The 72089-nt window shown below is 36.9% G+C and overlaps 2 protein-coding genes, 1 long non-coding RNA gene and 1 pseudogene across 3 annotated transcripts; 2 read left to right on the top strand and 2 right to left on the bottom strand.

The window, feature by feature from the left end:
- The first annotated feature begins 37896 nt into the window (after positions 1 to 37896).
- Positions 37897 to 41460, top strand: LOC113273380. Its single transcript, XM_026523113.1, has 5 exons — positions 37897 to 38683; positions 38897 to 39997; positions 40162 to 40424; positions 40549 to 40703; positions 40989 to 41460. Exons 1-5 carry the CDS (start codon positions 37897 to 37899, stop codon positions 41458 to 41460), a joined length of 2778 nt encoding a protein of 925 aa, XP_026378898.1.
- Positions 41461 to 50305: 8845 nt separating this feature from the next.
- Positions 50306 to 52567, top strand: LOC113271776. Its single transcript, XR_003322346.1, has 2 exons — positions 50306 to 50637; positions 51946 to 52567. It is a non-coding gene; the product is annotated as an uncharacterized LOC113271776 (long non-coding RNA).
- Positions 52568 to 53087: 520 nt separating this feature from the next.
- LOC113273379 lies at positions 53088 to 54017 on the bottom strand (annotated as a pseudogene).
- Positions 54018 to 56952: 2935 nt separating this feature from the next.
- On the bottom strand, positions 56953 to 57465 carry LOC113273378 (RING-H2 finger protein ATL70-like). Its single transcript, XM_026523112.1, has one exon. It carries the CDS (start codon positions 57463 to 57465, stop codon positions 56953 to 56955), a length of 513 nt encoding a protein of 170 aa, XP_026378897.1.
- Positions 57466 to 72089: the final 14624 nt, after the last annotated feature.

Here is a 72089-nt window from a genome sequence, read left to right as displayed (position 1 = left end):
ATCGAAAGGGAAGACATTAAGAGATTGCCAGGAATATTCGACTAACCTTTGGCAGGAGGCATGAGTAGTCTATGATCTTTACGTTGGCATACTTCTGGCTTGGCCACAGGATGCTGATGCCATGTACTGTTGGTGCAGCGAGAATTGAATACAAATATGAGTGTTGAGGGGGTGAAGCCGTCAGCTCTATAATGTATCGAGGCAGTATGCATGAGTAGCACAGTTGTAAGTGTTGAGGAATTTGTATGTCTCAACACTAAAAGGAGGATGTGTTGAGGCAGTATGCCTGACACCAGAGTAGTGGGTAATGAGGATTTTACACAACTCAACACTAAGAGGATGGATGTGTTAAGGCAGTATGCCTTGCAATACAATGGTGTTGAGGAATTTGAGCGTCTCAACACCAAGAGGAAAAATGTGTTGAGGCAGTTTTCCTGGCAGCACAGCAGTGAGTATTGAGGAATTTTCACTTCTCAACACAAAGAGGAGGGTGTGTTGAGGAAACATGCCTGGCAACATAGTAGTGAGTGTTGAGGAATTTGCACGTCTCAACACTAAGAGGAAAGATGTGTTGAGGCATCATGCCTGGAAACACAGTAGTGAGTGTTGAGGAATTTACACGTCTCAACACTAAGAGGAAGGATGTGTTGAGGCAGCATGCCTGGCAACACAGTGGTGAGTGCTGAGGAATTTACACGTCTCAACACTAAGAGGAAGGATGTGTTGAGGAAGCATGCCTAGCAACACATTAGTGAGTGTTGCGTAATTTACACGTCTCAACACTAAGAGGAAGGATGTGTTGAGGAAGCATGCCTAGCAACACAGTAGTGAGTGTTGAGGAATTTACACATCTCAACACTAAGAGAAAGGATGTGTTTAGGAAGCATACCTAGCAACACAGTAGTGAGTGTTGAGGAATTTACACGTCTCAACACGAATAAGAAAGGTGTGTTGAGACAACATGCCTGGAAACACATTAGAGAGTGTTGAGGAATTTACACGTCTCAACACTAAGAAGAAGAATGTGTTGATGAAGCATGCCTAGCAACACAGTAGTGAGTGTTGAGGAATTTACACGTCTCAACACTAAGAGGAAGGATGTGTTGAGGAAGCATGCCTGGCAACACAATAGTGGTGTTGAGGAAGTTGTACGTATCAACACCAAGAGGAGGGTGTGTTGAGGCAGCACGCATGGAAACACAGTAGGCAATTTGCACGTCTCAACACTAAGAGAAAGGATGTGTTGAGGCAGCATGGTTGGCAACACAGTAGTGTTGAGGATTTTGAGCGTCTCAACACCAAGAGGAAAAATGTATTGAGGCAATTTGCCTGGCAACACAGTAGTGAGTGTTGAGGAATTCGCACTTCCCAATACCAAGAGAAAAAAATGTGTTGAGGTTGTTTTCCTGGCATCACAGTAGTGAATGTTGAGGAATTTTCACGTCTCAACGCTAAGAGGAAGGATGTGTTGAGGAAGCATGCCTAGCAGCACAGTGGTGAGTGTTGAGGAATTTACACGTCTCAACACTAAGAGGAAGGATGTGTTGAGGAAGCATGCATAGAAACACAGTAGTGAGTGTTGAGGAATTGACACGTCTCAACACTAAGAGGAAGGATGTGTTGAGGAAGCATGCCTAGCAACACAGTAGTGAGTGTTGAGGAATTTACACGTTTCAACACTAAGAGGAAGGATGTGTTGAGGAAGCATGCCTAGCAACACAGTAGTGAGTGTTGAGGAATTTATACGTCTCAACACGAATAGGAAAGGTATGGTGAGGTAGCATGCTTGGAAACACAGTAGTGAGTGTCGAAGAATTTACACGTCTTAATACTAAGAGGAAGAATGTGTTGAGGAAGCATGCCTAGCAACACAATAGTGAGTGTTGAGGAATTTACACGTCTAAAAACTAAGAGAAAGGATGTGTTGAGGAAGCATTCCTGGCAACAGTGGTGAGTGTTGAGGAATTTGCACGTCTCAACACTAAGAGGAAGGATGTGTTGAGGAAGCATGCCTGGAAACACAGTGGTGAGTGTTTAGGAATTTACATGTCTCAACACTAAGAGGAAGGATGTGTTGAGGAAGCATGCCTAGCAACACAGTAGTGAGTGTTGAGGAATTTATACGTCTCAACACTAAGAGGAAGGATGTGTTGAGGCCGCATGAGGAATTTACACTTCTCAACAATAAGAGGAAGGTTGTGTTGAGGAAGCACGCCTAGCAACATAGTAGTGAGTGTTGAGGAATTTACATGTCTCAACACTAAGAGGAAGGATGTGTTGAGGCATCATGCCTGGCAACACAGTGGTGAGTATTGAGGAATTTACACGTCTCAACACTAAGATATTTAAAATTTATTGAATATGCCTAATAGATATAAAACATTTAGTTTAAGGATAGTTACTTAACTCTGTCTCCGCTAGGCATGTCCTTCACGCATGATTGGGATTTATGTATTTTATTCTCCCCCATGAGTGAGCAGCATCAGGCGTTAGTGATGACATCAGGATGATGACGGGTTGATAGACGCACAAAAGTCCCCAGGTCTTTGATGGGATGAAACAAAAGGTGGCCACAACTATGAACCTTGGCTGGCTGCAATCACGATCCTTGACAGGGAGGAGTGTGATGGCTACGGGAACGAACTTTGGCAGGGAGGAGGCGTTGAAGCGTCTTCGGCTCTTGGAGAGGACGTTGAAGCTTATGGAGAAAAACGCTGAAACTTAGGCTTCGGATCTTGGAGCATCTTATGGAGAGACCGCTGAAGCGAACATTGAAGCGGAGCCACTGCTGGAGAACATTGAAGCGAAGTGACTTCTGGAGAGAACGTTGAAGCGGCTCCAAGAGAGAAACGTCGAAGCGGCTCCTGGAGAAAATTCCAGTGAAGGCGCTATTAACCCTTGACTTCGAAAAACGACTTGATACGATATGGCATATGGGAAGACGGTACAAATAGTGATGGTCGGCAAGTCGTTTTTTTCTCCTCATGGGAAAGAATACGGTTCTTCTATTTGATTTTCCCTTGCAACTCTTAGAGCCTTGACGGTTACAATGTTGAAGTCGGAGGCCACGTTAATCAGTGTGCTGTCAAACTCGACATATTTCAAGTGGACAGTGGTTAGGAGTCCCCAGTTCCATCTATCAATCGTGCTTTCCAAGAGAGGTTGGGGTTTGGGAACGACTTTCCTGGACGGAAACAGCTGCTTTCCTGATGCAGTGCGGTTGAGGGTTGCAAATATGTCTTGATGCTGCGCCTTGGAGAAATACATAATCTCACATAAATGTTTCATCATAGACTGCACAATTTTGTGGGCGAAGTCCCCAGAAATCATGCAAACGATAAGAGGGCCTCTGTGAACTCAGGAGGGTTGATGATTTTCTTTGCCTCGATTTTGGAGAAGTCGTTCCTGATCTTCACGCGTGATGAAATTGGATTGCTGATTCCCTTCTATTGGGCGTTCAAGAGCAACGCGAGCCTCTTCATCTATAAACGCGCGTCCTTCTCAAGTGCCTGCGCTGGATGCTAAAAATATTCCTTGTCAGCTCCATATGGGATTGAAATGACTCTTGTGGTAGCCGCTCCGTTAGTTTCTTGAGGAAAATAGGTATCTCTTTCTGAGTTGTAGCCATGTCTGTCTGAGCCTTATGAGAACCTTTTGTCTTTCCATTAAATCAAAAATGGTAAAAGGAGATCGGCTTCTTCTGGTTCCTCCAGTCTCTCGTCCTGATGGTGTAGTAGCAGTGGCTCTGGTGCCAGTTGGAGCTGTCACACTTGAAGAAACGTTGGGGGTGCGACAGCGGCTCTGGCTCTGGTGATCGGAGGTGTAATGCCTTAAGGGACATTTTCCGCACCACTGGTGTTGACAGGTAGCGTATTAATGTCACTGGAAGAAACGTTAACATCAAAGATGATTTCAGCGCTAGTGTTTTCTGGGTTTGTTGCTGATCTAGACCTGAGTTCTACCATCTTGAGATCGGAATTGAAAAATAAAATTGTAAATTTGAAATTGATATTGCAACCGAGAGATTAATCTCCCACTGTGGTCGTCAATTGTATGTGGGTGAAAACGATTTCTGCCGATTTTGGTAAATTTGTGTGTGTGGATGAGAAACGAGTCTAGACCCTCAACAATGCACTGCACGTGAGTACTTTTGATTCGAGAGATCAATATGTACAATCCTGGCCTAAACCAAGAAATGTCCGTTCCAGGATTGCTTCGGTCACAAAGTGAAGGAGAGGGTTGGTCTTAGAGGGGAAGCGAAGAAAGTGTTGAGACCTGAATCGTTGATTCTGAAGGTGTGGTTGATTCTGAAAGTATAACTGGCTAGCAGAATGGAAAACTATCATGTGATTTCTGGATACTGTGTTGTTCTCTAACCAAAACTTGTTGTTTTGTGGAAAATAGGTGAAACCTATTTATACAAGTCGTAATAAAACGTAACCTGGTCTCGTAGGAAGTGGAAACGATTGAGTGGTGGAAGAGTAACGTGTAACGTCAGGAATTATGTTTCCATAATAAAGGAGGTGGATCCGTTTACACCATTACTTCTTGCCATTACTAACCGCCCCGCTTTATGACACTTTCTTGTAACGGGTGTATTGCACGCCGCACGCTGTAAACCGTTAGGCTAATACCCTGATGAGTATCTCCCAGTTTGTGACATGTTTGATGTCTCAAGTGTTTTTGTGGAAAACGTGTAGCACTTTGCTACGTGTGGCAAGTTAGAAACAAGGGACTTGACGCAGGAAAATAACATGTGATGCTATTAGGTTTGTCTTGGCTGGTCGCCTAAAAGTTGCCACAAGTCTGCCAGTTCGGTGGTGAACTTGGATGGCTGAGATTGCATCACATGAGGAAGGGTAGTCGTTGATTATTGTTATCTTCTGTTGGCGCCTGATAATGGCGCAGTGGCGTTTTGGTGTATGCCAGTGGAAATGCAGCATGAATGGCATGGATCGTGCATGTTAGTAGCACGGTGGTGCAAATGGCGCCTGGCATAGCCATGGCCACTAGATTTAGGCAGTTGGTCGCCTAAAATTTGCCACAAGCCTGCCAGCTCGGTAGCGAACTTGGATGGCTGAGATTGTATCTCATGAGGAAGGGTAGCCGTTGATTATGGCTACCTTATGCTGGCGCCTAATAATGGTGCAATGACACCTTTAGTGCATGATAGCAGCATTGCGGCATGGCTGGCATAGTTCGTGTATGCCAGTGGCGCGGTGGAATGGCTGACATAGTTTGTGCATGCCAGCGGCACGATGGTGCAAGTGGTGCCTGGTGTAGCCTTGGACACTAGACTTAGGTGGATGGTCGCCTAAAATTTTCCACAAGTGTGTCAGTTCGGTGGCAAACTTGGATGGCTGAGATTGCATCTCATGAGGAAGGGTAGTTGTTGATTATGGTTACCTTCTGTTGGCGCCTAATAATGGTGCAATGGTACTTTAGTGCATGCCAGCAGCATTGCGGCATGGCTGGCATGGTTCATGCATGCAAGTGGCACAGTGGGGTGGCTGGCATAGTTTGTGCATGCCAGCGGCACGATGGTGCAAGTGGCGCCTGGCGTAGCCATGGCCACTAGATTTTGGGCGCGTTGGTGTTAGACTCAAATGTGGTGTGGCAACATCAGTTTCAATGGCCATATTGATCCAAGTGTTCCATGGAACATTGTTTGGCTCGGTTGGCGCAACAACTTTGCTAAATTAGGGTTTGGAATGCCGAAACCCTAATTAGCATATATGGCGTGCAGTATGCGGTAGGTGGCCGCGACATGGAATTTTATACAGACAATGCCAGAGTCATGCCGGGGGAGCCATAGGCAGGCCACCATGTAGAAACGGCCACAAGATCAAATATTTCCATGGGTGGCTATGGTGTGGCGCCTTTTTTAGGGTTTCCTAAGCCCGTACGTCTTGTGGCATTTCGCGGGCTCGAGGTGGCATAGTTTTGTGCCACGATTAGAAATTAGGGTTTCGTCTACCGCCACTAGAACACGACCGCGCCTAGGGTTTAGGCTAGCCAAATTGAAGTCCATTGTGAAGCTGGTCACGCACGAAGAGTGGGTTGGAAAGTTTTGGGCATGGTGTCGCAGTAAGTGGCGTGTTTGGCATGTGCACTTGGCATGCCTGTTTGGCGTGTGTGATTGCCATGCTTTTGGCATGTTGACACGGTTTTGGGAAGCCAACTTAATATGGCGACCTCTTGACACAATTTCCACCTCTTTTAAGGACGTGGCAGGTTTAGAGAAACCTGATTGGTCAATGAAAATATGGAGCCGGCCAAGCATGGGCGTGGCTACCCCTATTGGTGTGCGTGGCGGGTTAGATACGACCTGATTGGTCGATGGGGAATAGGGCCGTCAAGTATAGTCCCGACACAACTCTTGGTGCGCGTGACGGGTTTAAAGCGACCTGATTGGGCGACAAAGGAGTAGGGGCCGGTTGGGTAGCGTGGGGCGTGGCCAAGTGTCTCTTGTGGCATGTCTACGCTTCCTCTCGTTGTTACTCCTTCTGCGCTGCTCCGTTACTCTTTGCTTTCTGATTTTGGGCAGGACTCTGCACCTATTGATCCACGACGGATCAATTGCTTATTGCTAAAGCGTAATTTCGACCAACGAGGTCTAATATACTGCGCAGGGTGCAAAACCCTAATTTTCCTAATTAGTCAGGTTCATGAGTTCTGTGAGTTATCACAAAAAATTAATTGGATTTTGTGTGCTGCCACAAAATTCCTTATTTACAGAGTGCGGTGTGCTTTCTGTCTGAGCGTCTTGTGCAAGGGCCTTAACTTTGGTACTTGGAAATCCGTGCTACTCTGCTACGAGTGAACACAAATCCGTCATGAAAATACCGATATTAAAGGTTCTGCCGGGGAACATAGCACAGGAAAAATACTCAGTGAGTCTTATATTAATAAGTAATATAGGCAAGGCGCCGAAATTTACAGAGCATCTGGGATGGTTGCTACATGCACCAGTCTAGATAAATTCATATGAACATATTGAGTTTCTCAGTATATATGCCAATGGAGAGGTTGAACACTCATCACTTTACATGGCTCTATTTCTTTGCAGAGTGACGTCGCATTAAATGTGAGGGTTTACAATTTTAACCCTGAACTAAAAACCACCATTAACATTAAGTCCCCTGCTTAGCACGTAACAGTAGCATTGTTGCGGGGTAAGCATGAGATGGTGACATGTGAGGATAAAAATCGAAAGGGAAGACATTAAGATATTGCCAGGAAAATTCGACTAACCTTTGGTAGGAGGCATGAGTAGTCTATGATCCTTGTGTTGGAATACTTCTGGCTTGGCCACGGGGTGCTGATACCATGTAGTGTTGGTGCAGCGACCCTTGAATACAAAGATGAGTATTGAGGTGGTGGAGCCGTCAGCACTATAATGTATCGAGGAAGTATGCATGATAGGAGGGTTGCTGATTTTCTTTGCCACGATTTTGGAGAAGTAGTTCTTGATCTTCACGCGTGATGAACTTGGATTGCTGATTCCCTTCTACTCGGCGTTCAATAGAAATGCGAGCCTCTTCATCTATAAACGCGCTTCCTTCTGAAGTGTCTACGCCGGATGTTAAAAATATTCCTTTTCAGCTCCATCTGGGGTTGACGTGACTCTTGTGCTAGTTGCTCCGTTAGTGTCTTGAATAGGTATCTCTTTCTGAGTTGTACCATGTCTGTCTGAGCCTTACGAGAACCTTTTGTCTTTCCATTAAATCAACAATGGTAAGAGGAGATTGGCTTCTTCTGGCTCCTCCAGTCTCTCGTCCTGATGGTGTAGTAGCAGCGGTTCTGGTGACGGTTGGAGCTGTCACACTTGAAGAAACGTTGGGGGTGCGGCAGCGTCTCTGGTGATCGGAGGTGTAACACCTGAAGGGACATTTTCCACGCCGCTGGTGTTGACAGGTGGCGCATTAATGTCACTGGAAGGAACGTTAACATCGAAGATGATTTCAGCGCTAGTGTTTTCAGGGTTTGTTTCTGATCTGGACCTGAGTTCTACCATCTTGAGATCGGAATTAAAAAATCAAATTGATAAATTGGAAATTGATATTGAAACCGAGAGATTAATCTCCCACTGTGGTCGCCAATTATTTGTGGGTGAAAACTGTTTCTGCCGATTTTGGTAAATTCGTGTGTGTGGATGAGAAACGAGTCTAGAACCTAAATAATGCACTGCAAGGGAGTACTTTTTATTCGAGAGATCAATCTGTACAATCCTGGCCTAAACCAAGAAATGGCCATTGCAGGCTTGCTTCGATCACAAAGTGAAGGAGAAGGGTTGGTCTTAGGGAGGGAAGCGAAGAAAGTGTTGAGACCAGAATCGTTGATTATGAAGGTGTGGTTGTTTACGAATTTTATCAGAAAGAAGAAGGAGGTGGATCCGTTTACACTATTACTTCTTACCATTACTAACCTCCCCGCTTTATGATACTTTCTTGTAACGGGCATATTGCACGCCGTACATTGTAAACCGCCAGACAAATACCCTGATGAGTATCCCCCAGTTTGTGACATGTTTGACGTCTCGAGTGTTTTCGTGGAAAACATGTAGCACTTTGCTACGTGTGGTAAGTTAAAAACAAGGGACTTGCCGCAGGAAAATAACATGTGATGCTATTAGGTTTTTCTTGGCTGGTCGCCTAAAAGTTGCCACAAGTCTGCCAGTTCGGTGGCGAACTTGGATGGCTGAGACTGCATCTCATGAAGAAGGGTAGTCGTTGATTATGGCTATCTTCTGTTGGCGCCTGATAATGGAGCATTGGCGTTTTGGTGTATGCCAGTGGCAATGCAGCATGGCTGGCATGGATCGTGCATGCCAGTGGCATGGTGGTGCAAATGGCTCCTGGTGTAGCCATGACCACTAAATTTAGGCAGCTGGTCGCCTAAAATTTACCACAAGCCTGCCAGCTCGGTGGCGAACTTGGATGGTTGAGATTGTATCTCATGAGGAAGGGTAGCCGTTTATTATGGCTACCTTCTGTTGGCGCCTAATAATGGCGCAATTGCACCTTTAGTGCATGCTAGCAGCATTGCGGCATGGATGGCATTGTTCGTGCATGCCAGTGGCACGACGGAATGGCTGGCATAGTTTGTGCATGCCAGCGGCACGATGGTAAAAGTGGTGCCTGACGTAGCCGTGGCCACTAGACTTAGGTGGCTGGTCGCCTAAAAGTTGCCACAAGTCTGTCAGTTTGGTGGCAAACTTGGATGGCTTAGATTGCATCTCATGAGGAAGGATAGCCGTTGATTATGTCTACCTTCTGTTGGCGCCTAATAATGGTGCAATGGTACCTTTAGTGCATGCCAACAACATCGCGACATGGCTGGCATGGTTCGTGCATGCCAGTGGCACGATGGGGTGGCTGGCATAGTTTGTGCATGCCAGCAGCACGATGATGCAAGTGGCGCCTGGCGTAGCCATGGCCACTAGATTTTTGGCACATTGGTTTTAGACTCAAACGTGGTGTGGCAACATCAGTTTCAATGGCCACATTGATCCCAGTGTCTTGTGGAACATTGTTTGGCTCGGTTGGCGCAGAAACTTTTCCTAAATTAGGGTTTGGAATGCCGAAACCCTAATTAGCATATATGGCGTGCAGCATGCGGTAGGAGGCAGCGGCATGGCATTTTATACAAACGATACTAGAGTCATGCCGGGGGGAGCCATAGGTAGGCCACCATGTAGAAACGACCACAAGATCAAATATTTCCACGGGTGGCTATGGTGTGACGCCTTTTTTTGGGTTTCCTAAGCCCGTACGGCTTGTGGAATATCGCGGGCCCGAGGTGGCATAGTTTTGTGCCACGATTAGAAATTAAGGTTTCGTCTACCACCACTAGAGCATGGCCGCGCCTAGGGTTTAGGCTAGCCAAATTGAAGTCCGTTGTGAAGCTGGTCACGCACGGCTAGTGGGTTGGCAAGTTTTGGGCATGCTGTCGCGGTAAGTGGCGTGTTTGGAATGTGCACTTGGCATGCCTGTTTGGTGTGTGCGATTGGCATGCTTTTGGCATGTTGGCACGGTTTTGGGAAGCCAACTTAATATGGCGACCTCTTGACACAATTTCCACCTCTTTTAAGGCTGTGGCAGGTTCAGAGCAACCTGATTGGTCGATGAAAATAGGGATCCGGCCAAGCATAGGTGTGGCTACCCCTTTTGGCGCGCGTGGAGGGTTAGATGCGACCTGATTGGTCGATGGGGAATAGGGCTGGCAAGTATGGGCCCAACCACAACTCTTGGTGCACGTGGCGGGTTTAAAGCGACCTGATTGGTCGACAAAGGAGTTGGGGCTGGTTGGGTAGCGTGGGGCGTGGCCAAGTGGCGCATGTGGCATGGACACGCTTCCTCTCGTTGTTGCTCCTTCTCCGCTGCTCCGTTACTCTTTGCTTTCTGATTTTGGGAAGGCCTCTGCACCTATTAATCCGCGAAGGATCAATTGCTTAGTTGCTTAAGCGTAATTTCGACCAACGAGGTCTAATATACTACGCAAGGTGCAAAACCCTAATTTTGCAAATTAGTCAGGTTCATGAGTTTTGTGAGTTATCACAGAAAATTAATTGGATTCTTTGTGCTGCCACAAAATTCCTTATTTAAAGAGTGCAGCGTGCTTTCTGTCTGAGCGTCTTGTGCAAGGGCCTTAACTTTGGTACTTGGAAATCCGTGCTACTCTGCTGCGAATGAACATAAATCCGTCATGCCATACCGATATTAAGGGTTATACCAGGAAACATAGAACAGGAAAAATACTCAGTGAGTCTTATATTAATAAGTAATACAGGCAAGGCGCCGAAATTTACAGAGCATCTGGGATGGTTTCTACATGCACCAGTCTGGATAAATTTCATGTAAACCTTTTGAGTTGCTCAATAAATATGCCAGTGGAGAGGTTGAACACTCATCACTTTACATGGCTCTGTTTCTTTGCAGAGTGACGTCACATTAAATGTGAGGTTTTACAATTTTATTCCTGAACTAAAAACCACCATCAACAGAACTTTAAACACAAAGCAAGTTAGGTAGACATGAACGAAAACACAAGGTACATGAATCATTATAAGTACTTTAAGCAAATAATAAAAACATAAATCTTGCTCAAGATTAGAGACATACCTTTTTAGAAGAATCCAATTGAATTCTACAATGTTACCGAAAATTAAAAATCATACCCAACATAATGTGAGCTCCCAAATTCTTGTGCTTCCCTCACCGTATATATAACAGGGAATTTCTTGGTGAGAATGCACCTTCAACACAATCAAGTTGTGTTGTGGTGACCAACATCTTGCTCACAACAGGTGTCAGAAACCGACTTTTCCACAACCATGGATTTCTCACAATCTATAGTTTTTGGTTTATTTTGTTTCATCTTCCACCGATTCTTGTGTTACACTTTTGAATTATCATGAAAGATATCACTTTTAGAACCTTTCATATCCAAATTCATTTTTCCCAAGAAATTTGTAACTTCCAACATTATGGATTTTTCCTTCTCCGTAGTCATGGAATTTTTTGGGAGATCATTCCTAGTGCATCATTGGCTTTCTTTGGTACCCACTGCTGAGTGCGTTTAGGAACAACCAGAACCTTCTTGTCATTTCTCTCTTCTAGATTTCTTGGAAGAGAATTGGATTGACTATTCTTTTGGAAGTTAGTTTTTCTCCAATTGGGAGCATCGAATCTTATCTTCGTCTTTACGAAGTTATCCTTTTGATAACCATTACGATTGTAAAAAGGCTTCTTATGACGTTTATAGGCAAATCTAGATTTATTACAACACTAATTCTGTTGCCCAAAGGTTGGATAGTTACAACCTGGAATGTTAAGAGGATTAGCCTTAACATGTGATCTTGGTTTCATAACTTCTTGTGATGCCCAAACAAGAACATCATGAAGTTTCTCATTCCTTATACGAAATCTTCTTTTCACGTGACCTTTATTTCCACAATAATGACAAATATAAGGAATGTTCTTACCCGGATTTGTATGTGCTGGCTTTGGAGGTTGATAAACTTTTCTCTTTCGAACCTTAACTTCCTGTGAAGGTATTTCACTTTTTCGATCAGTGGAATCCTTTTATTGAGAATAATCACTAGCCTTAACAAATTTTACTTCTTTGCTAATACTTGGAGCATCTATTCCCTTATATCCCAATCCTCGTGTATCACGATGATTTTTACTTGCTCCTAGCATAGTGGTTAATTTGTTTGAACTAGTACTGAACTTTTTCAAGTGCTCCTCCAACATCTTGATTTTATCAAGAGCAGCAGCTAAATCAACCTCAAGGTGTTTTTCTCGAGAGAGAAATACACTTTCTCTGTCATTGAAACAATTTTGTTGAGAGTCACACCTTGCTTCAGATTCTGCAAGGTTTTCTTTCAACATAAAAAGATTTCGACGAAGATTTTCACATTCAGAATTTTTTGAACGCAGATTATCTTCACGATCTTTAACAAGGGATTGTAACAGACTATATCCACAATCATATCCTTTAATGAGTTTTCTCAATTTTTTGTTTTCTAGACAAAAGGGAGTCGGAAACTCAGCCAAGCAATATGTTGACTTCTTTTTCTTTATGAGATGGTCAAAAAGATTGATGTATTGCGAGACTTCCTCATCAACATCGTATCCATCATCTGAATCACTTTCATCCGAAAGATCATCCAACTGTCTATCTAGGCGTGTTTCCCGGTTATACAAAGTTTTATACAATGGAGAAGATGTGAGCTAGAGATTTCTCATGAGAAATAAAGTTTTGAACCAAGTCAGAACGTTTCTGAACTGGTGATGCATTTTTTTGAGATAGTACATCTGTCCATAGAGTCTGATTGCTACAAACATAGACTTATGAGGTCTTTAACGTGTTTTCCTTCTCTGATACCAAATGAAAAAGCATGGGTCTAACAGCCACACCCAATATTCCGTTCGGCAATCTGTATGGAAAACTCCAATAAATTTCCAAAAGAATCAACTAGACAGTCAGACTCAATCACGGAAAAGTATCCAAGAGTTATATCTCAATTTCTCAAATCAATCTGCAATCGAACAGATAGAAATCTGTGAGTCGGATTAATATGACAAATAACTTGGATGGTACCAAAGACCAATATCCAAGCATCAATCAATTTCAATGAACAACCAAAGGTTGGATTTACCAATTGATTAAACTACGCACAACCTGTGATATTTCAATAATATAAAAATATAATGTGGAAAAGAAATAACACAGACACAAGAAATTTTGTTAACGAAGAAACCGCAAATGTAGAAAAACCACGGGACCTAGTCCAGATTTGAACACCACACTGTATTAAGCCGCTACAGACTCTAGCCTACTATAAGTTAACTTCGGACTGGAATGTAGTTGATCCCTAATTAATCTCACACTGATTAAGGTACAGTCGCGTTCCTTACGCCTATGAATCCCAGCAGGACTCTGCACACTTGATTCCCTTAGCTGATCTCACCCACAACTAAGAGTTGCTACAACCCAAAGTCGAAGACTTGATAAACAAATCCTTCTCCCACGGAAAAGTCTATTTTAATAGATAAATCTTGAAAACGCGGGGGTCTAACAACCACACCCAATATTTCGTTAGGCAATCTGTATGGAGTAACTCCAATATATTTCCAAGAGAATCAACTAGACAGTCAGACTCAATCAAGGAAAATGCATCCAAAAGTTATATCTCATTTTCTCAAATCAATCTGCAATCGAACACATAGAAATCTGCGAGTCGGATTAATATGAGAAATAACTTGGAAGGTACGAAAGACCAATATGCAAGTGTCAATCAATTTCAATCAACAACCAAAGGTTGGATTCACCAATTGATTGAACTACGCATAACCTGTGATATTTCAATTATATAAAAATATAATGCAGAAAAGAAATAACACAGACACCAGAAATTTGTTAATGAGAAAACTGCAAATGCAGAAAAATACCGAGACCTAGTCCAGATTTGAACATCACACTGTGTTAACCCGCTACAGACTCTAGCCCACTACAAGTTAACTTCGGACTGGAATGTAGTTGAGCCCTAACCAATCTCACACTAATTAAGGTACAATCGCATTCCTTACGCCTCTTGAACCACGCCGGATTCTGCGCATTTTATTCCCTTAGATGATCTCATCCACAACTAAGAGTTGCTACGACCCAAAGTCGAAGACTTGATAAACAAATCTGTCTCACTAGATAAATATGTCTCCCACAGAAATACCTACGAGTTTTTATTCTGTTTTTTGATAAATCAAGGTGAACAGGAACCAATGAATACACCGAACTTATATTCCCGAAGAACAGTCTAGTAATATCAATCACCTTACAATAATCTTAATCGTATGGTAACGAAACAAGATATTGTGGAATCACAAACGATGAGAGGAAGTTGTTTGTGACTACTTTTTATCTTACCTATCAAAGATAAAATCTCGAGCAAATCTTAAATAATATAGTACTCAATACGATAGAACAAAGTAAGATCAGAACACGCAACTACAGAGAAAATAGTTGGGTCTGGCTTCAGAATTCCAATGAAGTCTTTAAATCGTTAACCTATAATGGTTTTAGGAAAAACCTAGGTTAAAGGAGAATCAACTCTAGTCGCAACTAGTATCACACAATAGGTATGGGGATTAGGTTTCCCAGTTGCTAAAGTTCTCCCTTATATAGTCTTCAAATCAGGGTTTGCAATCAATGCTACCTTGGTAACAAAGCATTCAATATTCACCGTTATATAAAAACCTGATTAAAGTCAAGCTAATATCTTTCAACCGTTAGATCTAACTTAGCTTGTTATACACATATGAAATGTGACTTCATTTAGATATGATTAACCGTACCTAAACGTGTACACATGTGAAAAAGCGGGGGTCTAACAACACCACCCAATATTTCGCTTAGCAATATGTATGGACTAACTCCGAAATACTTTCTAGAGAATCAACTAGACAGTCAGACTCAATCTAGGTAAAAGTATTTCAAGGAGTTAATATCTCTCTCATGTTTTGATTTCTCGAGATAAAAGAAATCAGCGAGTCTTTAATCAAACACAAGGAATAACTTGGATGGTACGAAAGACCAATATCCAAGGATCAATCAATGACGATCAACAACCAAAGGTTGTATTACTCTAATTGATGATCTAACGCACAACCTATATTATTTCAATTATAAAGATAAAAAAATATAATGCGGAAATTGAAATAACACAGACACCAGAAATTTTGTTAACGAGGAAACTGCCAATGCAGAAAAACCCCGGGACCTAGTCCACATTGAACACACACTGTATTAAGCCGCTACAGACACTAGCCTAATCCAAGCTAACTTCGGACTGGACTGTAGTTTAACCCCAATTAGTCTCCCACTGATCCAAGGTACATTTGTACTCCCTACGCCTCTGATCCCAGCAGGATGCTGCACACTTGATTCCCTCAGCTGATCTCACCCACAACTAAGAGTTGCTGCGACCCAAAATCGCAGGCTTTGACAATAAACAAATTTGTCTCACACAGACAAGTCTATCAAAGGATCAATCCGTCTCCCACAGAAAAACCCCAAAGTTTTTATTCCGTCTTTTGATAATAATTAAGGTGAACATGAACCAATTGATAATCTGGTCTTATATCCCCGAAGAATAGCCTAGAGTTATCAATCACCTCACAACAATTTTAATCGTATAGTAGTGAAACAAGATGTTGTGGAATCACAAACAATGAGACGAAGATGTTTGTGATTACTTTTTATATCTTTCCTATCGGAGATATCAATCTCAATCCAATTAATTTGATTATACTCGTAAGATAGAAGATGCAAGATCAGATGACACAACTACGATAAAAGTAGTATCGGTCTGGCTTCACAATCCCAATGAAGTCTTTAAGTCGTTAGCCTGGTTTTAGAAGAACAAAACCAAAGGTTAAAGGAGAAACGACTCTAGCACGCAAATTAGTATCACAGTGAGGTGTGGGGATTATTTTTGCATAGTTGCTAGATGTCCCTTTATATAGTCTTTCAAATCAGGGTTTCGCCTTGGTCACAAAGCAAAAAATATCCACCGTTAGATGAAAACTTGATTTAGATTCAAGCTAATATTTCTCAACCGTTAGATTGAAAACTTAGCTTGTTATACACAAATGAAATGCTCGATTCTAGGTTTGTTAACCGTACCCAAACGTGTACATTGTTGGTTCAACAATAGTTTACCAAAAGGTTATCCATATGAGCATTTCATACCAACCATATTCTTCTTCACCATAACTAGTTCAAATGACTCAAATGAACTAGTTAGAGAGTTGTTCAATTGCAAGGAAATATTATGTACTACACAAGACACAATTGAAGCAAAGATGATTTGATTCACTTGAATCGGTTCATAAACTTTTATAACCACGGTTTGCAAACTGCATTCCTTAGTATTTTTAAGTTTAAGTTCAGAAATCATCTTCAGATATATAACCTTCTTAAGTTCTCACACTAGGTTCGCGGACTTAAGCAACCGGGCAGAGTTTACAAACTCCAGCAGAAAATATCGGCAAAAGACCTTCCGCCGGTTCGCGGACTGGGTTCGCGGATTGGTACTCACACAACTAGTTTGTCAACTCTAGCAGAATTTCTCCAGGATGAGAAGTTCGGCATTTCGTGGACTGAGTTCGTGGACTTGGCAACAAGCCATTCTTCCGATTTCTCTTGATCAACAAAGTTCACAAACTTTGGTTCAAGGGATAAGACTTATGCACATATGTGTTTCCACAACAATACTTATGTCCATCATTGGTTATGTAATCTAAACTCTCATTCCAATCATTGAAACATCCTTAGAGGACCTTCTGATAGTTGTTACACCATTTCAAAGTGATTGAAACATATCATGACTTTCGTCACTAGGTAAAGATAAACTTGGTCGAAGAGAAACGCTTACCAACACATATTTAGAGATATAGATAGGCGAGGTATACTCGGCTCGAAATATCAAATGTGTATAATCTAAGTCTATATATAGCATGCGACTTTTTGTCTCAAGAAGTAGGAGATATAGTAGATAGACTTTTGAGTGACAGATAAGTTCAAGTCTTCACATACCTTTTTGTCGAGAAGTTCCACCGGTTCCTTGAGTAGTTCTTCTTCTTGTATGATGAATCGCCATGAAGTCCTTGAGCTCAACTACACTTTTTATCCTAGTCCGAGACTTAGCTATAGTAGATTAGAAATCAAGACTTATAGTTTTGATCACTAACATTGACAAACATGCTTGAGATAGCAACACATGCGAGTTCGACCAAGCAATGCTCTAACAATCTCCCCCCTTTGTCAATTTTAGTGAAAAAACTAACAATACATATGGAATACAAAAAAAATAAAGAAACTTTAATAGCTCCTATTCCACATGTGTATTCTTCAACATTCCTCGAAATCTTCGTCACTTCCAAGTACTCCAATAATCCCAAAGGTGTAAGTTTAGCATCACCGTTCTTGAAGATTTGTAGTTATAACAATGAGAAAACATCGGTCTCGATCATTGTTATACAGTGTCATAGTATTATTACACAGCGTCAAAGTTCAATTGTATCACAACTTCAATAATAATACTATGGTGATATGTATCACTCCCCCTTAGTCAATACTCCATCTCACATGGAAACCACTCCCCCTTACCCAATGATCCGAAAACACTGTGTATTTGTAGTGTGAACTACATATTAATTCTCCCCCTTTTTGTCAATAAAATTGGCAAAGGTACAAGAACGGGATCATAATGAAATTTCCATAAGAGAAATTTCATGACTAAAAGAAAAAGAATACATACCATCTAATTTAGATGCAATCATATAACCGAAGCTAATAGCATTCATCAAGGAGTTTAAAGATACAAGATAACCCCTTTAAAATTCCAGAGCCGCACACCCTCAAGATATGACCATTAAGCACAAGTTCAAAAGAACTCTCTCCCATTTGATGTCATTTCCAAGGGAACAACAAGAGCGACCTTAATTTCAAAAGAAAATAAGGATTTTTATTGGACACCAAAAACCATGAGAATGATTTTCTATATCCAAAAAACTCAATCAAATTAATCACAAGTAAACCCATGAGTAATTTAATTGGAATACGCAATAAAATTAAACACAAAACTGATCAACTTAATTGATTATGCTTGACATACGGGAACTTACGGAGCATACGACTAACATAACCATTAGAAAATGAATAGGATAGTCGTTCATATACTCAACATAAGAGGAATCTTATGGAGTATGAAAAACTCAACTAAATTAATTACAAGAGAACCCATAATTAATCTAATTGGAATACACAACCAAACTAATTACAAAAGTAATCAATTTAATTGTCATTTGTTTTTCTCAACATAAAAAGACTTATGGAGCAATAACTAAATAACCAAACAAGATGATTAATTTAGTTCAAAAATGCTCAACATAAAGTACCTTACGGAACAACCAACAAATCTAATAAAAAATTAATCAACTTGGTTGTATCGTGCTCAACATAAGACACATTACGGAGCCTCACAGTATTACATAAAATATGGATCAGTGAAGACCAATACTGTGGAATACACAGAGATTCATTCTATCTTCCATCACTATTTGCATAACGATATTTGATAGACATAATCCTTGAACACAAAAGATTTTAACCTATCTTCCATCAAAGAATTGACAATATAGGCTTAACTTTTGTATATGTCAAAAGTCTATTCATCCTTAAATCAATACATGAATACCGATCATGAACGACTTTAGTTTTGACAAAATATAGGACAACATAGTTCACGGACGTAAACACCAATATCCCATAACAAATTGCAATATAACAAATCATAAAGATTAAATACTGCAAACCATCATCCTCCAAATATTTTTAGAATTTAAAACCAATAAACCTAAAAAAAGATGAAAAATAATAGCTATGTGTAGTCACAATCATCGCTATTCAAAGCACTAGTTATTCTTCCAGCTAATCCAAAAAGAAGACATACTAGGAAACAAAAAACAATCTAACAGACTCCAGTCCTATTCCGAACACGAACTAAGATTATATGGACGGTTCAGAACCCTTATGTGACACCGGGTCTTTGAGCTTGTGAGCAAAATCATTCATTGCATCATTAGAGAGGTGATTCTCTTTGCGAAGATCATTGATGTAATACTTTATGAGACCAAGGTCAGCAGTAACCTTTTCCAACTCAGTTTTCAATGCATCAAGATTTTTCAGAGTAACAATGAGCTCTTGTTTTGCTTCCCCAAAGTACTTAAGAAAGTCATGAACAACTTCAGCAGAAATCATATCATCCTTTTCAGCATCCTCATGAACATAGGCAAAATAACATGAAGCATTAGGATGATCTTCATCTACAAGGGTTCTTTTCTTCTTGGACTCAACAACACCTTTGTCAAGGAATCCTCTTGCAAAACCATCATAGCAAGATGAAGAAGAAGACATTCTTGACAACCCAGAAACCAACCTAAAGTATGCGTACGTGACTTTTCCAACTCAATAGGTAAGTATTTAAGGGTTTCCTGAGGAGGGGATTCTAGGGTTTTCTTAAACAGTTGACTCGTTCCAGAACAAGGGTATTCGTTCGAGTACAACATGACCCATAAGAATAAAAGCCCAAAACAAACTTTTTCTACAAGAACAAGGCTTGATAAACTCCAAAACATGGAAAAGAACTTTTGAGCATAGTTGTACCAAGAAACAAGATTCAAAAGAAGACTTCCTAAAGAAAATGATACTTTAGACACAAACAATACTTTTAAGCACAGTAAGTCTGCAAAAAAAAGCTTAGCTATGGACGATAAGAAGATAGCTCAGCTCAATAGACGCCGATGCCAAAATTATACCTGACCATTAACACATCTTACTCAACAGGGTTTTTATGAGTAAGCTCTTCAAGCCTTGTGATTAATTAGCACAAGTATGATCCATAATCTCATCAAGAGATTTGTGTTTATGGTCAAGTCTCTTTTTCCTCCTGAATCTAGAGAGGGACTCCTTTTTATGTGAGAAATTATCATAAAACTTGATGTCATCAAAATACGAGACATAGTTTGAGTTCTTACCAGAAGACTTTTGGTTTTAGGAGGAAGACAACCTGTTGACGAATTCTTTATATCCTTCAATTATCGTTTTCAGATTACCCCTCATTTCATAAATCTTTCTTCTTTCTTCTGAACTTCCTTTCTCAACAGGAGCATCGTTATTTTCAGAGACCATGACACGATCTTCCTTTAGACGATATTAAGACGTCTATTTTGTTCTTGAGTGTTCGAGGAACTCATTGAACTGATTTTCCTGGTAACATACACAGGGCAGGTACGAAAACCAATCGGTTTAGTCATACGAATGTTAGTTACACCTTTAAGAATTAAATCTAAGGTGTGTTGAAGTTGAACTAAGGAGTTTTTCTTCAACCTAGAGGTTCCCTTTCGTCTAAAAGAACTCTTTGTCTCACGGACAAGACATACTTTCTGATCATCAGAATGATTAGATAGTACGTCTTAATATCATCGTTAGAGGATTTCTTCCCTCCATTATATGTGCAACATCCCTGAGTGATGGTGACTTCAAGCACATCCGTTTTTACTTTTGAGCATGAACTATGTTTAGTTGTGTCAGAAGTACTTGGCATACTAGATTTCTTTGAGCATCCTTGAATAGAGAGCTTACTCAAGTGATGGTCAATTTACAAGGCATCTCTTTTAGGACTAGCTTCAAGAGACGTACACGAAGACTAAACTTCAGAATGACCTTTGGGTTTGCAATATCTTATTACACCAAGTAGAACATTGACATGGTGCTTCAACTGATTGAATCTATCGGCTTGGATTCTAACAATATTTAGAATCAATTCACTCTCTTCAGCTGAATCCCGTTCATTAATGGAGAGGTTCACATTTGAAGGGTAATCAGAAGTACACATGTCAATGTTAGTCTGTCTCGTCAGTACAGAAGGTTCATCTATATTCGAGATTGTAGAACCCTTCTCTTTAATAGAGTTAGACGAGATATAACTTTTATTTCTGGTAAAGCGTTTATTAGAGATAGTACTCTTTTCCATAGAGTCAGATCGCTATAAACACAGACTTGTAAGATCTTAAACGTGTTTGCATGCTCTGATACCAATTGAAAAAGCGGGGGTCTAACAACACCACCCAATATTTCTCTTAGCAATCTATACGGACTAATTCTGAAATACTTTCTAGAGAATCAACTAGACAGTCAGACTCAATCTAGGTAAGAGTATTTCAAGGAGTTAATATCTCTCTCTTGTTTTGATTTACTCGAGCTAAAAGAAATCAACGAGTCTTTAATCAAACACAAGGAATAACTTGGATGGTACCAAAGACCAATATCCAAGGATCAATCAATGACAATCAACAAACAAAGGTTGGATTACTCTAATTGATGATCTAACGCACAACCTGTATTATTTCAATTATAAAGATAAAACAATATAATGCGGAAATTGAAATAACACAGACACCAGAAATTTTTTTAACGAGGAAACCTCAAATGCAGAAAACCTCGGGACCTAGTCCAGATTGAACGCACACTGTATTAAGCCGCTACAGACACTAGCATACTCCAATCTAACTTCGGACTGGACTGTAGTTCAACCCCAATCAGTCTCCCACTGATCCAAGGTACAGTTGTACTCCCTACGCCTCTGATCCCAGCAGGATAACGCGCACTTGATTCCCTTAGCTGATCTCACCCACAAATAAGAGTTGTTACGACCCAAAATCCCAGGCTTTGACAATAAACAAATCTGTCTCACACAGACAAGTCTATCAAAGGATCAATCTGTCTCCTACAGAAATACCCTAAAGTTTTTGTTCTGTCTTTTGATAATAATCAAGGTGAACAAGAACCAATTGATAATTCGGTCTTATATTCCCGAAGAACAGCCTAGAGTATCAATCACCTCACAACAATCTTAATCATATAGTAGTGAAACAAGATGTTGTGGAATCACAAACAATGAGACGAAGATGTTTGTGATTATTTTTTACATCTTGCCTATCGGAGATATCAATCTCAAGCCAATCAATCTGATTATACTCATACGATAAAAGATGCAAGATTAGATCACACAACTACGATAAAAGTAGTATCGGTCTGGCTTCACAATCCCAATGAAGTCTTTAAGTCGATAACCTGGTTTTAAAAGAAGAAAACCAAAGGTTAAAGGAGAAACGACTCTAGCACGCAAACCAGTATCGCACGTGAGGTGTGGGGATTATTTTTGCATAGTTGCTAGATGTCCCCTTATATAGTCTTTCAAATCAGGGTTTCTCCTTGGTCACAAAGTAAACAATATCCACCGTTAGATGAAAACCTGATTTAGATTCAAGCTAATATTTCTCAACCGTTAGATAGAAAACTTAGCTTGTTATACACAAATGAAATGCACACTTCTAGGTTTGTTAACCGTATCCCAAACATATACATTGTTGGTTCAAAAATAGTTAACCAAAAGGTTATCCATACGAGCATTTCATACCAACCATATTCTTCTTAACCATAACTAGTTCAAATGACTCAAATGAAATAGTTAGAGAGTTGTTCAATTGCAAGGAAATCTTATGTACTACACAAGACACAATTAAAGCAAAGATGATTTGATTCACTTGAATGGGTTCATGAACTTCTATAGCCACGGTTTGCAAACTGCATTCCTTAGTCTTTTTAAGTTTAAGTTCAAAAATCGTCTTCAGATATATAACCTTCTTAAGTTCGCACACTAGGTTCGCGGACTTAAGCAACCGGGCAGAGTTTACAAACTCCAGCATAAAATATCGGCAAAACACCTTCCGCCGGTTCGCGGACTGGTACTCATGTAACTAGTTTGTCAACTCCAGCAGAATTTCTCGGGATGAGAAGTTCGGCAGTTCGCGGACTTGGCAACAAGCCATTCTTCCGGTTTCTCTTGATCAACAAAGTTCACAAACTTTGGTTCAAGGGATAGGACTTATGCACATATGTGTTTCTACAACAATACTTATGTCTATCATTCGTTATGTAATCTAAACTCTCATTCCAATCATTGAAACATTTTTAGAGGACGTTATATAGTTGTTACACCATTTCTCGTCAACGAAATTTTCAAAGTGATTGAAACATATCATGACTTTCGTCACTAGGTAAAGATAAACATGGTCGAAGTGAAACGCTTACCAACACATATTTCGAGATATAAATAAGCGAGGTATACTCGGCTAGAAATACCAAATGTGTATAATCTAAGTCTATATATAGCATACGACTTTTTGTCTCAAGAAGTAGGATATAGAGTAGATAGACTTTTGAGTGACAGATAGGTTCAAGTCTTCACATACCTTTTTGTCGAGAAGTTCCACCGGTTCCTTGAGTAGTTCTTCTTCTTGTATGATGAATCGCCATGAAGTCATTGAGATCAACTACACTTTCTATCCTAGTCCGAGACTTAGCTATAGTAGACTAGAAATCAAGACTTATAGTTTTAATCACTAACATTGACAAACATGCTTGAGATAGCAACGCATGCGAGTTCGGCCGAGCAATGCTCTAACAACATGGTTGGCTCAACAATAGTTAACCGAAGTTAGCCATATGAACACTTTCATATCAACCTTGTTCATCTTAATCAAAACTAGTTCAAATGACTCAAATGAAACTAGTTATATAGTTGTTCAATTTTTTGTATTCTCATAGAAGCATACAAGACACAATTGAAGCAAAATCGATTTTGATTCATTCAGAACAATTCATGAACATTATAGCCACGGTTTGTAAAAGTTTGCATTTCTTATTATATAAGTGTATATTGTTCATGAACAAACCGATTTTAGAACTTAACCCACTCAAGTATGCAAACGGATACGCATACCTAAGAAGTCGGACTTGGTCTGGGTTTTCCAGTATGCAAACGGGTATGCATATTATCGTACACAATCAAACTCAGTTGAATTACCGGACTTGAAATTTTAAGCCGGTACGCATACATGTATGCATACCGAGTTCTCGGACTTCAACCATCAAACCAGTAAGCATACAGGTATGCATACTATGGTTCACGGACTTGGAATAACTTGCAACAATTAGCATACAAGTACGCATATTGTGCTATATATAATCAATGGTTAATCGTTCTAAACTCCATTTTAATCACTGAAACATTTTTGGAAGACGAGAATAACTGTCTCACAAAAACTATTAGTTTCAAAAATATTTTCAAGTGATCAATAGATCAATACGAAACATTTCGAGTCTACATCAAATGACTGTCTCACACAAATCATGTATGATGTCACCAGGCGATTTTCACATGATTACCTTTTGACTTTTGTCAAGAATAAAGATGAACTTGGTTATAGCGAAAGCTTATCAACACATATTTCGAGAAGTATGTAAGCGAGTTAAACTCAGCTCGAAATATCAAATGTATATAATATAAAGTTTATATAGCTATACGACTTTTGTCTCAATAGGAGATAGAATAGAAATAGACTTCTGAGTGACAGATGAGTTCAAGTCTCCACATACTTTTTGTTGATTAAGTTCCACAAGCTCCCATTAGTAGTTCTTCTTCTTCAATCGATGAACGCCGTGAAGTCTAAAGTTCAACTACACATTTTATTCTAATCCGAGACATAGCTATAAGTAGACTAGAAATCAAGATTTATAGTTTTGGCAAATAAACTTGACAACCAAGCTTGAGATAGCAACGCTTGCGAGTTCGACTGACAGTGCTCTAATAATCCCCCCTTTGTTAATTTCAGTGACAAAACTATCAACACATATGGATTACAAAATAAATAAACTTTGTAGCTTCTCATCCAAATGCTTGATTTCCTTGGTTCTTCAACATTACTCGAAATCTTCGTCACTTCCAAGTACCCCAGTGATTCTGAACATGTTCAACTCAGCATCATAGTTGTTGAAGATCTGTAGCCATAACAATAAGAAAACAGTTGTTCTCAATCATTGTTATACAGTGTCATAGTATTATTACACAACATCAAAGTCTAATTGTATCACAACTTTGACAATAATACTACGGTGATATGTATCACCTCCACTTAGTCAATACTTCATCTCAGAATGAAAACCACTCACCCTTACATAATGATCCGTAAACCATATGTTACAGCACTGCTCGGTCGAACTCGCAAGCGTTGCCATCTCAAGCTTGTTTGTCAAGTTTAGTTGCCAAAACTATAAGTCTTGATTTCTAGTATACTTATAGCTAAGTCTCAGATTAGGATAGAAAGTGTAGTTTAGCATTAGACTTCACGACATTCATCAATTGAAGACGAAGATGTTAGAGCATTGCTCGGTCGAACTCGCATGCGTTTCTATCCCAAGCATATTTGTCAATGTTAGTGATCAAAACTATAAGTCTTGATTTCTAGTCTATTATAGCTAAGTCTCGGACTAGGATAGAAAGTCTAGTTGAGCTCAAGGACTTCATGACGATTCATCATACAAGTAGAAGAACTACTCAAGGAACCGGTGGAACTTCTCGACAAAAAGGTATGTGAATACTTAAACTTATCTATCACTCAAAATTCTATCTACTCTATCTCCTACTTTTTGAGACAAGAAGTCGTATGCTATATATATAGATTTTGATTATACACATTTGGTATTTCGAGCCGAGTATACCTCGCCTATCTATATCTCGAAATATGAGTTGGTAAGCTTTTCGCTTTAACCAAGTTTATCTTTACCATGTGACGAAAGTCATGATATGTTTCAATCATCTTGAAAATTGCTTTGATGAGAAATGGTGTAACAACTATATAACGTCCTCTAAGAATGTTTCAATAATTGAAATGAGAGTTTAGATTACATAACTAATGGTGGACATAAGCATTGTTGTGGAAACACATTCATGTATAAGTCCTATTCCTTGAACCAAAGTTTGCGAACTTTGTTGATCAAGAGAACCGGAAGAATGGCGTGAGCCAAGTCCGCGAACTAAGTCCGCGAACTTTCGAAGTTCTCAAACCCGAGAATTTCTGCTGGAGTTGACAAACTACTTGCGTGAAACTAAGTCCGCGAACCGGCGAAGTTCTCATACCCGAGAATTTCTGCTGGAGTTTGTAAACTCTGCCCAGTAACTTACGTTCCCGAACCTAGTCTGCGAACTTGAGAAGGTTATATATCTGAAGATGGTTTCTGAACTTAAACTTAAACATACTAAGGAGTACAGTTTGCAAACCGTGGCTATAAAAGTTCATGAACCGATTCAAGTGAATCAAATAATCTTTGCTTAAATTGTGTCTTGTGTAGTACATGAGATTTCCTTGCAATTGAACAACTCTCTTACTAGTTCATTTAAAGTCATTTGAACTAGTTATGGTGAAGAAGAACGTGGTTGATATAGAATGCTCATATGTCTAACCTTTTGGTTAACTATTGTTGAACCAAGATAATCTCTTACGCATACCAAGATGCCTCCTAAAGCTTTCAACTATGCCAATTGTCCCGGGAATACCTCAAAGGATTGCTCCTTAGCTGATTCTTCTGAATCCCGAGGTAGGAAGATTGTCTCGTCTTGTGTTGAACACTCTTCCTCCAATGAGACATTGGACACAATGGTAAAAGCTAAAATGGAGCTCACCAGAATATCAAAAAATTCTACTGAGTTTGTTGATCTTCAGAACATGATCAGCTCATCGATGAATTTGGAAAGTCTATTGATCGAGAACGTGTGCTCTATAACATCATTGTGTCCTTCTCTAAAAATATTGAGAAAATTCTTCAAGAAAATAATCTACAGCGTGAAAAGATTTGTGATCTTGAAAAGATTGTCAAAAAAGGCTCAATTAGAGAAAAACGTTTGATCAAGACGCATTCATCTGATCTTGACAGTTTTCGTGTTGAAAAAGATAAGTTAGAAGCATCACTTTCACTAGCCCATGAACAGTGTATGACCTTGGAAAAGGAAAACTCTGTCTTAAGGAAAAATTCTTTTGTCCCTCTTGACATACAGTACATGAAGGAATATCCTCCAGAAGAATATTGTGTCGAGAAAAGTTTATACAACTTACAATCTTGTCACAGGGCTGCAAAGTTAAAATGGATGTCGTCTGTTGCGTCTTCTCCACGAGCCTGTACTTTCTGTGGAAAAGGAAATCACTATGCTATCCGTTGTTTTGCCAGGAAGAAACAAATTTCTAAACTTCGTAATTTGCTTATTTTCACTGTCAATGTAGTAAATAGTCAGTCGACTACTACAGTGAACCTCATGCTCACAGGAAACAAGGCATCTTATAAAAATGATCTCTTTCCTAGAAATCATTACAAGACTTTGGTGCATTCTAATAGTATAAATTCTTGTGCTGCCAATGAAAGCATGTCCTGTGCTTATAAGAACAATTCTGGTAAATCTAAGTCTAGAGTATGGAGATCCATCTGGGAAAATCCTCTTGAACCAATCTCTAGAGGTCCTAGACTCAGTAATCAGAAAGCTCATTCTCTTGAGCTTTCAGGAAGAGCCATGAGAAATTTCCCTAAAAATGGAAACTATCATGGGAAGACAAGAAATGCTGAGATCAGATATCCAGGTGGAAATCACAACTATTCTATCAATACCTATGGTGAGACTATGTCTCCCTCTGCTACCTAGTAGCAGAAGAGTTCCATTCTTTTACCTAACTTGAGAGATACACGGATGATGTTTGAGAGATGCTCAAGTATTTAGCTGATTGTCATCTATTATTTGTTTTTTTGTTATGATCTTTTAGTATTTCTTTTATCACTGTGACCTTTCTGTTTAGTTGATTTTGAAAGTAACACAGTTGCAGTTTTTCTTGCTGGGTCCATCCCTATTCCTGACATATGGCTTAGTCCATGAATGTTCGTTTCTCCTCAAGGAACTCTAGGGTTTCCGTTTAGGGTACACTCTTGAATATATATATATATATATATATCTCATATATGCATTCATTAATCTTCAAAAAGGAGTCATATGGAAATTTTTCCCAAAGAAGAAGTTAACCCTACTATGGAGGAAGACCTCAGAGGATATGATTCGTCTCGAGAGTTTGTTCTGAAAAATATGCTTGAAAGAAAAGAGTATAACTCTTGGATTGGAGAATCTGTCAAGGATTTAATTCTCGTTCAGAATGAAGTAAAGAACGAACTTGCTAACCTTCAACTGCAGATCAGTCAGCTTATTGGTGGACATGCAAAAATCCTTGGTACTCAGAATATCTTGATCAGGAATCATAAGAATGTTATTCTTGACTGCGCTAAGGCTCGACATTTTTTTCGCAGTGTTGATCGAAAGACTAACGTTCTGACTCATGAACATGGTGTCTCTGCGGTCAACAAAATCAAGGATATCAGTGACTCATATTTCGATGGACCATTCCAGAGATATGAAATCATCAAGGAAAACTGAGTTTTATTTGTTTCCTAGTAAGTCTTCTTTTTGATTTAGTTGAAAGAATAACTAGTGCTTTGAATAGCAATGATTGTGCCTACACATAGCTATTATTTTTTTATATTCTTGTTCTTTTTTTTAGGTTTATTTGTTTAAATTCTAAAAATATTTGGAGGATGATGTTTTTACAGTATTAATCTTTATGATTTGTTATATTGCAATTTGTTATGGGATATTGGTGTTTACGTCCATGAACTATGTTTGTTCCATACTTTGTCAAAAGTAAAGTCGTTCGTGATCGGTATTCACGTACTAGTAAAAGAATGAATGGACTTTTGACAAATACAAAAGAATGAATGGAGTTTGTAAACTCTGCCCGGTAACTTACGTCCACGAACCTAGTCTGCGAACTTGAGAAGGTTATATATCTGAAGATGATTTTTGAACTTAAACTTAAAAAGACTAAGGAATGCATCTTGCAAACCATGGCTATAAAAGTTCATGAACCGATTCAAGTGAATCAAATCATCTTTGCTTCAATTGTGTCTTGTGTAGTACATGAGATTTCCTTGCAACTGAACAGCTCTCTAACTAGTTCATTTGAAGTCATTTGAACTAGTTATGGTGAAGAAGAACGTGGTTGATATGGAATGCTCATATGGCTAACCTTTTGGTTAACTATTGTTGAACCAACAAGTGCATATGTTTGGGTGCGGTTAACAAACCTAGAAGCGTGCATTGTCAAGTGTGTGTAACAAGCTAATTTTTCGATCTAACGGTTGAGAAATATTATCTTGAATCTAAATCAGGTTTTCATCTAACGGTGGATATTGATTTCTTTGTTACCAAGGTAACTTAATTGCAAACCCTGATTTGAAAGACTATATAAGGGGACATCTAGTATTGTGAAAAATTAATCCCCACACCTTACGTGTGATACTAGTTTGCGTGCTAGAGTCGTTTCTCTTTTAACCTTTGGTTTTCTTCTTCTAAAACCAGGTTAACGACTTAAAGACTTCATTGGGATTGTGAAGCCAGACCGATACTACTTTTATCGTAGTTGTGTGATCTGATCTTGCATCTTCTGTCGTACGAGTACAATCAGATTTATTGGATTGAGATTGATATCTCCGATAGGCAAAATATAAAAAGTAATCACAAACATCTTCGTCTCATTGTTTGTGATTCCGCAACATCTTTTTTCGCTACCATATGATTAAGATTGTTGTGAGGTGATTGATAACTCTAGGCTGGTCTTCGGGAATATAAGACCGGAATATGAATTGGTTCTTGTTCACCTTGATTATTATCAAAAGACAGAACAAAAACTTTAGGGTTTTTATGTGGGAGACAGATTTATCCTTTTATAAACTTGTCTGTGTGAGACAAATTTCTTTATTTTCAAAGCCTGCGATTTTGGGTCGTAGAAACTGCTAGTTGTGGGTGAGATCAGCTAAGGGAATCAAGTGCGCAGTATCCTACTGGGATCAGAGGCGTAGGGAGTACAACTGTACCTTGGATCAGTGGGAGACTGATTGGGGTTCAACTGCAGTCCAGTCTGAAGTTAGCTTGGAGTAAGCTAGTGTTTGTAGCGGCTTAATACTGTGTGTGTTCAATCTGGACTGGGTCCCTTGGTTTTCTGCATTTGCGATATCCTCGTTAACAAATTTTTTGGTGTCTGTGTTATTTCTATTTCCGAATTATATTTGTTTATATAATTGAAATAATACAGGTTGTGCGTTTGGATCAATCAATTGGAAATACGACCTTCGGTTGTTGATTGATCCTTGGATATTGAGTCTTGTTGATTTTCTTAAAAGTATATTCGAGTTTATCCATACAGATTGCTAAGCGAAATATTGGGTGGTGTTATTAGACCCCCGCTTTTTCAGAAGAACTTCTAAGAGGATCTTGTGGAACTTCATCAACAAAAGGTATGTGGAGACTTGAACTCATCTATCACTCAAAAGTCTATCTACTTTATCTCCTAATTGAGATAAAAGTCGTATAGCAATATAGACTTCGATTATACACATTTGATATTTCTAGTTGAGTTTAACTCGCTTACATATTTCTCGAAATATGTGTTGGTAAGCTTTCGCTTTAACTAAGTTCATCTTATATTCTTGACGAAAGTCAAAAGATGATCATGTGAAAGTCACCTTGTAACATCTTACATGATTTGTGTGAGACAGTCATTTGATGTAGACTCGGAATGTTTCGTATTGATCATTCGATCACTTGAAAATTGCTTTGAATCTAATAGTTTGTGTGAGACAACTATTTTCGTCTTCTAAGAATGTCTTAATGATTGAAATTGGAGTTTAGAACAATTAACCATGATCGGATATAGCACAGTATGCGTACTTGTATGCTAAACGGTTGCATGTTATTCCAAGTCCGGGAACCAAAGTATGCATACCCGTACGCAGACTGGTTGGTTAATGAAAGTCCGGGAACTTAGTATGCATACCGGTATACGTACTGGTGTGAGTTTCAAGTTCCGGAAATTCAACTGAGTTTGGAGGTATGCATACCCGTTCACATATTGGCGAACCCAAACTTAGTCCAGCCACTTAGGTATGCGCACCCGTTTGCATACTTTAGTAGTTTATGTTCTAAAATCACTTTTTTCATAAACTAATACATTTATATATTAAGGAATGCAATCTTTTGCAAATCGTGGCTATACTGTTCATGAATTGATTCGAGTGAATCGAAATCGATTTTGCTTCAATTGTGTCTTGTATACTTCTATGAGAATATAAGCAATTAAACAACTCTACAACTAGTTTCATTTGAGTCATTTGAACTAGTTATGGTTAAGATGAATAAGGTTGATATGAAAGTGTTCATATGGCTAACTTCGGTTAACTATTTTTGAACCGACAAGGTGCACACGTTTAGGTACAGTTACTCATATCTAAATGAAGTCACTTTGCATTTGTGTGTAACAAGCTAAGTTAGATCTAACGGTTGAAAGATATTAGCTTGAGTCTAATCAGGTTTTCATCTAACAGTGAATATTGAATGCTTTGTTAGCAAGGTAACATTGATTGCAAAGCCTGATTTGAAGATTATATAAGGGATAACTATAGCAACTGGAAAACCTGATCCCCACAACTCATGTGTCATATTATTTGCGACTAGAGTCGATTATCCTTTAACCTTAGGTTTTTCCAAAACCATGTAGGTTAACGACTTAAAGCCAGACCCAACTATTTTCTTTATAGTTGCGCATTCTGATCTTGCTGTTTTCTATCGTGTTGAGTACTATATTCTCTAAGATTTGCTCGAGATTTAATCTTCAATAGGCAAGATAAAATGTATTCACAAACATCTTCGTCTCATCGTTTGTGATTCCACAATATCTTGTTTCGCTACCATAAGATTAAGATTATTGTGAGGTGATTGATATTACTAGGTTGTTCTTCGGGAATATAAGACCGATGTATCAATTGGTTCCTGTTCACCTTGATTTATCAAAAGACGGAACAAAACTCATAGGTATATCTGTGGGAGACAAATTTATCTATTCAATAGACTTTTCTGTGTGAGATAGATTGGTTTATCAAGTCTTCGACTTTGGGTCGTTGCAACTCTTAGTTGTGGGTGAGATCAGCTGGGATTCAGAGGAAGGAACGCGACTGTACCTTGATCAGTGTGAGATTGTTAGAGATCAACTACATTCCAGTCCGAAGTTAACTTGGAGTAGGCTAGTGTCTGTAGCGGCTTAATACAGTGTGGTGTTCAAATCTGGACTAGGTCCCGGGGTTATTCTGCATTTGCGGTTTCCTCGTTAAAAAAATTTATGGTGTTTGTGTTATTTATTTTCCGCGTTATATTTGTTTATATAAGTGGAATATCACATGTTGTGCATAAGTTCAATCAATTTTGAATCCAACCTTTGGTTGTTGATGATTAAATTTATTACATTTGGATGTTTTTTTTTGATACCGTCCAAGTTATTTCTTATATTTAATTGGGCTCGTAAATTCCTATTTGTTTGATTTCAGATTGAATTGAGAAATTGAGATACAGCTCTTGGATATATTTCCATTAATTGAGTCTGACTGGCTAGTTGATTCTCTTGGAATTATATTAGAGTTTGTCCATACAGATTGCTAAGCGAAATAATGGGCGTGGTTGTTAGATCCCTTCTTTTTCAATTGGTATCAGAGCAGGCAAACACTATAAACCTAATAAGTTTGTATTTGACTGATCCCTAAAGTCTGTCCTTATGGGAAATTTCTTTGGGAAACTTGCTCTAGGCATCTGTAACGCACACCAGAATTCCTTAAAGATTATTGAGAGCTTATTATCTATTAGACCTTTGGTATCTCATGATAATCTCGTTCTATCTAAGACTTTGGAAAACTCAGATGATGAGAAACAGTCTAAAGGAAAATTTATATGCTCTTCTAAGAAAAATCGATCGAGGAAAATTGGTCAACATTTAAATATATGGAATCTCACTAGATTAACTCTTAATCTTTTTAAGGAATATTATCGTGATGGATCAACTGACAAAGATCTATTTAGAACGGTTGAGAGCGTTTTTAATTCTTAGAAAAGGTTAATTCAATTGAGGAAAATAATCTTTCTGATAAAAGTCTGTACCTGTCAAATCATGTATCCATGATGTACGAGTTATGCTTACTGCCAACTCATGTGAAATTAATAAAAAGATTTCTTGTGAGTTAGGTGTAGGTTCTAATTATCGGAAAACGTCATTCCTTGGTCATAAGAAAAATGATTTAAAAAATTATATTAACCCTGAGTATCATCATTACTATGATTATATTTCTGATAAATTTTACAAATATCAACCGAAAAAGTTGAATGAGGATCTCGCTGCACTTCTTGCCTCTTGGTAACAAGCTTGGCTCTACCCCATTTGTATATAACTTGAGATGGGGCAAGTAACCTTTCAGTGTGCGAACCTTGACTGTTGAACGCTTTAAGAAATCCTGCTTTCCTTTTGCGTATCGCGGTTCTTGAACGGGCCCAATCCCATTTTTGGGTATATAAGAAGTATGGTATGCATACCCTTCTTCTTCCTTATCTAGTCCGCGTACGTGAACTTTTCTACGGTTCGTGTATCATCTCCATTAAAATTCATCCTTGGAGATTCACAATTGACTAAAGGTTTTATTCATCATCAAGGAGCAAATCAAGCAAGTTCTTCCTTCTCCTTGTACTCTCAATTTCCAGGTCTCATGGCAAATTTCAAGGTTTCAAAGAAGGTTTCAAAAAACTTGGATTCATCATCTTCTAGCACGACTATACCTCAAAATCAAGATTCTATTAGAATTAGATTTTTCAATGATTCTAGTAGTAAGATCTTTGAAAGGATTTCTTCTAGTGGTTTCATTCTAGAAAATAAATTGGATATGGTTAGTGGTCATAAAGAAGATTTGGTTTGTTTTGAAAAATTTAATCTTGGAAGCATCTTTGATGGTCTTGGTGAAGGTTTTGACACTCTCACAAGAATCTTCGATGCTAACATCCATGATGTTGATCTTGATGACATGGAATTCAAGACCATGATAAATAGAGAAAGGATTCTTGTTAATAGAGAGTTGATTTCAAGGATTACCAAAATTCCTTTGGGTAATTTTCGCATTCCTAGACCAAGGGAAGAAAGACCATCTTATGAAGCCATATCTAATGGTCTTTGTGGCAAGAGTGTTGATCGGATTGAAGGGAAATTTCCTACTAATTATCTTAGTCTTGCTTTGATGTCTTTAGGAAAACTTGGTATATCTAATCTTTGTACCTCTACAATTGAGAATTCTCGGTGGAGTCGTGAGTTTGCGGAGTTAGTCTATTTCCTTGAATTGGGTTCTCAAAGTCTTGATATTTGTGGATTCATCATTCTCCAGATACTCTCAATGACGTCATCCAACAAGAAGTTAGGGTTTCCTTGCTTAATTGAGCGAATTTGTCGAGCATATTCTATTGCTCCTATTGGCAACTCCATTGGAACTCCCAAACTTGTTCGTCCTTGTACTTTCAAACGTATGAAGGATAATGCTTGTAAAAGGCAAAGATGTGATTCCCTTGACGGTTCTTGTGATCCTACCACCTTGAGTCTTCTTCATAAAATTCACAAGGGTGTGTGTAAGATCAATTCCAAGGTAAAATACGTGCAAGAACAATTAGGTGTGATTGCCACTAAGTTTCCCGAGATCAAAGAAGATATGGATAGGATTCAAGCCTCTTGGATGGCTTCTGAAGATGAAGATGATGGTTAAAATCTTTATCTCTTGTTATTATGTCTAGGAAACTTCTTATGAGAATTTATTCTTGTGTTTTAAGAAGGATAACTAGGATTTGGAATAGCAATTATTGTGAGTACACATAGCTATTGCCAATGATTTTCATCTTGCAATGTTTTTAGATATATTTATTTAAATTTTAAAGTTTATTTGGAAGATGATTTTGCAGTATTAATCTTAATTGATTTTATATAAAAAAATTGTTATGGGATATGTGTGTTTGTGTCCGTGAACTATGATTGTCCCATATATGTCAAAAGTTTAGCCTATTGTGTCATTATGCAATTATTGATGGAAGATAGGATGAACTTTTGATTGCAAAGATTAAGTCTATTATATATCTTAATGCAAATATTGATGAAAAATAGAATGAATCTTTGAATATTCTGCAGTATTGATCTTTCCCTGATCCACTTCTATGTGAAAGTACTGCGCGGCTCCGTAAGTTCTCTTATGTTGAGCATTTCCGATTAAATTAATCATGGGTTCTCTTGTGGTTAATTTAGTTGAGATTTTTGGATACAAATTCATGTTTTATGCAATTTGTTAATGTCCAAGGAAATCCTTCTTTTCTTGTAAAAGTAAGGTCGCTCTTATTGTTCTTTCGGGAATGACATTTTATGGGGGAGAACTCTTAATTAAACTTGTGCTTAATTGCAAAATCTTTGTGGGGAGTGCGGCTGTGGAATATTGTAGAGGTTTTCTTGTATCTTTATAAACTCCTTGATGAATACACTAAGTTTCGACTATGTGAAATCATCGAAACAAAATTTATATGTTCTCTTTTAGTCATGAAGTATCTCTATGAGAAGTTCATTATGATCTAACTAGTTTTCGTACTTTTGCCAATTTATATTGACAAAAAGGGGGAGAATTAATGTGTAGTTCACACTACAAATACATATGGTTTACAAATCATTATATAAGGGGAATGGTTTTCATGTGAGATGAAGTATTCACTAAGGAGGAGGGGGAGGGGGTGATACATATCACCATAGTATTGTTGTCAAAGTTGTGATATAATTAGACTTTGATGCTGTGTAGTAATACCATGACACTGTATAATAATGATTGAGAGCTACTGTTTTCTCATTGTTATAGTTATGGATCTTCAATAACTATGATGCTGAGTTGAACACGTTTAGAATCACTGGAGTACTTGGAAGTGACGAAGATTCAGAGTAATATTTAAGAACCAAGGAAATCAAGCATTTGCATGAGAAGCTACAAAATTTGTTTATTTTGTAATCCATATGTATTGATAGTTTTGTCACTAAAATTGACAAAGGGGGAGATTGTTAGAGAACTGCTCGTTCGACCTCGCAAATGTTGCTATCTCAAGATTGTTTGTCATGTATAGTTTCCAAAACTATAAGTCTTGATTTCTAGTTTACTTATAGCTAAGTCTCGGATTAGGATAGAAAGTGTAGTTGAGCATTAGACTTCACGGCATTTATCGATTGAATACGAAAAAATACTAAGGGGATCTTGTGGAACTTCATCAACAAAAGGTACATGGAGACTTGAACTCATCTATCACTCAAAAGTATATCTACTCTATCTCCTAATTGAGATAAAACTCGTGTAGCTATATATACTTCGATTATACACATTTGATATTTCGAACTGATTTTGACTCGCTTACAGATTTCTCTAAATATGTGTTAGTAATCTTTCGTTTTAACCAAGTTCATCCTATATTCTTGACGAAAGTCAAAAGATGATCATGTGAAAATCTCCTTGTAACATCTTACATGATATGTGTGGGACAGTCATTTGATGTAGACTCGGAATGTTTCGTATTGATCATTTGATTACTTGAAAATTCCTTTGAAGCTAATAGTTTGTGTGAGACATCTATTTTCGTCTTCTAAGAATGTTTCAACGATTGAAATAGGAGTTCAGAACAATTAACCATGATTGAATATAACTTAGTATGCGTGCTATATGCTAAACTATTGCATGTTATTCCAAGTCCGGGAACTATAGTATGCATACCCATATGCGTACTGGTTGGTTAATGAAAGTCTGGGAACTTAGTATGCATACCGTTATCCGTACTGGCGTGAGTTTCAAGTTCCGAAAATTCAACTGAGTTTGGAGGTTTGCGTACCCGTTTGCATACTGGCGAACCCAAAATTAGTCCGGCCACTTAAGTATGCGTACCCGTTTGCATAATTGAGTAGGTTATGTTCTAAAATAGGTTTGTTCATGAACTAATACATTTTATTCCTACAAATCAAAAAGCTTCAACAGATTTTGTTTGGGTTCATTTTCCTGGGCTGTGTATTGAATACTAGAAGGAGAAAATTGTTATGGAATTAGGTAAAGCTGTTAGGAGACCTATAAAAGTTGATGAAACTACTTTAGAAGATATATTGGTTACTATGCTAGTGTATTGGTGGAAGTTGATCTTTTGAAGCCAATTCCTAGCAGTATATGGATTTAAATTAAATATGGTGGATTCTTACAAGAAATTAGAATTCCTAAAATTTGTAATCATTGTAAGATGGTGGGACATTTGGTAGCTGAGTGTAGATTAAAAACGAAGGAGGTAGATAAGGTGGAGAATATTAATGTACAGAAGATATGGCATGTCAAGCCAAAAAGGGTGGTAGAGCCAAGGAAAGAAGTTTTTGATATTTTCTTTACTCCATACAAGGAAAAAGTGATTTAGGAGTAATTATGTGAAGATTAAATTGTAGATGCAATTATCCCTCCCATAATTCAAAATGTGGAGTGTGTTTCTGTTGATAAAAGTCATTCTGGTAAGTTTCATGTATTACAAGGAATGGATAATGAGGATATTCCTCCTATTAATTTGAGTAAAATTTTAGATGTTTCTTATTGTAGTTCTTCAAAAGCTCAAATGGTGAAAGTAGTTGTTGTAAATGAAGGGGGGATTTCTGAGGTGATTAAAAAAGTGGTTAAGCAAAAGCCTTTGAGCTTAATTACAACAAGAAGACAAGTTGGTCTTAATTTAGCTAAAGAGAAAAAGGGAATCAGAAGTCCAAATTCTTCTCAACCTCCTAAATCTAAATGAAGATAGTTTACTGGAATGTCATAGGCTTATAAAGAGATAGAGCCAAAGACAAACTTAGGAGTTTAGTGAAAAAGTTTAGTCCTACTTTGTGTTTTTTGGTGGAGCCTAAAATTAAATGGAATTCAAAAGATAGTAAACTACTTAAATTAAAAGGGATGAATCATATGATTATACACAATTATGTGAATGGTGGTAAAGGGAATATTTGTCTTTTTTGGAGTGATTCTATTACTACACCAACTGTGGTTTCAATTACAAAACAAGTAATTACAGTAGATGTGGGGGGAGTTCTGGTTTTAGGAGTTCATGCTGATTCTTTGTCTGTTGATAGGAGGGAGTTATGGATGGAATTGGATAGGATAAGTTTTTTGAATTTACCATGGTTAGTAATAGGTGATTTTAACATAGTCTTAAGCATTGAGGAGAAAAAAGGTGGAAGATCTCCATTGGGAGTGGCAATGCAGGATTTTCATGATTGTATTAATGCTTGTTGTCTTATAGAAGCTCCTAAAACTGGTAGGCATTTTACTTGGTGCAATAATAGAGCAGGTAGTAAAAGAATAGTATGTACTCTAGATAGAGCATTATATGATATGAAATGGTTGGAGACTTATCCAGAATGGTGTTATAAAGTTGGAGTGAGGGGAGTTTCAGATCATATCCCCTTGTTATGTTCTGTTTTGAATATTCAAAAGCCAAAGAATATAACTTTTAGGGTGTTAAAAGTTTGGTTGGAAGAGGAAAGTTTTAAGAAGGTAATTCAAGATGTTTGGAACGAAGAGATATATGGAAATCCTGCCTATATTTTCATGAACAAAATGAAGTTAATGAAGATAAAAATCAGGGAATGGAATTGGAATGTGTTTGGAGATGTTAGAGTAAAAATGCAAGAAGCTGAGAAAGAGGTGATGAAAGCTGCATTATTATCTGATAATGAACCTGGTAATATATCTTTATTAAATAATTTGGTGTGTGCCAGAGGCAGACAAGATATTATCACAGAACAACATAGAGCTATTCTGCAACAAAAAGCAAGGGTGAATTGGCTAAAAAATATAGCTACTAATACAAGAATATTCCATATTTCCATAAAAATAAGGTAAGCTGAAAAATCTGTAACAGAATTATAAAATGAAGAAGGTAATATTATTGCAGATCCTAATACAATAGCAAACTACTTGGAGAAGCATTTTGAAGACAAGTTCAAGATTAAAGGAGTGGATTTTGCTGAGGGTATTATTGATGCAATTCCAGGTGTAATAACTGAAGCAGATACCATGGTATTAGAAGTTGTTCCTTCAGCTAAAGAAATTAAAGAGGCAGTGTTTGATCTGAATGCTGACAGTGCACCAGGACCAGATGGTTTTCCTGGATTTTTCTATAGATTTGCTTGGGATATTTTAGGGGAAGGAGTGATAAGAGCAATACAATATTGTTGGAGCAATGGTTTTATTCCTTGGGGTATGAACTCTAACTTTCTTTTCTTAATTCCAAAAGTAAAATGTGCAAGGAAACCAAATCAGTATAGACCTATTGGCCTTAGCAATTTCAGCTTCAAGATTTTTACTAAAATTATAACATCAAGAATGTATGGATTGCTAGAGAAAGTTGTTTCATCTCAACAAGGAGCTTTTGTAAAAGGAAGGTGTATCCAAGGAAAAATAATGCTTGCTTCTGAGATGGTAAATGAGATGGATATTAAAAGAAGGGGAGGTAATGTGGGGTTAAAACTAGACATCGCACAAGCATATGATTCTTTGAGCTGGGAGTTTTTATGGGAAGTAATGAGAAGATTTGGCTTTTCTGCAAAATGTATATCATGGTTACATACTATGTTTATGTCAGCTAAAATCTCAGTTCTGGTTAATGGAGGACCAATTGGTTTCTTCTCAGTTAGCAGGGGATTGAGACAGGGTGACCCATTGTCACCAATTCTTTTTGTCATTGCTGAAGATGTTCTAAGTAGGAGTTTGAGTAAACTAGTACAGGAGAAGAAGATATCACCAATGGTTAACAGAGGAGGAGCTCAGCCAACTCATATTCTCTTTGTTGATGATGTCTTTTTGTTCTTTAATGGACATAAGAAGAATATACTTTCAGTTCTAGATTTTCTAAGGGATTATCAAGTTTCTTCTGGTCAAGTAATCAATCAGATGAAAAGTAAAGTGTTTGTGGGAGGAGTAACAGATGTAAGAAATCAACAAATTGCGAATGAGTTTCAAATGCCACTCTCCAGTTTCCCAGATAAGTACTTAGGTGTGATACTAAAACCATGAATGGTAAGATCATATACTATTTGGCGGGTTGTTGAAATGTTACAAAATAGACTACCAAGCTGGGTGGGTCAGTTATTGGATTTCAAAGATAGAATCACTTTGTGAAATCAGTTTTGAAAAACATTCCAATTTATAATATGTCAGTTTATAAGTGGCCTGCTAGTGTAATCAAAACATGTGAAAGAATGATGAGAAACTTCCGATGGACTGGTGATCCATCAACAAGAAAGATGGTTACTATAAAGTGGGATAAGGTATGTGCTCCATTGGAAGAAGGAGGTTTGGGTTTGAAGAGGTTGAGTGTTATAAATAAGGCTTTATTGATGAAATTATTATGGATGTTGAACTCAGAAGAAGAATGGGCAGTATTTATGAGAGCAAAAAAATTTCACAGCAGAAGGAGAGTGGTTTGTGGGGTACAAAAAATCATCAATACTACCAGGTTTGAAATGGGTAATGGAGAATGTAAAACTAAATAGCAAATGGATAGTAGGATCCGGTGAGCAGATCTCAGTATGGAAATATGTGTAGATAAAAGAAAAGGCTTTGGCTGAAATTTTTCCTGATGATGATTACATAAACCAGAATAGTGAAATGAAGGTATTTGACTTGATATGTAATGGAGAATGGTTGATCCCACAAATAATGTTAGAATACTTTACAGTGGAGGTTACCAGTGATAGGAGGTAATGAGGACAAAAGGATATGGACTGGTACTTTAAGTGGAGATTTTACAGTAAGTTCAATAATGAACTGTGTGAGAATTCACTATGATAAAGTGGAATGGGCTAAATAGGTGCGGAATCCTGCACTACATCCATCTACTGCTAGTAATGTGTGGAAGATAGTAAGGGGTATTTGTGCAACAGATGAAAAATGCAGGAGAAGGGTTACAATTTAGCTTCCAAATGATATTTGTGTGGTAAAGAGAGTGAAAATCTAGAACAAATTCTATGGCATTGCAATTACAGCCAGATAATCTGGAAGTGGCTTGGCGGTATGTTTGTATTCTTGAACTCTTTGTCATATAATGATATAATGAATTGGGATAAACCCAGGAGCATTGCGGTTCAGGAAGTATGGTTATTAGATGCATCAATTACAATGGTGGAACTATGGTTTTTGAGAAACAAAATTGTGTTTGAGGAGGAGAAACCAGACCTGATTAGAATAAAAAAAAGGATTATGCAATTTACTAAGGACTTTGCAATAAGGATAAAAGGAGAAATGTGGGAATGTATCTATGATTTCCAAGTGCTCAGAAATTTTGACTTGAAAAGGAGGCTAGTAAGAGTGAAGAAGATCATGGAGCTAAGTTTTTATCTTCCAGCTGTGAATCAGTTGCTAGTGTGTTGTGCTGGAACTTCAAGGGGTGAACCAGGGAATGCTGGTTTGGGGTTTGTGTGTAGAGACAATAGAGGGGAGTTTGTATTTGCTGAGTAAAGAGGCTTAGGTATAGCTACAAATTTTATATCAGGAATAATGGCAATAATAATGGCTACAGAATGTGCAGTTCAAAAGAGTGTGGAGAATTTGCTGGTGCAATCAGACTCAAGGGCTGCAATAAGTGCTCTAATGAATGGGAAAATGCGTTGGTTTGTTCAAGCGAGATGGAATATGGTAAGGAGTTGTGCAATAAGAATCAGTTTCAGTCACTGCCACAAGGAAATAAATTTTAGTGCTAATAAAATGCCAGGAGGTGCAGGTCCGGAAAGGGGGATTAGTCAGAAATTTCAAAATAAACCTGAGTTCTTAAGTGCTCTGGAAAATCCAGCGCAAAAATATTACAGAGCTTATTAGGACTTGTGTTATGGGCCTTGGGATATTTTTATCTGTTTTTTATATATAGTTTTAGATCTTTTAAGGATCTAGTAATTTTTGTGTAAGTTCTGGTATCCCCTTTAAAAATAAAATTCTTCATTGATTGTGCAAAGAAAAAATACATTTATAAATTAAGGAATGTAATCTTTTGCAAACTGTGGCTATAATGTTCATGAATTGATTTGAGTGAATCAAAATCGATTTTGCTTCAATTGTTTCTTGTATACTTCTATGAAAATATAAGCAACTGAACAACTCTATAACTAGTTTCATTTGAGTCATTTGAACTAGTTATGGTTAAGATGAATAAGGTTGATATGAAAGTGTTCATATGGATATCTTCGGTTAACTATTGTTGAACCAACAAGGTGCACACGTTTAGGTACGGTTACTCATATCCAAATGAAGTCACTTTTCATTTGTGTGTAACAAGCTATGTTCGATCTAACGGTTGAAAGATATTAGCTTGAGTCTAATCAGGTTTTCATCTAACGGTAAATATTGAATGCTTTGTTACCAAGGTAACATTGAATGCAAACCCTGATTTGAAGACTATATAAGGGAGAACTCTAACAACTTGGAAACCTAATCCCCATACCTCCTGTGTGGTACTAGTTGCGACTAGAGTCGATTCTCCTTTAACCTTAGTTTTTTGCAAAACCCTGTAGGTTAACGACTTAAAGACTTCATAAGATTTTGAAGCCAGACCCAACTATTTTCTTTGTAGTTGCGTGTTCTAATATTGTTGTTTTCTATCATGTTGATTACTATCTTCTCTAAGATTTGCTCGAGATTTAATCTCTGATAGGCAATTTAAAAAGTAGACACAAACATCTTCGTCTCATTGTTTGTGATTCCAAAATATTTTGTTTCGCTACCATACGATTAAGATTATTGTGAGGTAATTGATATTACTAGGATGTTCTTCGGGAATATAAGACCGTTGTATCTATCGGTTCATGTTCACTTTGATTTATCCAAAGACGGAACAAAACTCATAGATATATCTGTGGGAGACAGATTTATCTATTCAATAGACTTTTCTGTGTGAGACATATTGTTTTATCAAGTCTTCGACTTTGGGTCATAAAAACTCTTAGTTGTGGGTGAGATCAGCTAAGGGAATCAAGTGCTCAGAGTCCTGCTGAGATAAGAGGTATAAGGAACGCGAATGTATCTTGATCAGTGTGAGATTGGTTAGAGATCAACTACATTCCAGTCCGAATTTAACTTGGAGTAGGCTAGTGTCTGTATAGGCTTAATACAGTGTGGTGTTAAAATTTGGACGAGGTCCCGGGGTTTTGCTGCATTTGCGCTTTCCTCGTTAACAAAATTTCTGGTGTCTGTGTTATTTCTTTTCTGCATTATTTTTTTTTATATAATTGAAATATCACAGGTTGTGCGTAAGTTCAATCAATTGTGAATCCAACCTTTGGTTGTTGATTAAATTGATTGACACTTGGATATTGGTTTTTGATACCGTCCAAGTTATTTCTTATATTCAATCGGGCTCGCAAATTCCTATTTGTTTGATTGCAGATTGAATTGAGACACAACTCTTCGATATATTTCCATTGATTGAGTCTGACTGTCTAGTTGATTTTCTTGAAATTATATTGGAGTTTGTCCATATAGATTGTTAAGCAAAATATTGGGTGTGGTTGTTAGACCCCCGCTTTTCCAATAAATTATATCTGAGCCTGGGCTTCGGCTATGATATTGACATAGCATCTCGGATTCTGGGTATCGGCTTCGGCTATGATATTGACATAGCATCTCGGATTCTGGGTATCGGATTCGGAAAGATCCGAACTGAAAAACTGGGGTATTAAAGTTTTAAATTATAGTTTTTAGTTCGTTTGAGACGTGAACAAGTCATTTCACCCCCACTTACGAGGCTTGTGATGATCAAACAGTTAGATAATTATTGAATGAATTCATCGCTTTTTCCTAACTAAGAAGTGACTCTCGTAATGTTTATCTTTAGTTTTTGACTTCATAGGATCTTACAGGATCACTATAATCCTCTTTAACCACTTTTTTTTGGTACTAGTTTCTCACCCGTGCGATGCACGGGTCTGTTTATTGCTTATGGAATATTTAATGCTCTTTTTAAATAGGGAATATATTACAAAACCAGATTGTGCAAGAAAATAAAATGAACAAAATTTCATAAGTTCTGATCAGAGTTATCTTTATTATAAGCTTTTGTTAAACAAAAACAAATTTTAAAGCACAATGCAAAATTCTTGATAGTAATAAAAATTTATTATTTTTTTAGCTCTGCAAATAACAAAGAATTGATTGAAAATAGCAAGCAAGGTAAATTTAAACTATTTGGTCGGGATTAAACTTCTTTTGGCTGGTTGAATAAAACCATACCATTCGTATAAAATCGAAGATTCACACTCCTTTTGCCTATGGTTTCTTTGTTGTCTTTGTATGTCTCTTCTTCTTTTTTTGTCGATGTGAAGTTCTTCAAGGTAGAGATAAGTTTACTTTGCCTTTTCATATTGTTCCGCAAGTCTTATATGTTCTTCTTTTTGTGAATTTGTTGTTTTCTGCCATTTTTGTTGTTCTTTTTGATTACCGCGTGTAGGTAGTGATACTCGTACTTATACGAAGCTCTTCTAGCTTTATCGTTTTTTTTTTCCGCTAAAGATCGCTTACACTTGGTTTTTATATACAGAAGATAATTTGGTTTTAATGTTTTTTCTCTCCATATTTTGTTTCCATATTTTATCTAATTTTTGGTTAAATTCTAAAGATATCTTTCTTGTTTATTTAGGGTTTCTAAATAGACATGGTTTATTTAGGGTAAGAAAGATATCGTTTTACACGTGGTTTATTTTACCCTAATCTAGAATGTAGCTATTGAAATTAATTTACTACTTGATTTACTATTTCAAATTTACGGCAGTAAAGATCTAAATTCATATGGTAATTATCCACACCATGTAAAGGATGATGGGAAGATTGATTACCCTACGATCAGTTTGTAAATATTATGGACAAAACTAATAAATTAAGGGTCAATGCGCTGGGAGGACTTCTGAGAAGCGTCATTGGTTGGCAATTCAGTCCATAAATAACAGAGACTATCTTCTATTACACGAAAAACTACTTCACAATAACATTTCAAGTAAAATAATTTATTCTCTATTCTGAAAATGGTAGCATAAGAGCAAAACTATAAGAACTATAACATTTACAAAAAAGAGAAACCATAACAAAGTTGGAATTCTTTGTGATTTCTAAAAATCCCATTTAAAAAAATCTATTCCAAAGAAAAATAAAAGCAAAACTCATTCCTAAGAAAAATAAAAGCAAATCTCTAATTAAGTACCTAAATCACTTTAACCTTCTATTCATGATTCTCATTCCTATAGGTCACTGCTTGGAGAATAATACGGTTTATAGACCCGGTATTTTCACGAATGTGTTGATGGATAATAGTTTTGGTATATCCATCTTGTAAATCATTCTTTCCATGCCAACAACGAAGCAAAGTTTTCTTCTATTTGCATTCTACAAAACAACGCCAAATTCTTGAATTTATTTGCAATAGATTTCAGAAAAATAAACGTACGGTGGAATGAGAAAAACCAAAAAGCTTAAAAATCAACAGAAATCAAGATATTTCTAATAGATTATATACCCGATAGCAGCAGTGGGCAAAAAAGAAGCAACAACAGCTGGACAAAAAAAAATAAGAAGAAGCAATCGAATACATTTTTGAATGATACTTGCTAAAAAAAATAGTAACAAACATCAGATGACAAAAAAAAATGCTTCAGGAATAAAAATAAGATGACAAAACCCTGAAAAAAAAGCGAGAACCAACACAAAACAGAAAGAGTACCATGCGCGAAAATATATTAGAAATCCCATTAGAATGACATTTTCAGCGCCAAGGTTTCAAGGATACCTGCAAATTACCAGATGGCGGATTAAACAACAAAATAACATATTGGAAAAGACAAAAACAAAAAACGAAGCCGTCATAGGAAGTGAGAAGCGGCATTGTAGATGCTGCTTGGCTTATGCTCTAATAATTTATATAAAGACACTTCCCATAAATAAAAGGATCTTGTTTTCAAATGAATACTAATCAATATCTAAATATATTTGAGATTTTTATTTTATTTTTGGCTAGCTGTTCTTTTTACCATTTTGTGTACTTTGGATTACATTTGGCAAGTTCAGACTATAAAAATCAGAGTTTACCTAATTTATGTAATATTTTATTTCCATAACTAAGTAAGTAAATATTATTTTTGGATAGTTATATCTTGGTTGAGTATTTATTTTCCAATTTTGAGTATCTTCTAGACGTCCAAAAATTCTATACATATCAGATTCCATCTTAGGCAAAAAATGAAACTTCCTACATTTCATTTTTCCTGATAAAGTTGACGAAACAACTTTCCTAATTTGTGGGGTTGAGAATCCTTTAGCCGTCTGTTTTGTATTTTTTTTTCCTCTCTGCAAATTTTATTTTCTGGTGATTTTTACTCCTAATGATATTGTATTATTTTTATCTATATAGGATTAAAAGAACCCTCAAAAGAATATTTCTTGACTCATGTGTGACATCCACAAATCAAGTATTTTATTTTAATCATCAATATAAATTTTGTATTTTCTTTTAATACCAACTAAAAGTGTAATTGCAATTAGTACGTTAAAAACTATAAATATTCTTATAAGGTTTCTTCTGCAGGCCTGATGGAATCTCTCTCTGCAATGAGAATAGTTCCCTCTTCAAAGAAAGAGGAGCAAGATATTTTTAATAATCTTGCAGATAATCACAAGGAGATTAACATTGTGGAAGATATTTTTAATAATCTTGCAGATAATCACAAGGAGATTAACATTGTGGAAATTTAATGTGATTCCTTTTCTCATGTCTAGCGTTAATTTGTGGACTTGCATTTTGTTTTTGTATTTGGCTGTGGTGTCTCAAGTTTTTATTGCTCTCGAGATACCCTGTCCTGCAAGTTAGCTTTTTTTTTTTTTTTTTTTTGTGTGTGTGTGTGTCCGCTTGCAGTGGTCTTTTTGTTTTTCAATCTAACTATATATAAAGAAAAAAAATACAGCTACAAATTCTTATTTTCAAAAGAAAATGATGGATTTTCTTATGAGTGGAAGGGAAGAACAAAAACACCACGCATACTGCCTCCCTCCAAAAGTCAATCACGAGTATGCAAATGCGGCACTCTACAAACCCAAATACATGCCCCTCTACAAACTCAACCAATACTGTAGTTCCATTTTTGTCATAATTAATTAAATTTCCAACAAACATAGATGATACAAAACATTGAACAAATAACTAATTAAGCATATACCAGGGAAAAGAAAAACAACCCGACTAACCGCCATAGCCTTAGATGATCCGGTTAACATACAAAAACTTAGCACCAGATGGAATCCAACTTAAATTATATCCTTGGTCCTCCACACGCTGAAAAATATCATCAAGAATTGCAAAAAAAACAAAAAAAAAGAAAAGAGGATGACTTCATATTTTTATTATCGCAAAATTATTAAAACATAACAAAATAATGGATGAAAAGAATATGCATGTATGTATATATTACCAGCCATTATCGCACGGAGATAATGTATATGCTAGATATATAACTATAAAAGGGCAAACTAAATTTTGCAACCATAATAGATGAGTCTTCTTCACTGCTACTTTTATCTTTCTTATATCAATCAAGATCTATTTAGTTACCTGTAATAACATAAAAAGGGAAAATAAACAAACAACAATCATATATACACGATCGATAATAAAATTGATCAAAAAACCTTAATTTCCTGATGATTTAGCAACATGTGAAGAAGTGACAACCTAAATAAACAATGGCAAGAGAAAAACACGTTTTACGCCCAAAACATATGGTGTTTAGTTTGATATCGCAAAAATATTTGCAAGAATTAATAGGGGTATACCTTGATGTTGCTTCTTTGGAACAACTGCAACAGGTGCATGATCGAGGATACCTATAAAACAAAATGACAAATGTCACAAAAAATCCTAAATCGCAAGAAAAAGAAAAGAAATAACAACAAAAATTTTAAAAAGCCATGTGGAAACAAAAGGGTTTGGCTAAAAATAGAGTTTGAGTTTGTTTGATTGCTTTATATAGAGACACTGGACCCAGAAATAAAATGATTTTATTTTTGCTATAATATTAATTAATATCTAAAATTATCTGGAATTTCCTTTTTATTTTGAACATAATATTAAGCAATATCTGCATTTTTCCCGATTATATCCATCTATTGTAATATTTTTGGCAACCTCAAGCAAAGAAAACCACAAATTTACCTATTGAAATATATTTTTTTTGCCAATTGTAGTTGAAAGTATCTTTATTAGTGCATTTAATCTAATATTTTTCTGAATAAGCAATCTTAAAAAGTATAGTAATAAATTTAGGATACTCGGAAGAAAAAAGATATTATTTCCGCACTTATGTGCAATTTCTTTATTTTATACTTCGGATAGCCACCATTTTTGGATACTTGCATATACTTGTTGCAATTTTTGTGTCTAAAATACAGTAGTTGGCATATTCGACATCTCGTACTAGAATTTTTTTTTGGTTTGTATTTACGGAATGAATAAAATTAATGTTAAAATCATTATTACTATCGCATTTTTCTACTAAAGCTTTTGTTTTTCTATTCTAAACTTTTTGTTTGATATCATGTATTGATCATCACGATTTTCTATTAATTATTTTTGTATTTTTAATATTCTACAGGACCAACAATTAAATGTTTTAGCAAAGAGGAGGAAAATTTGAATTATTGGTATGTATCCACGACTCTAAACATTTTTATTTTTAATTTGGGATATTGACTCATATTTGGTTCAATCATGATTTAGCTTCATTGTTGAATTGTTTTTGTAATTTCATTTGGAGTTGTAATTGTAAATTGCAATTAGAATTAGAATTTATTTAATTATGAGTAGTTTAGAACTATAATTAAAATTAGTTTCATTGGAATAAATGTAATTGAACAATGGACATTGGATTTTTTTTGTATGATTGATTTAATTTGTGATGAAATCATGATTAATAATGCATATTTTATGTGATTTTATTTTAATTTGTTTGTTAGACTAAATTAAAATAAAATATATTATGATTAATTTTTCAATATATTTTTGTTAATTTTATACGACTTTTTCAAGATTTAGCTGTTTTGGGAAATAATTTTTATTGAATGTGATTTTCTATAAAATATATTGTGGGGAAAAATATATCTTCTTGAATTTTATTTCCAATTTTTTTTACAATTGCCATAAAAATAAAAATGGCGGGGTCAGAATCAACCAGAAGCTCTGATTAACCACGTCGCTCGAAAAAATTCTATTTTTGTATAAAGAATGGTATAACTGAGTTCAAACACAGACTCATAATTATTTGTCCGTTAACCCTAGTCGTTTTACCCTGTAATTATTTGTTCTTTGAATAAAGTTATAACATTTTCAAACACACATTCATCAATACAGTTAAAAAACTAATACGTTATTTCTATGGGCTCAATAAGTCCACAAAATTGTTCGGATGTTTGTTTTCCTTACAAAATCACGTGATTGGCTTTATAGTACTCAAATTATGAGGTATACTGAGTTGTTTTTTCTGTCAGATTTTTTTTTTCCGAAAAAAAAGTTATATTAAAGAAGAAAGGAAAAACCTTGCACAATACAAAGGGAATTACATATTCATGAAAGTCTCCCAATTACTCCATGATGAATAAGAAGCATGAGGAAGCCAAATAGGTGTTGGTTCATGCTATCTTTAACAAGAATGATATATTTAAAAGCAATCCTCATGGAAATCCAAAGGTCGTGTTTGGTATCCTGGATATCTCATCTTAGGTTGGGTTATCCAGTAAAAAACTGTTAAAATGTGTTTGTCTCACTGCAATTCTAATCCTGGATAAGGATTACTAAACCTTCCTTGATTTTAGGAAGTTAAAAAAGTGAGGTTAAGGTATTCTTCCAAATACCTCGGATACCTGTATTCTCACCTGGGTTAGACAGTTATTTTCCTTTAAAATAAGTATTTGGCCATGAAATAATAATTTACATTAACCTATCTCTGTAGTCAAACAAACACAAGTTAACCTAGCCCCAAATATGTTAAAATTTTAGACAAACACCATTAAAACTAACCATTAACAAGGTTATCATAAAGATAATTTTTTCCAGGATATGTTATCCCGTTTCCAAGCTCTCAAACAGGCCCAAAGGATTGGGTCAAGCCTCGTAGAAGGACGGCGTTTCAGTCAACCAAAATTGACGGACGAAATCGGTTTGTTCGTTCACATTTCTTAAGTTTCATTTTTCTTTTCCAATTTTAGCCCTCAACTATAGTCAATAAATTAACCATAGTTACTCCTAAATCAGTTTAGAATATAGATGTTCATGAACCAACACTCTCTTTGGTCTTCCCACAGTCCCAAAACCGAGATTTTCATTCCCATAAATCTTTTTTTTTCTCTTTGTCGAAGAACAAGAAATCAGATTCAGAGAAGTTTCGGATTCATTGTAGAAGAAAACGAAGAAGTATGAGGAGGAATTGAGATTTTGATTTTGGTTTTGTTGATTTGATTTGGAATAAAAATGGTTCAGGGGAGAAGATTGCGAGAGAGAGAGAGAGATTATAAGAAGGTGAAGAGATCGGAAATTGATAGAGGTGGATCATTTGTTGCTGTTAGAAGGATTTCACAAGGATTTGAGAGACTGCTATGGTTATCATTCTCCTTCTGGTATCTATTCTCTTCCTCAACCCCTTATGCCCTAGTTTCTTCATTTTTTCCATTCGTAAGACTGAATTTAGGATTTTGTTTTATTGATTTTTGTTGGTGTTTATTGATTTCTTTTGAAATGTTGATGAGAATACAGATGAATGATTGTTGGGGATTTTGTGGAATTTGGTTTTCGTTTTGTGAAATTGGGATTTTGGCGGATGGATTTGTGGATTTTGGTTCAGGGGATTGTTTATGTATTAGCTAATAGTAGTTCTCAACTTGTTAAAATGGATTTTGAGTGAAATTGAGATTACAATTAAGAAAGAAATCTTTGATTTGGTAGTATTGGGTGTTGGATTGTTTGATTCGGTAATGATATAGTAGTGTGTAGGCGTACAGATTAAGTTTTTGGAAGAATGAAAATCTCTGGAGTTTTTGGAGAAACATGAGGCAATGAACCTTAATTTTATTTAACTACTTAGTGTATTGAGAGTTGGAATGGGTAGAAGAAGTGGTACCTTACCTATAATTATGGAGGGTCTTCAACCTAGGCTGGTGAGTTCTCTGTTTGCCAATAAAAATAATGAAGGGTTCAGGCTTCACATATCTGACATAGAATCTAATCTGCTATCATGAGTGATATGAGTGATGAATGTCCAGCTAGGATTAGAATGTGGTTAAGTTGGGTTTCGACTTGGTGGATGAAACCCTAAGCTGTCAGACACACAGTGATTTCAGTTCGCTAACTAACCCCAACTGATGATAACTACCTATAGGGTTGGACCATTTACATTAAAACTCGGTATGGTTTACCATCGTCCGATTAAAAATCCTTTCCTTGAACTGGGATGCTGGATTACAGTGAGAAGACCAAAATTTCTACTTTAATCAGGGTTGATGACCTGGTACATCTAGTCAGCCAGGTCAAGGGTAACATGTGTATCTGAAATGCATGTACCCGTCGAATTTTAAACACTCAATTGACTTGCATGTACCTAGTCCAAATATTATTCACTCAGGCAATCTTGTGATCTTAACTAATGCGATTTTTTTTTGAAATGGACTTGTTGCTTCTGCGTTTTAGCTGGTATTCCTTCTTCTTTACACCCCCACCCCAACCCCAGAAGTGGTTTCTTCCTTTTCATTGGAGGCGGGAGATGTACATGTTATATTCTCAAGTGGATATATCTTAGATTCTTAGGTGTAGAAACGGTTGTCATTGTTGATATTTGTCTATTTGTCTATTTCTTGTTACTTTTGTGATTCCTTCAAATATGGTTGTTTACATTGATCTTTTTTAAGCTTTATCATGTTTAATGTTCCTAGAAAGGAGGCAGACAAGGAAGTTCGCAAGGGAAGAATGCCAACGATTCCATGAGTGGCGGGGTTCCTACTAGCAATCAGAACCAGCAAGCCATTACTAGTGGCCAGCAGATTCTACAGTCAATTGTAGCTCGAGGTTCCAATGCAAGAAAGGATAGTAAGGTGTATCTGAGTATGTAGAAGCCCCACTTGCGATTCCCCAAGTAAATGGAGGTACTGCCCGTCCACGTAATGGAGTTATTTCTCGTGATGAGTGTGAAGATGAAGACTATGTAATGGTGTATATGGTTTTGCTGAGTATGTAGAAGGACCACCTTGGATTCCCCAAGTCCCTCATATCGCCGGCAGTCGACTCAAAGTGGACTATGCAGGTGTGTTCGATTTGTGCAGTAAATTAATTGGGTACCTCTTTAAAGAGGTCGCATATTATTAGTTGGGTACTTTGTTAACACTGTCGCATAGTATTAATTGGGTACCTCTTTAAAGAGGTCGTATATTATAATTGGGTACCTGTAAAACAAATTCGCATAATATAAATTGGGTACCTTGTTAACACTGTCGCATAATTTTAATTGGGTACCTCTGTAACATGGTTGCATAAATTAGGATGGCATCTTATTTTTCAGTGTACCATAATTAATCAGTACTGATTGTGAAACTACAAACTCAAGCATAGCTAAAACTTAGATCTAAAGGTGCCTAGTAGTACTTCTGAAGGATGTTCTGGTCGAGTTTTTTTCAGATCTAGTTTGAAAAACAACAGCCTATAATTGATGCTGCATCTGATCCTTCTCAATCAGCAATTCCTATTTCTAACCAAGAATGAGCTTCTTCTGCCTTGTCTTGAAAACAGTCAATGCGGTCTAAGAAATGTATAGTTGTACTTGTATGCTTTATCTGTTGATTCTGTTCATACTACAGAGCCAGAGAAATACAGTATGACCCAAGACCAAAGGTCCAAAATTTTTTTTGCTTGAAACATTACTGTACCAAAACATGTCCTAATCTTTAAAAATTAATAATTCAAAATTTCTGCTATTATTTAACCAAAACTAAATTCAATGGCTAGAGAGGTTATCTCAAAAGAGAAAACTTGATAATATTGCTGATAAATGTGTCGGAGTTCTTGTTTCTTCCTGACTCCCCTAAAAGACACGGTTCACCTTTCCCATTGTGCTCTTCAGGTACAAGCACCTTACCTGTATTTTCATTGCAAAACAAAGTACTTAGTATTTGTAACCACAAAAACTTGAAATAATAAGACAGGAGATCGTATAACTTCCTAAATGACATTTATATATGAAAAAGAAAAATCATTGTTTTTAGCTTCTATTATCCTCCTAATATACGAGTGATTGTAGAGGACTTTAAGAACATGACAAAATTATTAACTCATATGCTGATTGAAAAGCAATCCTTTTTATCTAGGGCATTTCATGTGTGTCAGATGATCCTATAAAGACAGGAGACAACAACCCAACCACATACATGGTTGTAATCACTAAAGAGTAAAACGGGAAAAAGCTAACTGTCAAACAAGTCGTGAAAACCAACTTAAAAACAGCGCACATAAAAACAGAGTAATTATGGACTATTAGCATTGATTCGGTTCGAAACAAAATGCCTCTCTCTCTCCCTGAGCTTGAACTTTTAAGTCAAAGCATAGAAATATTAAGTATGGTGGAAACGAACTCACATTTTGCCAATTCTTTTTCAATAATGATACAAGGAAGTTAACGCTCAGTTGCATATTCTGGAGGATTTGTTTCTCCACCATTGCAAGGTTCCCTACTGCAACACCCATGCAGAGTACCTTCTTTAATTGAAACTTGACCATGGCCTTGGTTTCATTAACCTTCAACTCTAGAGATGGGTAACAAGAGTTGAAAATTTTCCTGTACATAGACAATTTGCAAGTTAGGCAAAAATATGAGGAGGACAATGAGAGATTTGTGCTTAAAAGAAACACACTTGCCTGCCTTGTTGACACCAGGTCCAAGAAGACGAGGAATTTGCTTAATAACAACTTCAGATGCAAGAAAAGTGCATACATATGTATACATATGAAGGTACATATTATAGACTAATCTAGTTGAACCTCTTACCTCTTGATATAGTTCCTGTACAACTTTAGACACGTAGTATATGGTGTCCTACCTTTTGCATGTGCCATTTTTTTGTTGGCTTAATCCTTCCACCTCTGAAGCGGTCCCTTGTTTGGCATCTCAAACTAAAAAGCCTGCAAATAACCTTGTTACTACAATGTATTTTCTTAAGGATACGAAGTTCCTGCAGGGGTGCTGTCCTCCCCATCCCTGATTGTTCGATTTCTTTTTTTTGAACGGTTTCATCTTCTCCCTCTTTGTAGCATACTCATCATATAAACTATCAAGAAATGTTGTTACTAAAATCATATCAGCTTGGAACACACATATCTTAGATAGTTGACCAAACTCTGCTTCCTCCAGCATTTGAATCTTCCTGGGTGACAACTTCTTCCTCATGCATGCTTTAAGTTTTTGTGTGTGGTCCTGTGGACCAGTTTCCTTTACTGCACACAGTTAGTAGTCGCTGCATATGTCTATGGTAAGAATGCATTTAAAAAAAAATAATAATAGTACTGTCTTCATAAGATTTTGGCTATTATATGTGTTGTTTGATCGTGCAAATGGCTTCTGTCTTTAGGACAAGCACTCAAACTGGACGTAGTCTCCCTACTGTCTTTTGACAACGCCACGTTCACCTTCAAGTAACCAAGTGTGATGATTGACTAATTTTTCACAGTGCGAATGATAGGGGTCATTTAAAATATGAGCATCAGAATGGGGGTCATTACAGCCATACCTAGAAAAGGTAGACCAGTTCATAAAAATCTCAGGTTCCATTGCATGGTTCCATAATGATGATCATTTAGCCATTTTCACAAACGGGTAGTAGGCAATTAAGAAACTCAGCACAAGAACTTATTTTTGGTGGAATCCAAGACTCATCTGCATGCATAAAACTTTACATTTTAATAAAACTCAGCGATAAAACAACCCAACATATTTATTATAGACGATTTCAACCCAAATTTAGTTATTCTATTTGATTATACCCAACATGCAAGCGTTAGCGATAAAACAACTCAACATATCTATTGCAATCAGATCAATATTGTATGAGCATCCAGTGAATGGAATGCAACTCGTCTCATCAAGTATGGCCACAATCATCTCTTGCATCGCAATACTGAGCCAAATGATATGAGAGACCAGTTTGCCGCAATCATCTCACAATTAGATGATATGAGCGACAAAGTGCTGGACCGGCAATGCTGCAACTCATTGCGACTGCCTACGTACCCTTCCCTACTCTAAATGGATCAAGCACAGACCATAGTTCATCCACGAAGGGACACAAACTTAAGAAAACTCATTTGCAAGGCTATGACCTAGCAAAAATGTTAATGGCCCAGTCCGTATAGGTCGTTCCGTCAACATGCACAAAGGTTGCGCATTATCGGGTCCGCAACATGGCGTAGTGATGTATAAGCATCAAATTCCCTCTTCACAAGGCTACATAGCTATAAATGAGGCTCACGCATCATTTATATTTTTTTGGCTAAGCAATGAAGCTTACTTGCACTTTCAACCGACTACGCCTCCCTATATATGTTAACTTGAAATTTCTACGACTTAGAAAAGGGGAGCAAAAATCATTCGCCAAGTCCCACTTTTGAGGTGTTTGCTTCACTATTCATGGACAATGATTGCTTGTAATGATTGTGCACAATGATTGCGTATATGATTATGCAATACTCGTTTTGGCTATTGCACCATGATGATGCAATATTCACTCGGCTAGCCGTCTCTGGACTGATGCACAACCATTGTGCAATATTGGCCTTAGGCCAATCGTCCTCATAAGGCGCAATAACTGCGCTGCAAAGCTCAAGGCCACCTACCCAACAGGCTTAATGCGTCATCATGATGGCTCTAGGACAATATTCCTCTTAACGCGACAGAAACTTGAGATGAAGCTTCATCTCATGTCATGGCGCATCTTTCAGCGTGCGCCATGCTAAAAAAATGGGATGTTACACGATGATTGTAAATCCAGGGAAATAAACATTTATTGAGTTAGAAATTATTGAATGAGGCCACGTCATGATGGTTGCATCTTCATCTAACCATCCTGTAAATAAAATATTCTTTATTTCGTTGATTTCAGTGCGAGGATTTGTATATCAAGCAGGACATGGATGAGATCCATCAAGAAACTTCATTATTTGTAAAATAACAGGAAGAACAAGAGTCTTCCAAGTGAAAAAGTTATTTTCAGTTAATTTCAAACAAACAAAATTGTTTAACTGATTAAGAAGAACTTTTATAATGGAATTGGAAGTTGGATTTTTCCATTGAAGACGAAGGGAATTCACGAATCACAAACATATAAAGGAATTGGCAGAAAAATTAGGATCGAGATACCTAAGAAAGAGAATGTTTTTCAGTATGATACCATGGTAGGACTTGAATGAAATGGAATTCATTAATGGAAAAGGATTGAATTACAACAGTAAGTATATTAGGTTTTTTCTAAGACAGTTACATAAATAAATAAGATAAAAACATTTATATCTAATACAAAGTGAGGAGGCGAAACCAATCCTGCATTTGCACAGACAACCAATAGAATAGCTACACCGGTAATACATTACGGCTAATCAAGACAGTGAAATATGGTGTAAAGAGAGTGTAACGGTGGTTAACTGTTATTAACTAATATCTAATTCTGTTCCAGAGAGTATAAGGATATAAGGTGTTACCATGATGCCCCATACATATATAGAATGATCTTCATAACTGTGTCACTTGGTAAAATCTTGAAACAGAGGCACCTTCAGGTATATAAGGAGTACTAATTTGTTTCCTAGTTTATTTACATACATGAATACAAAGTTTTCACATTATCCTCTACGAAATTTGACTTCCTCTACCTATAGGGAGAAAATGTCAAACCAACCTGCGGTTATCGGTTAATATCTCTTGCAGGCGGTGGCATCACATTTGCCAGAGGAGTCGTCTGGGGTGTAGGAAGCGGTGATGCTCGACAAATAGGACAAGTAGGATGTTGCCGCAACCACGGATCGACACATTTCTGATGGAAAAGATGCCCACAATCCGGAAGCAATCGAGTTATGTCACTGCTGATATAATCAGACAAGCAAATTGAACAACACGAGCCGTCAGCAGTGGTGCTCTGCTTGGTTTGGAGTTTAGCTTCTGAGTATAAGAATTTTGGATAGCTTTCGAGGGTCGCTTCATCTAGACCCTCTTCAATATCACCTTCGGGATGATTATGATGATCATCATCACTTGTGCCGTTGTTTTGTCGAGGCGGGTTGCGGGTGCAGTAAAATGAAAAAACGACAATGGTAAGAATAAGCATGATGATTCCAGATGATATCCCAATGAAGTATCTGTATCCGTTGACATTATAACCGAGAGGATATCCATCGGGATTAGGGTTTACACCATTCATAATTGAATCCAAAGCTTAGAGAGGTTTATACCTTGCCAGAGAGAAAGAAAACAAATAATTTGACTTGGGAAACAAGAATGGAAGAGAGATACTTGCCTACTCTACTGGTTGAAGTAGAAATTTAATATCCTGAGCATGATTTGATCATGGCAGAGCTCATCATTTGAAGAAACTAGGAGGAAACTGAGAGTACATATAGATATTATTCAGTAGTTGACCCTTGCCACAACATTATAAAAATAATAATTGGCTGGATATGTATGTTAGACTTGGTCACCTCTTATCATTTTTCAATATGTTTAATTCAAGATTCAATTCCGTAACAGTAGACTTTGAGAATATAGAATGTCAGTATTCATTAAGTAAAAGATTAATCCATTAATTAACGATCACAACTCACAAGCAAGGTACCCACGACTAAACAACACACAATAACGAAATGCAATTTGCAAAAATAATCTGTCTAGAGCTGCAACTTGCTCATGGGGGCATGATGAGCACGCACAGCCAACACCCATTTTAAAGGCTTTTAAAGGGCTGAATATAAAATCCTAGTAGGTTCTTAAGCAGATGGATGGTCCTGGTATGTCATCGGGTGCACTTTTTTTTTTTTTTTTGCGCCAAAGGCGCTTGTGAATTCACAGGCGGAGCCTTAACTGAAAAGAATTACAAAATTGAGTTCAGAAAATTGTCGAGCACACACTAAAATGAGAGATGGCATTATTAAGAGTAAAATGTACAGTTCAGGTAAATTGGCGAGCTAACTCATCATCCCTTATTAGCCTAGCTAAATTGGGGTCTATGCTACTTAATTGGGGCCTATAACTACATGACAAAATAGGGTCATTAAAAAGTAATTCATAGAAATCCCTTAACCAATTATTTTCTTAATAGCTAATTTATCCCATATTAATTAGTGTTAATTCAGATGATTAATAGTAAAGTATAGTGTTAGATGTGAAATTAACTTGTGTTAATTAATCATCTGAACATGAAAAAATTTGAAAATTTGATTTTTTTTGAAGAACACCAACTCAGAATTGGTATATGTTGTCAAAAACATATACCGATTGTAACCTCAAAAACATACAAAGATTTTTTGAAACTAGCTTCTATCCAGAATCGGTTTATAAGGACATGAAAATCAACCGATTATCCATAATCGGTTTATATTGGCATGAACGTAAATCGATTGTGAGTAAATTTTCTCTTTTTTGTTTGTGAATTATGTGTTGGTAAACATCAAATAAAATTAAAATTCATTCTATACCCGAGTTAATGAAATGAAATCGAGTATGATTTCATACTTATTTTATGATCGAGTATTAACTGAAGAAAAAAATGGGTTAACCAAAATCGGTTTACACGATACATATGTAAAAACCGATTACTGACATTGCACAACAGGAATCGGTTTATAAGAATTCTCATGTAATCCGATTCTAACAAAAAAAAGATACAGAAAAATTGAGAACAACAATCGGTTTACTCGACACACATATAAAATCTGATTCTAACATAATACATCAACAATCGGTTTTTATAAGTGCTAATGTAATCCGATTCTGGTTCAAATTTCTCGAACCAGAAAACATATCAAGGACAATCGGTCTTTGTGGGCATGAACATAACCGTTTTTATTTGCAATCAGATCACATATACATTAACGTTAACCGATTCTGATAAATCAGGAAAAAATTGATTTCAAAATTTTCAATTTTTGAGCAATTTTATGTTACTAAAACCTAGTTTATTGGATTTTGGTTGAGAAGAAAAGAAGAAGAATCAGTTGAAGTGGAGATGGAAATGATTTTGATTTTAGTTTTTAAATTTTATGACTTTTGTTTTATGATTTTGATTTTAATTTTTAATTTTTAATTTTATGATTTTAGTTTTATGATTTTGATTTTAGTTTTTAAATTTTATGACTTTAGTTTTATGATTTTGATTTTGGTTTTTAATTTTATGATTAGGATTTGATGGGGACAAATTAGTAGTATTAATATTTGATAGAGAGTAAAATGGTAGTTTCATCAAACTTGGACACCCTTATCATTCTTTACGGGGTGGATGAAAAAATTCATAGGCTACTAATTAACTTCATCAAATTACACAAAGGCTACTAATTAACTTCATCTTCTTCTCGAAAAATACTAAACTTTCATTCCTTTTCACCTTTGCTGCAATAATTTGGGTAACTCTAATTTCTTCCGAGATCTTTTAGAAAAATAGATGAGAGGAAATACCATAATGCTCCTGTAAACAGTTCCTAGATGTTCTTGTACGTTCTTCCACCACATTCCCATATAAAACGAGTTTCCAATATACAATCTATTTGTTTTGTATTGTTGTCCTGGCTGCTGATTTGAAAGAAAAAAAAGTCAATACTTAAAAGAACAAGAAATATAACAACCAAAAATAAGTCGGAAATGCAAAGACAGTATAAATAGGAACAAAGTGTCAGATGGACCCCGTACCTCTCGCATGCAAAGCGAGCGCTCTACCATGTGAGCTAGATCCCCATGTGTTTCACTGCAGTATGATTAACAAAAAACTGAAGAAACCACACACTTCTTCGCCCCGGGCTTCAAGCCGTAATGTTCCAAGAGTACAAATTCAGGTAGGTGACGTTAGAACAAATAACACTATGTAGTTGTTCAGCCGGTTCAATAAAAGAAGGAATATGTCACAATATACGGTGTAAAATGCCAAAACCTTTTAGCTATGCCGACAACAGTTTAATCAAATCTATGATACATACAAAAGAAGGGTGTAAAATACCAAAACCTTGCCGTTGTTCCAAAGATTCATCTCCACTTGGTACCAAAACCTCACGTAAATGCCACATGCTCGGATATGGTGCTGCAAAGATCTCTCCCCAAAAAAATGAAGGCTATTATTGAGGCGTCACATTTCATCAGAGGGGCGTTAGCTAATAAAACAAAAATGGGTCATCCACAAGTAATATCAAAAACCCTGTAATGACCAAACAACCCTTATGTACTTAATTTTAATTTAATTAGATAATAATTAAATTAAGAAGATGAATTTTGTTATATACTTGTGAATTCTGGGACAAAGTTTTTGTGGGAAGAAAAATTAGAGAGAAGAGAAAAAAGAAAATTTTTGGAGATTTCTTTCAAAACCTAGATTTTTTGATTCAATCAACCAAAATGGATGAAACAAATTACCAATTCGAGGTGGGTGAATCTTTGTATGATAGAGAAAACAAGTTTTACATTCCTCATGTTGGAGACCAAGAGATGGATGATTTGTTAGATGGTAGAGAGGGTTTAACACAAAGTGATGATGAATCTCAACCAATTGAAGAAATAAATCAACAAAGTGAAGAACCAATAGTTGAAAATCAACAGGTACACCTCTAAAATCTCCCGTGGGTTCTATTTCGCTCAACAACTAGCTTAAGTACGTAAAAAGTTTGAGATTTTTAGACTTTCATGGAAAATTACGGTTGGGTTGAGCTTCGTTTCCAACCGTAATTCAATTTTATGTCTGGGTTTGGAAGAACTCCAAACCGTATCTGGTTTCCAATAGGAAAAAACCTGAATTACGTCTAGGTTAGATTTGTCATCCAAACCCAGCCGTAAATAGTTTTTGCATGGGTATTTATTACTTGTTTTACGTCTAGGTTAGGTTAGCGTTTTTCCCAACCGTAACCCTTCCCGTGTCTTAAAAACATGAATTACGGTTGGGTTTGTGTCCCTCCAAACCTGGACGTAATTTGGGTTTCCTTTTTCAATTTGAATAATGTTGTGATATTTTGGTTGATAGATCGTGCTTCCACCTAGCCAAATGCCTTCTCAACCTAATGCAAACGAAATTCTAACGGAAGATTCTTCCCATCACTATTTGAATGACTTGCTAAGTGTTTTTTTCTTTTTTGAAACTAATGGAAAGATATGTTGCTCATTCACTATGTTTTACTAACTTTGAGTTTTTGGAACATGTAGACATGGAAAGATAAAGAAGATGCAAAGAAATGGGCTAGATAACGTGGCAAGTTAATTATGTGTGTTATAGTTTGTAATGGATCAACCAATGATCGACACTTTCAAATGGTTTGCGAGTGTAGTGGAACTAGCACAAGTCATGTGAAAAAGGGTACCGAATCTAAAGGAAAGATGAAGAGGAAGAATACTACTTTCACCAAGAAGACTAAATGCCCGTTCGAGCTTCAATTCAATCACAACAAGAAAAATGAAAGTGATTTTGGTATTTGGAGAAAGTTGTATGCGGTCGTCATCACCACCTAATACCGAAGACCTTGCTAAGCCATCCTTATGCGGCGCGGCTTAATGATGAAGAACAAATGATTGTAAGTTCCATGACCGAAAACCGTATGAAACTGATTGATATACTCGGGCATATAAAGCTCCTAAACCCATCGAATGTTTCTACTTTGGCAACCATATACAGCGCCAAAACAAAATTGAAAAATCAACAATGGGAAAATAGGAATCAAATGCAACAATTAAGACATTTGGGGGAGAAGTATAATTACCCGGATTTTGATAATGAAGATGATGATCGTCAAATAAAGAATCTCATATTGGCTCATCCCGAGTTTATACGGTTGGCTCGGTGCTCCAATCAAGTACTTTTAATGGATTGCACGTACAATACCAACAAGTACGAGATGCCGGTATTGAACATTGTTGGAAAAACTTCCACCAACTCTCCGTTTAGTGTCGCGTTTTGCTTCTTAGAAATGAGCTTGAAGAGAGTTATGTGTGGGCACTAGAACAAGTGAAGTTATTCTACGTGGAAGGATATACTCCAAAAGTCATTATCACCGGCAAGGAACAAACATTGTTGAATGCAATAACGAGGCTTTTCCCAGATGCTCATCACCTTCTTTGCACATTCCACCTATGGAATAACATTGAAACTAAATGTAAGACGATAATTCGTCCAACAAAGAAAAGTGAAATGGAGAGAATAAAGAAACTACCGGTAGATCAACAAGAACAAGCCAAAGAAAAATCCAAGAAGGATGACAATTTGGCGGAACTAAGATGGGATAGTTTCCAAGATGATTGGGATGTCATGGTACACTCTCTCACCGTGGAAGATTATGAAGAACGATCCTGTATGTTATTGGATAGTTTGAGAAATTATGCAAGTATGGTGAAGTATATTGTGGACAATTGGTTGGATCCGCACAAAGAGAAGTTTGTATCCGCATTCATGAACCAATACAGACACTTCGACAACCAAGCTACAAGTATGGTGGAATCTTCTCACAACCGGTTGAAGAAGAAACTTCATAGTGGTGATGGTGGATTTGTTACGGTATTCCAAGCAATGCACACTTATTTCATCCGTGATCTCGATAGAGTTATGGAGCATTTTGAAAAAAGCCGATCTATTAAACATACTAAATGGAAAGACAACCCTTGGGTTGAGGATATTTATTTTAGAGTGTCGCATCGTGCAATTGATATGATCATGAAAGAAGTGATACAATTTGAGTTGGGTAACTTTGACGAAGGAGAGTGCGTTTGTCCTAATATGTCATGTTTGGGCCTGCCGTGTCGGCATGTCATAACCAATTACAATGAAAGAATTATTATACTACAAGATGTTGATCCCTTTTGGCAACAATAACATTCGATGAAACAATAGTTGACCAAGATTTTGGAGGAATGTTTGCCGATACCGACATTGGAAAAGCGCTAGCCGCGAAATATGATACATTAACACGGGGGCAAAGACAAATATGGTTGAGTAACTTGCGTAAATTCGTATTCCCACAAACTAGGTACGATATTGTTAGAGCATTTCTCGGTCGAACTCGCATGCGTTTCTATCTCAAGCATGTTTGTAAATGTTAGTGATCAAAACTATAAGTCTTGATTTCTAGTCTACTATAGCTAAGTCTCGGACTAGGATAGAAAGTGTAGTTGAGCTCAAGGACTTCATGGCGATTCATCATACAAGACAAAGAACTACTGAAGGAACCGATGGAACTTCATCGACAAAAAGGTATGTGGAGACTTGAACTTATCTATCACTCAAAAGTCTAACTACTCTATCTCCTACTCTTTGAGACAAAAGTCGTATGCTATATATATAGAGTTTGATTATACACATTTGGTATTTCGAGCCGAGTATACCTCGCCTATCTATATCTCGAAATATGTGTTGGTAAGCTTTTCGATTCAACCAAGTTTATCTTTACCTAGTGAGAAAGTCATGTTATGTTTCAATCACTTTGAAAATTTCTTTGACGAGAAATGGTGCAACAACTGTATAACGTCCTCTAAGAATGTTTCAATGATTGAAATGAGAGTTTAGATTACATAACCAATGATGGACATAAGCATTGTTGTGGAAACACATTTATGTATAAGTCCTATCCTTGAACCAAAGTTTGCGAACTTTGTTGATCAAGAGAACCGGAAGAATGGCGTGAGCCAAGTCCGCGAACTCAGTCCGCGAACTGCCGAAGTTCTCAAACCCGAGAATTTCTACTCGAGTTGGAAAACTATTTGCGTCAAGCTAAGTCCGCGAACTCAGTCTGCGAACCGGCGAAGTTCTCATACCCAAGAATTTCTGCTGGAGTTTGTAAACTCTTCCCGGTAACTTAAGTCCACAAACCTAGTCTGCGAACTTGAGAAGCTTATATATCTAAAGATGATTTCTGAACTTAAACTTAAAAAGACTAAGGAATGCAGTTTGCAAACCGTGGCTATAAAAGTTCAAGAACCGATTCAAGTGAATCAAATCATCTTTGCTTCAATTGTGTCTTGTGTAGTACATGAGATTTCCTTGCAATTGAACAACTTTCTAGCTAGTTCATTTTGAAGTCATTTGAACTAGTTATGGTGAAGAAGAACATGGTTGATATGAAGTGCTCATATGGCTAACGATTTGGTTAACTATAGTTGAACCAACAAGTGCATACGTTTGGGTACGGTTAACAAACCTAGAAGCGTGCATTTCGTTTGTGTCTAACAAGCTAAGTTTTCGATTTAACGGTTGAGAAATATTAGCTTGAATCTAAATCAGGTTTTCATCTAACGGTGAATATTGATTGCTTTGTTACCAAGGTAACTTAATTGCAAACCCTGATTTGAAAGACTATATAAAAGGAACTCTAGTATCCGTGCAAAACTAATCCCCACACCTTACGTGTGATACTAGTTTGCGTTCTAGAGTCGGTTCTCCTTTAACCTTTGGTTTTCTTCTTCTAAAACCAGGTTAACGACTTCAAGACTTCATTGGGATTGTGAAGCCAAACCGATACTACTTTTATCGTAGTTGTGTGATCTGATCTTGCATCTTCTATCGTACGAGTACAATCATATTGATTGTCTTGAGATTTGTATCTTCGATAGGAAAGATATAAAAAGTAATCACAAACATCTTCGTCTCATTGTTTATGATTGCGCAACATCTTGTTTCGCTACCATACGATTAAGATTGTTGTGAGGTGATTGATAACTCTAGGCTGTTCTTCGGGAATATAAGACCGGATTATCAATTGGTTCTTGTTCACCTTGATTATTATCAAAAGATGGAACAAAATCTTTTAGGGTTTATCTATGGGAGATAGATTGATCCTTTAATAGACTTGTCTGTGTGAGACAGATTTGTTTACTATTAAGTCTTCGACTTTGGGTCATAGCAACTCTTAGTTGTGGTTGAGATCAGCTAAGGGAATCAAGTGCGCAGTATCCTGCTGGGATCAGAGGCGTAGGGAGTATCACTGTAACTTGGATCAGTGGGAGACTGATTGGGGTTCAACTACAGTCCAGTCCGAAGTTAGCTTGGAGTAGGCTAGTGTCTGTAGCGGCTTAATACAGTGTGTGTTCAATATGGACTAGGTCCCGGGGGTTTTCTGCATTTGCGGTTTCCTCGTTAACAAAATTTCTGGTGTCTGTGTTATTTTTATTTCCGCATTATATTGTTTTATCTTTATAATTGAAATAATACAAGTTGTGCGTTTAGATCATCAATTAGAATAATTCAACCTTTGGTTGTTGATTGTCATTGATTGATCCTTGGATATTGGTCTTTGGTACTATCCAAGTTATTCCCTGTATTTGATTAAAACTCGCAGTTCCTGCTTGAGTAAATCAAATCAAGAGAGAGATATAAACTCGTTGATATACCTTTAATTGATTGAGTCTTTTTGATTCTATTAAAAGTATATTCGAGTTTGTCCATACAAATTGCTAAGCGAAATATTGGATGGTATTGTTAGACCCCAGCCACCTAAGAAGAAGAGAAAGGGGAGGCCTTCTACCAATAAATAAGAGGAGTGTAGGAAGAAAATCGTCAAGGGAATTATTGGAAGAATCAAATAAAAGAGATCCTTCGGGTTTTGAGTTGTTGCGAAAAGCCTATGAAGCGGAGGAGGAGGATGTTCAAGGTAGAAACAAACGAAGAAGATGTCAAATGGAAAAAGGAGTACCAAGTCACAAATGTACAAGAAGTTGATCCTCCCACTCAAGAAAGTTTAACAAACAAGGTTGATTTTAAAGGAAAAGGTCCGGTCTTTCGTTCCAAACAACTAGAAAAAAGCGAAGTTGTTAAAGAAAAAGGTTCCGAAGAATGCGGAGCAAAAGATGGGGGAGTTAAAGGAAAGAGTTCCAAAGAATGCGGAACAAAAATTGGAGAAGTTAAAGGAAAAGGTTCCAAAGCATGCGTAACAAAAGATGGGGAAGCTAAAGGAAAAGGTTCCAAATTATGCGGAACAAAAGATGGGGAAGTTAAAGGAAAAGGTTGCGAAGTTCCCTCCCAAGGAAGCACAAGAAAAAGACTTGGCGGTGTAAAACAATTAGCAAGAAATATAGTAAAAAGTCCAATGGTTGGAATATTTCCGTCAAGTGAAAGGAAGGGAACGGTTCTTTACAAACCACCCCATAGAGATGAGGAGGGTCGATATTCCCGGAATAATTAAATCATCTATGAAAATTACCTTCTTTTTTCCCCCGACTTTGTTCGTGACTATATTAAGGCCACGGATGAGGTAAATGGAGATGGGAATTGTGGTTACCACGTCTTCGTGGATCAACTTGGACCCTTTAAAGACGTGAAAGATTGGAGTTGTGAAGAAGTTGACTATGTAAGGCAAAAGTGTTTAATTGAACTACGTGGGAACCGAGATTATTACATACCAATGATGAGATTTGAAAAAGACGAGTCCGAATCGGTGTTAACCGATAGGTTTGTCGCATGGGAAAAGCGGTTACTCGGAAATAAATGTTTGACAAGTGAGTATTGGATGTCCATGCCAATAAACGGCCAACTACTCGCCAATACATTCAATTGCGTTGTCCATTATATCTCAAATTCATTGAGTTTCACATTTGCACCGACAAGGATATCATTTGACGAAGAATCTGATAAAACAAGAAAAGTGGTGATTAGTTACGTGCACGGAAACCATTTAATCAGACTCCAAATGAGTGAAGGATGCCCATTACCTCAATTATTCGATTGTAACGAATGGTCCAAGTCTTGGTGTAATAGATTCGAGGAAAGTTTTGAATTTTGGAAGGCACTACAAATATCGAGGAGTAATGTCTCATTTTCATTGATGAGCGATGATGAGAATGACTAAACATTCGTGAAGGGTGGTGAAAATATTTTGAATGACTCACTAGGAATAAAAGATTTTGTCTAGAAGTGATAATAGGGTCATATGTACTTTGGTATTTTTAATGAAGTATTTTGTCTAGATTTGATAATATTATATTAATCATAAAAGCACATTAACCACATGACATTACATAGAAATTACAACCTATTAAACAACATGACATTACATAGAAATTACAATCAATTAAACCACATTATATTACATATAAATTTCATTACAAAGGACTAATAATCGGGTCTACGAGTGCGATTGAAGTCCTTCAAGATATTGAAATGAGGTAAGTATCGGAATTTTGACATTTTCCACCTTCTCTATCTTGAATAGCACACTCTAAAACTTCAGAATCAGTTTCAACTCTAAGTCGTATTTGACCAATAATACGAACTAATTCCATAAATTCTTTAACTTGATCCCTTATCTTTCTGTACTGACAATACAACTTAATTCCATCACGTTGATAAGGGTTAACGGTTTTAGTGCAAAAGTTTTCCTAAATGGTTCTCCGAAACCTTGTAGTCACAAGACCATCTTGACGTCGTTATTCTCCTCTTTTTGTAGCATAGTTCATAGTTGCGGCAAAGACATAAGTCTTCATCCAACGTAAAACCAGATTCAGCCACAATCTAGTGTATTTATTTCTATACTAGAATAAGAGTTTAGGTGGAGATGTGATAAAAGATTTTTTTTTATGGGTTATAGTAAAAAGGTTCGTTTCAGACTTGTGAAGGAAATGAAATTTTTAGATTTAATAAAATTATATATATACAAAAAAAATTGTCACAGGATGAAGAGACACTAGGACGCAGGATTTCACTACTTTTCATATTATTGTGGTTCAGTCATTAACTCTAGACAATATAGCTCAAACAAAAGAAATTGTGACTCTAACTCTTTGCCAAAAATAGATTTTCATAAAACATTATCTGTAAGTCGTAAGCATGACGCATCAAAAGTAATTTAAACTAAGCATGCGACATCAGACAAAATAACACATAATTAATAGAAATCATAAAACAATTAAATCTATGCAAAATAAATCATATAAATAATTAATTCATTTACCACAATCATGAAAAGTTGCTTCCTCCGTTGTCCCGGTGATAGGGTTTAGCTCATCATGATGAAAACACGCTCAAAATATTTTATTATGGCTCAAATGGTGTTTACAAAGAAGAGAAAAGGAGAAAATCAAATTAAACGGGGAACTTGCAACGTTTATAGTGGTTGCAAACTCAATGTTACAAAGAATAATTGTAAATTTTCGCAGATAACAGTCTTATTTCTTAAGCATCAACGACAGTGTTTTACGACTGTCTTTGTGCGTCTGTTCTTCATGTTCTTCAGTATTTTTCTGCTGCTGCTGCAGATTTCTCTGCAGCACTTTTCTCGACTCTGTGGCTTTCCCCAATCGCTCAACCCCCGTTCTATGACATCCCAAAATCATTTGTATAGTCACAGCACCTCCAAATCTCCTCCATCAATTCGAATAATCTTCCACTAATGAGTTTTATTCTCGGAAAATATTTTCTACCAGAGTTACGTAATTATTTCCTTCTTTACCTTGTTCACGCGTCTGCATGGTGTTGACATTCTACCACCATGTTTATTACGCGTCTCTGATGAAGTAACGCACGCTGTATACACACGAAATCATTCCAAAGATAGCTAAAAATCCCGAGAATATCTTCCATGTGACGTGCTTTCCCTGTTTTTCTTCTCTCGGATTAACTAGCCAATTTGGATCGGAACCAACACCCATATGACGCCTGTTAAGCCCAAATAAACCTTTCCGAAGAATTACAGCGATTTAATCTCGCTAAAACACTTCCAAATCACGAACCAAAAATCTGCCAGAGAATAACTTTCTTTTCCCGCCAAAAATTGATTTTGAATTTTGAGAAGATGACCTCCCCCTATCCTGTATAGGTGTCCGAATAGCAGATTCCTTGGGTGACCTGGGGGTGCCCCTTAGTAATTAGGTTACCCCTTATCCAAACTTGGGAGTCCGAATAACACGTGTCCTCCGGGTGCCAAAATCAACTTTTCGAGCCGAATTTTCCAAAAATATTTATTTCCAAAAAATACATACAAATACATAAAATACCAAAACTAGTACAAAATCGAGTGCCAACAATATATAGTATTGAGATCAAATTAGACACAAAAATGTGTCTATCAAATACCCCCAAACTTATTATTTCCTAGTCCTCGAGCAAAATTTATTCTTGAAAAGTGACCGAGTTAATCTTGGGTGGGTTTATCAGAGGTGTACCCACAAAAACCAATACTCCAGACCCTAGCTATCTACGCAGAGTCTTGGAAGGCACTAAAAAATCTCCTTGGTTGGCATACAATCATTGACTATAGGAAGAAATACCCTGATGCGAAATTCCAATTGTTGTATACGAGTTTGCACTCAAGCATACTAAAATTAATATAAAGTGACAGAGCTCTACTCAGGTAGTTTCTGGACATCATAAATCGGAGTCAACCAATCACATGGATAGATTAAGAAGATGGATGTACAGAAAAACGTAGATGATGTTAACTAAGGTGAACCTATCCTAATGGACTGAGATACTGGTCTAGACTAATATCAACACACTGGCATATACAAGGGAACCAGTGATCGATAATCCTAGCTCTAGGTCAACCCAACTGGCATATACAAGGGTTCCAGTGGTTGACTTTGTTGAATTTATTCCGGTTGGTCTAGTGGTCTAGTCTCAATCAATCAATTATTTTTTTTTGGGTATCTCAGTCACTCTAATTCACCCTAGTAATGGTAAAAAGGTAAAAAGAAAAAGAAGTGATCAGGATTCTTTCGATGTTTCCATCACGAGATATGGCGAAACTACCATGTTTTTTTTAGTTCTAACACCTGAGCTCTGTGCCTTTATGAATAGACTCTTTAGATGTTTCCATCTAATCAGATTGGTTCCTCAACTCCTATAACCAAGATGTTCCCATCCACTTAGATTGGTTAGTGCAAACCTTAATAGGCATAGATTTCTAGGCTCTGGAGTTTAATAATTGCAACTAAAAAGTTTCTCCCATACCCCCAAACTTAAATCTAACATTGTCCTCAATGTTCTAAAGATAATATTAAAAGCATGAACAAGTAGAAACGGTTACCATTTGAAGCAAAATAGTTAAGGAAAGATATTACCGTGTTGCATGAGCATGGGATACCTCCCAAGAAGTACTAAGTTTAAAGTCTTCAGCCAGACATAGGAAAGGATTAGTCAACTCGAACCATAAAGTAACAGTCGAAATAACTGTGGGTCTTCAAAACTAAATAGAGCTGACCAAAGGAAACTGCAATGAACCAAGAAAGTGAACAAGAATAACACGCCCTTATCTAGTTTCCTGATTAAGAAACTTATATCTAATTGTGGTTCAGGTTCAGGTTCTATGAAAGGGTCTAGATAGAAAATTTTCATTGGCTGCGTTTCTTCATAGGTGGGATCCGAATAATTAGGTCCTAAAGTCTGGAAAAACTCAAATATGATCTTAGAAGTGCACAGTAATAACCTAAATAACTGAGGATCCTCTAAGTCAATAAGATTTTACTTACATAATTGACCACAATGAGATTAGTGGTCATTCTTAAGCAAATGTGTCGATTCTAATTTCCTAAAGCATTTAGGTTTAGTCTCATAACTTAATATTCGACACATTTGGAATATAAACGTTCCCACAGTTGGAAGAAAACTATTTGGTGGGAAAACAAAGTCAATCTGGGGATCATAGCATGGGCAAACCACATCAACCATAGGATGGGTTTCTAACGACTGAGCTTCTTTCTGGACATCATTAGGTTCCGGAAAACGTGTATGAAGAGAATTTTGTAAAATGGTTGAGGCACATATGTCAAGTCCCAAGTGAGGGACCTTTCTAAGAGTGAAAGCACATGGATGATAACCACCCCCAAACTTAGAATTTTGGGTGTCTCTAGATAGACTAGCTACAATTTTCCTAATTTCTAGATCATCAGAATCATGAAAATGGTCAATTGCTTCTTGTAAATTATACTCAGGTGATGCATCCTCACTCATATTTAAAATCTCTACGAGTTCATGTTCTTCATCTAAGACTAATGTTTCTAAATTGCTAGACTCTAAAACAATATTCTCAGAATAAACTCGTTCCTCTAAACCATTATCGGCTTCATAATCCTCGTCTAAAACGGTGGTATCTCTAGTCAAATACTCGTCCTTTTGAATAGGTGAATAATTATTAAAATTATTTGGATTTGAACTAGAAATAATATTATCATTATAAATCTCATTGGGAGTAACAGTTTCCTCATTACTATGCCTATAAATTTCTTCATTACTACTATCCTCATCATCATAATAGTACAAAGATGATTGAACCTTATCTAAATAAGTAGTGTCTTTTATTCTAACCCCGTCCTCTAAATTAGGCAAATATTCACTATTGATATCAAGGGTAGAATTAGAAACACTATTTTGGAAATTTAGATTATTTCGAGCAGTATTACCCAACTGTTCATTTTCTGCTTCTAGACGTGCCTGAATTTCATTGAGCATAACTGGTAGGCTTCTAAAAGGTCCTACAAATTATAACCGCAAGTGCACGGTCGTCAGTTGTAGCTCGTGCAAGTACGGGTCGATCCACAGAGATCGGGTGTGTTTTGGAAATGTGTTTTAGCTAATTGGGTTCCTAAATTTGCTTTGGGCTTAGAAGCCCTTTGGAAGTGTTGGGCTCAATGTGCTAATGGGTTTGTTCTTAATAAAAGGAACTGAGCTTGGGCTCAGTTTGTTCTTTGAAGTGCAAATGGGCTTAGGCCTTAAACTTAGGCTTTTGATTAAGCCTGAATTGGATTGGGTCTTAATCTTAACCTAAACTGGGCTTTGAGCCTTAGTGAAATGGGCCTCAGTTAGTCTTCAGCTAGGCCTTTGGGAAGGAAATGGACTTGGTGAACTGTGGCTGCAACAGCAGCAGAAGCAAGAGCTGCACAGCAGAA

Source organism: Papaver somniferum, chromosome 4 (genome assembly GCF_003573695.1).
Source record: "Papaver somniferum cultivar HN1 chromosome 4, ASM357369v1, whole genome shotgun sequence".
NCBI classification, from domain to species: Eukaryota; Viridiplantae; Streptophyta; class Magnoliopsida; order Ranunculales; family Papaveraceae; genus Papaver; species Papaver somniferum.
This window is presented reverse-complemented; position numbering and strand designations above follow the sequence as displayed.

Coding starts and splice junctions, on each gene's coding strand:
- LOC113273380 (XM_026523113.1), top strand. CDS start 37,897: ATGAATCATATGATTATACACAATTATGTGAATGGTGGTAAAGGGAAT. Junction 39,998..40,161: donor TTTCCCAGATAAGTACTTAG/GTGTGATACTAA, acceptor ATAATATGTCAG/TTTATAAGTGGCCTGCTAGT. Junction 40,704..40,988: donor GAGGTTACCAGTGATAGGAG/GTAATGAGGACA, acceptor TTGCAATTACAG/CCAGATAATCTGGAAGTGGC.
- LOC113273378 (XM_026523112.1), bottom strand. CDS start 57,465: ATGAATGGTGTAAACCCTAATCCCGATGGATATCCTCTCGGTTATAAT.